Source organism: Erigeron canadensis, chromosome 1, assembly GCF_010389155.1.
Source record: "Erigeron canadensis isolate Cc75 chromosome 1, C_canadensis_v1, whole genome shotgun sequence".
Lineage (NCBI taxonomy): Eukaryota > Viridiplantae > Streptophyta > Magnoliopsida > Asterales > Asteraceae > Erigeron > Erigeron canadensis.
The window spans coordinates 24,169,968-24,242,056 of NC_057761.1; the positions used below are offsets into that span (position 1 = coordinate 24,169,968).

The window sequence follows — 72,089 nt, forward strand, 5'->3', positions numbered from 1 at the left end:
TAAGAAAAAGCAATAGTCAGCACGAAAGGATATCGAGAGTGCATTAGGTATTCTGAATAGAAAGAAAAATGGTACAATGAATTGGATTGATTTTCTGGACGTTTGTAAAAAACTTCTTTATTTAGAAAGAAAATAGGTAGATGTTAATATAGACATAAGTTTTGATTAAATATATGTTAACATTTAACTTTTAACCATGTTTGTAAGATTATAAAATTAAGAGTTAAATGCAAGAATGTGGTTTGTTCGTTTTTGTAAATGCAGTTTCTCTCTATAATTTTTAGCAACAATGGTCCTTAAAGACATGTTTCAGTTGCAACAGCAGTTTCTCTCTAATGAATCCGTTAATTATTGTTATTAAGTTTCTCATGTGAGTAGCTCGTAAGGGGTATTAATGTCTTTCCACCTACACAAATCTAGGTTTGTTCAAAACTATCTATATGCGAACCTGTTATCTAAAAATCTGATCTGATTTTCTTTGAAAAGTTGGATATTCTATATTTCAAACTTAAATTCGGATAGTAACTTTTGAAAAAGTTTAAGAATCTCAACATTTTTTTTCTTAAACCCGAAAATATCTTAAAATGTCAAAAAAATATCGAAAAAAAATTATTTTCAATATCCGAAAATATCTGAAACTTAGTCTCAGTATGAAAATATCTAAGATATTTAATTTTTTTCTAACATTCGGATGCTTCTGATATCTGAAAACTTCGAATATCCAAAATTTTGAATATGTTCAGATATTGAAATCCTTTGTCCGCGATTTTGAATATCTAAAATTTTAGGGGTATATCCAAGTTTCAGCTATCCGATTTTTGAATATTCGAACTTTCGCATAGTGAATTTCAATATCCAAATTTTTTGGATATTCTTGGATATTTTCGAATGCACGAGATTTTTCAAAAATCATTATCTGGATCCGAAATTTAGGATATCCGTCAAATATCCGACTTTTTAGATAAAATCAGTCCGGATTTTCATATTACAAGGTCGGATATAGGATACCTTTGAACACCCTATGTTTGTGTAGGTGAAAGGACATTAATACCCCTCACGTGCTACTCACATAGAAAACTTAACGACACTAATTAACAGCTCCGTTAGAGAGGGACTTCCGTTGCAACTGAAACATGTGTCTAGGGACCGCCGTTGTTAAAAAATCAAAAGAGGAACTACCGTTGCAAAAAGAGACAAACCACGGAGACCGTTCTTGTATTTAACTCTAAAATTAATTAGATTTTTTTTTTCACTCGATAGAAACACACGATTTCCTACTCTCAAACTATATTTCCTTGAATTCCTTTAGAGCCACAACAACATAACATGTAAAGATTATTTAGACATTTATAAGTCAATACAGACAAATTGCACTTTCAAGTTATGCGTATAAAATCAAAAGTTAGAAAATTATGCACCGTCAAACTTTGACCATGGACTGCTAACTTTGAAATAAAGAAAATCGATGACCGAATTATTCATGTTTCTAAATTCCAATATATTTAGGGGGTGTTTGCTTTAAAATAAAAAATACTATGGATGAGTTTTATTGGAATGGGAATGGGTTTCGTAAACCCATCAATGGTGATGAGTTTCAAAATTGTCTTAAACGAGGTTTGATTTTCCTAATTTTGAAACCAAATTTGTTAATCAAAATTATTCCTTTGTAGCAAAGATATCAACCAAACACCCTTACTGTCATTTATATAAAACATACAAACAAACAAACAAACACCTTTAATAATGATTTACAACTTATTACGAAGTAAATGTACAACTATTTTAAAGTTGATTTCATGTCCCCTTGGATTATGAATTGGTCCACCAATGGTTTAAACTTAAATTCAATTCAATTATGTATCACATCACATATATGACCTAAATATATTTATAAAACTTTGAGAAAACAAACATTAATTATTGTAACGTATGTTTTGTAAAAACTAGCATATATATCATTCGACTTCTCAAATAATGATCATGTGTTTAAATAACGAAACATCACATTTCGTATTTAGCATTTATCTAATTTTATTAACTTTTTGAAAATATATAAGGAACGTTAACATGAATAATAGAAGTATGAAAATAAATATAGAAGCCGAAAGGAATATGGGACACGTTTTGTTGGTGTGCAACAAATTCAAAAACACAATAATCATCTATATTTCATGATTCTGTTTTTAATATGTGTCATGTTTCATTAGTAAAATGTCAACAAAATTTCATTGACAAAATTTCATACCATTTACAAATGTTTAAATCTGAAAACAATTATTTTACAAGTATAGTATTCAGATATATCACACGATGAAAGTATACATCTTCCCTATAAATAAACAAAAAAGTAGTTGGCTCATTTTTAGCAAAATAATATTCAATTTTTCGATAAACTACGTCCCATCTTTGACTTCCATCTCTACCTTTTTTAATATTATATTTGGTTTTGTTCTATATGTGAAAAATTGGAATCAGCCATATATTACTCATGAATACGAATATTTAAAAGACATTCATTTTTATTCTTCACTGGCCATTTTCTCCAAAAGTTTTATTTAGATTCGTATATTTTTGTTTTTTAATCTTGTAATTTGATCCCTAACTTTTATATTTCTAACTATATTATTCGGTGTCTAACCTTTTATCATATTTTATTTTCGTTTTGAAAGTTTTAGCCAATATTAATTTTGTCTCACAACTTTTTAATTAACAATTTCATTTTGGTGCTCCATGTGTAAATAGTTTTACCTTTTGGTCTTTTCAAAATTTCAAGTATATACTTAACAACTTTTTCTCAAAATTTTATTTCATTTATCATCTTTTTTACCGTATTAAATGTAATGCGCATTTTATTTTATCTATTCATTTTTTTAGCGAGGTTAAATACAATACTACATATTAAGAGACACTCTTGTAATCTCAAACCTTAAATTGTTTTCGGTTTTTAAACCTTAAATTTAATAGGTAACTCTTTTTAGTCATATTTTTTGTTTCCATTTTAGCGATCTCTAATACAATATTTTTATTTTAGAAATAAGAAAAGAAAGGTAGAAAGGGGCAGCTAAGAGGTTAGCATGTAGACACGTATTTTAGTGGAATTTGATTTTGTGTATAAAATTGGAGAAGGGAATATGAGGCTTTTATGCATCTAAGTTGGGTGGAAAATTTTTCACATACTTTTTTTTAAATCATAAAAGTCATGGGGGCTAAATATTTATTCAACATATTAAAATATTGGTAAGTGAGAGATTTTTCACCCAAATTAGATGCATAACAGCCCATATTATTTTTTCTTATAAAATTATACCCATGTTTTAATTTTACTTTTTACCAAACCATGTATTCGTTTAGTCACCAAACAAACATGTGAATTATTAAGTTTACAATTCTTTATTTGCCGTTGCCATCAGTAATAGAAATATTTGAGTATCTTTTTTTTATAAGACAGTATCTTAATACGACAAACCATTTATAACTAGAAAATAAATATAAAAAAGAAAACATAATTGAAATCTTGGTGTTCTTTTGTTGGCCCAACATGTTAATGTTCATGTCAAACTATATCAAAAATCCAGTCAATGTCATGTGGTAAGATGTAAAGAGTAATCTTTACCGGATAAATAGATAGACTGTTTTCAAAATGATCATCCATGCTATCATTCATCACTAATTTTTGTGATTATGTTAAACACAAGGAATGTAGCAAGCAAGGAGGAGTTTTAAGAGCTTTTTGAGTTTCTTTGTAAGACCATAAAACTTGCTTTATGAATTTTAGAAACAATCTATCAAAGGCATTTGGCTGAGATAGTCAAGGGGTTGGCCTTTGGTACAAGTGACCAAGATTTAAGTCTTGCTATCGACATTATTTGTTCACTAGCTAACATAATGCTCAATGAAGGAATGGGCAAGGGCTAGATTCCAGGGGAACCATGTTTTATCACTAGTGGGCCTTTAGGTGGGTAGGTTTCTCAGTACGTGGAGTTAAGTGGGTTAAGAGCTTTGTGCATCTGGGTTGGGCCAGTATGTGCGTATCTTTAGCCGTGGGGAGCCCGACAAAAAAAAAAGACGGAATCTTTAATGTCAAGGCGCGAAACTGAATGAAATCAAAGAAGATGAGATTATTTATTATTATTATTGTTTTATATCGATTTAATCAGTCGGCTGTATAACCGACTTACTATCAAATGTTATTACAAGAAAAGTATGATCAAGATGATCAGTGGAATGATTGACCAAGACGAATAAATCAATTACAGAATAAGAGATTAAAGAACTCTAAAGGATCAAGAGAGAACAAGTAATATATGTTGTATATATGAATTCTGGTATATCACCAAGAACCCTAAACACGATATATAATCTTCAAGATATCAGGCACCGCCTCTTCTCCCTTCATCTTTCAATATGTCCAAGTATAGTCCCTCTAGTTCTTTGAATAACAAACATGTACATTTACTTAACCGAGAAGTTAGAACAAGTTACAATAATGACCCTAAGTTTATATTAAAGAGTTATATATATATATATATATATATATATATATATATATGTATATATTTTAACACCCTCCCTTAATATAAACTTAGGAGACAAACAAAAAACTAATTCTGAAACATATCAATCATATCTAACTTGCTAAGTAAATACTCATGCTTAGCAACTGAAAGACTTTTTGTATAAATGTCAGCAACTTGATCATCTATGTCAATTTTAATCAAATTCAGCAACCCAGAATTAACCTTTTCCCTTACTACATGAATATCAATCTCTATGTGTTTAGTTCTTTCATGTAGTACAGGATTAGTTGCAATGAGCACAGCAGATTTATTATCACAATACAGATTTACAGGTAATAAATCTGTAACTTTTAAATCATTTAAAACACTTAAAATCCACACAATTTCACAAGTGACAGTTGCCATAGCCCTATATTAAGCTTATGAAGAGGACCTAGAAATTGTATTTTGTTTTTTACTTTTCCATGAAATCAAAGACTCTCCAAGAAATATACAAAAACCAGTTACAGATCTCCTAGAAGTAACACATTTACCCCAATCTGAATCAACATAAGCATTAAGATGGAGAGACTGACCTTTGATAATATGGATACCCTTACCTGGTGCCTTCTATAAGTACCTTAAAACTCTCATTGCAAGCTTCAAATGAAAAGTTTTAGGACAATGCATATATTGACTAAGACAATGTACTGCATAGCTTATGTCTGGCCTTGTTAAAGTCAAGTATATAAGCTTTCCAATAAGCTGTTGATAATAAGTAACATTCTCAAGTAAAGTATCAGTTTCAGAAACTCTATCAGAGATTATCAAATTCATATCCATAGGTGTATTGATAGGTTTAGAACTGATGTGACTAATTTATACCCATTACTCACATCATTATTGGCCATTTTACTATATATTTTAAGTCATTTTTGTATGCATTTGGCGCGTTTATGGTGCTTGTTAGTGTTTTCAGGCTCTAAACAGGATATGCGTTCATTTGGTACATTTTCGGATGATATTGGCCCGGAAGTGCGTTATGATGATTGAGAGTTGATTTGAGTGGAAGAGACAACAGAGTTTGGCAATTAATTGAGATCGAAAGAAGTTGGCTCTGTATAAGTGTTCACTGCGCCGCAGTGGGGATGCGCTAGCCCACTGCGCCGCAGCCAAATCCCATGGAATTTTATGGACCAATCCCCACTGCGCCGCAGTGGGGGTGGCTAGGAGTTGACTGCGCCGCAGTCAAGTTAAGAAGAAAGGAGGCCGTGGAAACGTACTGCGTCGCAGTGGTGGTTTGCTTAGCCACTGCGCCGCAGTCACGAGAAGGTCAAAGTCAAGATCACCTCACTACGTCGCAGTGAGGGAAGGCTCAACCCCACTGCGCCGCAGTGGGTGCACGGGAAAACAAAAGTTGTGTCGGTTTTGCATCAGATGTTGAGAGGGTATAAATAAAAACCCTAGGGACGAATTTCAAGGCATCCAAACTCTTTCTAGGAGCTGCTCTATCAGGATTCTTCCTTCTCCAATCAAGTGAAACACTTAGGCGGACTCATCGAAGATATTACGGGCACCCATCTAGATCGTATCTACTTATTGTCTTGCATTTTATTTTCTTCAAACAATTGGTACATCATGTTTCTCTTCTATTTTATTCATTATTGTGAATTGATCATGAGTGGCTAACTGTTTAATCATCCACCTTGATGAAACTAGACGGATAATGTGATTGCAATATTTTTAATTCAAAAGGGTTTATTTAATTATCGTTGTTCTGTGATCTTGATGATATTAATTCTTTTCATTAATTAATTTCGATATTGGTTGCATATGATTCTTCGTTGGTGGTACCAGTTGAATGTGTATGTGATTTTAAAACGGTTACTTGTCTATAAGTAATTATCACTAGTTCATGGTATGATAGTGAATATCATTTTAAGAAAAGATTAATTTTGTCAACGTGATTGATATCGGTTGGTGGTACCACGTTATTGTCACATAGGTTCAATTGATAATTTGATAAGTCAATAAAACTGATTGTTAGAAGAATTGTCTTTGTTTTGGTGGTACCGGCTTGGGATATTCGACTAGTAGTTAGGTGATTCGATAATTTGTTCACGGTTGGTGGTACCACGTGAGTAACTTAATCTTGTCACGATTATCTTTTAAACTCTAGAGAATTTGTTCTTCATCAAACGCAATCACATTTGAAGTCAAGGGAAGTCAAGGTGGATGACTTTTAATTATACTGTCTGAACTGTTCTTTTAAATTTATGCAATCATTTTGCAAACCAATTTATTTAATTGTCAAAAGGAATTTTGAAGCAACACCCGTTTTCCAAACTATTTTACAAGCAACTAATCATTTCACAGTCCCTGAGAACGAACTCAGACTTACCTCTTAACTATATTACAAACGATCGGGTCCACTGCCCGTGAGTGCGTAGTAGTGAGTTTTTGGGTAGTTTTAGTTTATAAATTTAAAGCTTGATTTTGCACATCAAGTTTTTGGCGCCGCTGCCGGAGAGTGTGTGCCGCTTTAGTTGTTTATTTAGTGGTTTGATCCTTCCTCACGCGTGAGGAAGTTAATTGCTTTATTAGTTTAGACTTGTTTATTGAATTATCACAGGTGCATTTGACGTGTGGTGTTAGTTGTGTTTTGCAGGACACTTTAATAGTTGATGATTTTGCGTTTTTCGGGGAGACCTCTTTTTAGTCCACTAAAAACTCCACCTAGACGTAGGATCAACTACACAGCACCACCGGATTCGGACGAAGAAGGCTTCTATCTAGAGGAATTCTTTGACCTTGCACTTGTAAAAGAAGAGATGGGTGACAATCCACCAAGAGATCCGAATGACATCAAATATGGGGACCGAGCCCGCAATATTCCTTCGGCTCGTGGTTCCGCTATTAGAACACCGACGGTTTATCAAAGTTTCAATTTGAAACCGAATCATCTAAAGAGCATCGAAGAGCAAAAGTTTGATGGAAAGAAGAAGTGGGATCCATATAAGCACTTGGAGAGGTTTGAGAAGTTGGCACGGCTCTACCAATATGGCCAAAACCAAATGAATGTCGTGAAACTTGAAACCTTTCCTATCACTCTTACTGGGGAAGCCGAAGATTGGTTTAATGATCTTCCCGAGAATTCGATTACAACTTGGGATCAACTCAAGGAAGCTTTTATTGGTGAGTTTTACTCAGTTAGAACTCAAAGGCAATTGGAAAACTTGATTAGGTCTTTCATGCAAGAATATGGGGAAGATGTGGTAGATGCATGGATCCGGTTTAAAGAAATGTTGAGGAATTGTCTGGGTCATGAATTGACCAAGGAGAAGTATGTTGAGTTGTTCTTTGATGGATTGACCAAGGCTTCTAAAAGAGAGATGGGATATGCTTTTGGTGGGAGTTTTAGCAAGATTACTCCAAATGAAGGTTTTGACATTTTGGAGCGAATGGTGAAGGATAATGCGGCCATGGATGATAAGAGGTTTATGAAGAATGAGAGCCGATTCAAGCAAAGTAAGGTTGCAAGGGCCGATGGAAGCAACAGTTCTAGTGTCATTGATGAGATTCAAGCTTTATCGGCAAGGATGGATAAAGGGTTTCCTAACCAAAAATCGAGGTTTGGATATCTAGAGCGAGATGTGAAGGTGCTAGCTGATGGATGTGATCATTGTGGAGACATACACTATTTCGAAGAGTGTCCCAACCAGGGACCCGAAGATGTTACTTTGAACAAAACCAAACTCAATTAAAGAACTAGTTAATTTTGAATTCCATTGTCTAAGTGCTTGTTTTAAACCATACAAAGATTTAACAAGTTTGCATACTCTAGAATCACCTTCAGAAAAATATCCAGGAGGAAGATTCATATAGACTTCTTCTTTTAACTCTCCATATAAAAAAGCATTATTAATATCCAATTGATATAAAGACCAACCCTTATGAACTGCAATGTTAATTAAACACCTTACAGTTACCATCTTAAAAACTGGAGAGAAAGTTTCCTCAAAATCAATCCCAACCTTTTGATTGTAACCCTTAGTTACTAACCTAGCTTTTTATCTTTCTACTTCTCCAGTTGATTTATATTTAATTTTATAAACCCATTTGCAACCAATAGGCTCCCTTCCAGGTGGAAGATCAGTAATAATCCAAGTATTGTTTCTATATAAAGCTTCCATTTCAAGATTCATGGCTTCAACCCACTTTGGATTGTTAGCAGCCTCTTTATATGAAGAAGGTTCATTTTTTTTATTCAAATTTGCAAGAAAATTAAACACATCAACACTTAAGTTAGAATAGTTAACAACTCTTTCTATACCATATTTCACTTTTCCCTCTAAAAGATAATCATTTAAATTTCTTGGCAAATTACTTTGTCTATTAAACCTTCTGAGATTTATATTGTCCACTGGTATATTCTCAATAGGAACCCCAAGGTTTCCTAAGGAATCTCATTCAGAATTGTCTAAATTTTCATGACTATTACTGTTAGAATTATCTAAAGATGTTGTTGTGCCTTCATTGTTCCTGGCAGATTCAAGTGTACTACCAGGCTCAATGACTGCTCTACCATCATCTTTAGATACAGGTAGACTGTAATCATCATTGGGACCAGTGGCTCTAATAAGATCACCAGTCCTGTCAAAAAAACAAGTACAATCATCTTCATTAAACACAGAATTGGTACCCATTTTGAAAGGATACATTTGTTCATAAAACTTAACATCTCTTGAATAGAAAACACTTTTATCTTCAAGACTGTACAACTTATATCCTTTTTTAGAATTGGAGTAACCAATGAACACACTTTTTTCAGCTCTTCTTGAAAATTTATCATCATTGTTTAAAATAGTAGCATAGCATAAACAACCAAAATTTCTCAAATGATCTAAATTAGGCTCAAAACCGTAAACAAGTTCATAAGGAGACTTTCCTTTAAGCACTGAAGAAGGTGTTCTGTTTATCCAATACACAGCAGTAAAAACACACTTAGGCCGCATGTATAAAGGTAACCCTCCCTGAAATAGAAGAGCTCTAGCCACATTTAACAAATGTCTGTGTTTTCTTTCTGCTACTCCATTCTGTTGTGGAGTATAAGCACAAGTAGTTTGGTGAACAATTCCCAAAGAATTAACCATGTTTATCATTCTATGATTTACAAATTCAGTTCCATTATCTGATCTTAAAATTTTAACATTTTTTCCAAACTGAGTTTTAATCAACTTTATAAAATGATTAATATTATCAAAAACTTCAGTTTTATTTTTCATCATGAAAACCCAAACTGCTCTAGTATAATCATCTACAACAGTTAGAAAATATTTATAACCATCTCTGCTAACCTTTTTATATGGACCTCATACATCTAGATGAACAATGTCACCTAAACTAGTAGTCTTATGTTCACTTAAAGGGAAAGGCTCCCTAGTTTGCTTAGCCTTATGACAAACATCACAAGGTAAATCAGAAATATCACCAAGTTTCAATTTATTCTTTAACACACTCATAACAGGTGAAGCAGGGTGTCCTAGTCTAGTATGCCAAAGATCAAAAGACACATTGCACTTAAAATCAACAACCACATTGTTGCAAGTACTTATATTATTACTTACATTCAAAAAATATAAACCTCCCTGAACTCTACCAGTCCCCAGATTTCTCATTGTTTTCAAATCCTGAATATAACACATTTGTTCAGTAAAACCAATAAACAACTTACTATCTCTACTTGCCTTATGAACAGAAAAGAGATTTACACAATAATCTGGAATATATAAGACATCAAAAATAGTAATTTTATCTGTCAATTTTATATCTCCAATTTTTCTTATTAAAGCAGAAGTACCATTAGGATGATTAACAGTAAGATTCAAAGAAGTAACATCAACAGCATTGACTAGATTATGATCAGAACAACACATATGTTGGTTTGCACCAGAATCATTTATCCAATCCTTTTTACTTGGTACTTTAATTAACTGAGCATTGGAATTAAAGTAAATAGAAGAAATAAAAGTACCTGCCATATGTGTTTGAATCCCTGTCTTAGTATCCTGTTTATCACTAATCAAATTCATGAGTTTGGAAATCTGCTCATTAGTAAATGGTAAACCAGTATTTTGAACATGTTGAGCACTAGAAACAGGACCACTATTGTCAGAAAAAGACTTTTCATTATAAGTATTGTTAGAATAACCTTTATTTTGAAAATCATTTTTCCTTTTAATATAATTAGGATATCCAACAATTTTAAAACATTTATCAATAGTATGTCCTTTTAAACCACAAGCAGGATTAGCACACACAAGATTATCATTTCTCACAAACTTCTTTTTAGAATCATTAAATTTAGAAACAAATGCTGAATTTTCAGGTTTCACATGATTAACAGAACTAGCATTCCTGTGAGATTCTTCCCTAGATAACAATGCATAAGCAGTTTTAACATCAGGTAGAGGATCCTTTATAAGGATAGTACTTCTGACAGACATATATATTTCATCTAAACCCATAAGAAACTGCATTAATCTTATTAAATCATGATGTGCTTTAAACTCTTTTGCAGCTTTACAAGTACAAACAGGTAATTTAACCATAGCATCAAACTGTTTCCAGAAAGTATTCAATTTGTGATAATATTTAGACAATGAAGAACCATTTTGACTCAAAGTATTTATATTATGATGCAAATTAAAAGTAACAGAACCATCTACTTTATCATAGATTTCTTTTAAATCTTCCCAAACTTCACTAGCAATTTTAGAAAATATTTGTCCCATGTATAATTCTTGACTAATTGATCCTAAAATCCAAGATAACACCACAAAATTACACCTATCCCATTGTTTAGCCAATACAGGATCATCATTATTTTTATCACAAGAACCATCAACAAAGCCTACTTTATTTTTAGTTTCTAAAGCAAGCATCATAGCACATGACCAAACATTGTAATTATCAGTACTAGTTAGTTTGAAAGATAAAATAGAAGCACCACTAGTATCAGTAGGATGAAGATATAAAGGATCACCAAAATCAAGAGCACTAACAGCAGTAGGCTTAGAGTTACTACCAGGAGGAGGTTTAGGAGCCATAATCAATCAATTATCAAGCAAACAAATAGCCAATTAATGCAGATTATCAACAAGTAACCAAATTATAGATACTTAACTAACAAGCAAATTTTAACCACACAATAACAAGAACAAGAAAAACTTAAACTAGATTAATATATATATATATAAAAAACTGAAAATAATCTCAATCTCTCAAATGTGCCAGTGACAGGATTCCAAGCCTCTCATGGAGACCGGTCAAGTATTAACACAAATGCTTTTATGAGAATTGAAATAAAAAATTTTTTTTAAAAAAAATATTAATGAGATTAACGAAGATTTAAAGGAAAGAAGATCAACAATACAGTGCTATTGGCTGAAGGTAGAGGAACCTTAATTTTCTTCTTGATTCACTTAGTCAAGAAGAATAATCAGGATCTGAATATGAAGAAACCCTAGATTTCTTCTTGATTCACTTAGTCAAGAAGAAGAAGGATCTGAAGTAATAAGCAGCGGAATCAACAAGATCGTAAACCAGAAAACCCTAAAAATTAGGGTTTCTTAGATCTAGGGTTTCGAAATCGAAATACGCCCTAAATCCAAAAAATCTTTTAAAAACAGAAATCACCGATCAGAGTAACCTGGCTCTGATACCATGAACAAAATCAAAGAAGATGAGATTATTTATTATTATTGTTTTATATCGATGTAATCAGTCGGCTGTATAACCGACTTACTATCAAATGTTATTACAAGAAAAGTATGATCAAGATGATCAGTGGAATGATTGACCAAGACGAATCAATCAATTACAGAATAAGAGATTAAAGAACTCTAAAGGATCAAGAGAGAACAAGTAATATATGTTGTATGTATGAATTCTGGTATATCACCAAGAACCCTAAACATGATATATAATCTTCAAGATATCAGCCACCGCCTCTTCTCCCTTCATCTTTCAATATATCCAAGTATAGTCCCTCTAGTTCTTTGAATAACAAACCTGTACATTTACTTAACCCGGAAGTTAGAACAAGTTACAATAATGACCCTAAGTTTATATTAAAGAGTTATATATATATATATATATATATATATATATATATATATGTGTATATATTTTAACAGAAACACAAGTCATGCTATCGAAGACTTTTTTTTTTTCAAATGGAAGTCTAATAGAGACAACATGTAAGCATGATTAGTACTCTCATTGTAGTGATGATTACAACCTTAAACATCTTTTCATATAGGAGACCGCTATGAGATGGTTACAACTTGGTAGCTTCTAGCAAGTTGCCATCTGAAGAACGGAGACAGTCTCATATCATTATATCAAACACTTATCAGAGCGATTTCTGTTTTCTATTTTACAGTCAGATTTTTATTCTCTATTTTCCAGAAGAACCGGAATAGTATACATTTTAATGTCGTGTTTCCTAGTTAACTGCGTATGTCATGTTACATAACTTAATGGCTGATGGCATTCATTGTTTCCCTTACTGTGAATCTCTCTCAGTGGGGTCTCTGTTTCATCGCTGTACTTAATAGAAGAAAATCAATATACATCACTTACTTTCAAATATATGTGAATCCGTCAATCTGTGGGATGCTGGTTTGGATTATATGTAAAAAAATGTTTGTAGCATATAGTGTTTGATACAATATATAAGCAGTTTTGAATGTCTATATAGAACCAAATTGTGCATGGTTTTCTGCTAACTTGTTGGTGAAATAAACAAACTTGAATAGCCAGTAAATTGTTATGGATTCAAGTCATATCCAACACAGTGGTTTGGTTTTCGGGTTTCAAATTTGTAAGTTTCAGTAAAAACAATTACAGGAGCAAGTTATCGTCTACAGGCCAGTTTCATCGTTTGTGTCATTGTCATTACCTCTACGTTTCATCTTTTCTTCCACTTTAAGTTGTGTGTGTCTATGTCAGTGGGATAATTTTCTCTTTTGTTTTTATGACACGATTCGTTTACTGATGTTTTTTTTCCTATTTGGCTATTGTATTTTAATGAAAAAGGATTTTTAGTACACTTTATGTTAAGTGCACATAAAGTAAACAATGCATACAGACATTTTTACTCTTAAGTCTTAATCAACACTTATCCATTATCTCTTACTGTTACTGTCCCTTTTCAACCCTGTAACATCTGATCTTTAGTATCATCGACATCTTTCAACTAATGTCATTTTGCTGTCAAATTCATAAATAGCATGATATAAACTTCGAATACTGGTGCAATCTATTCTGATAAAGATTCATTCATGTTAAACACGATGACCGTTAGAAGTGTAAGTTTTAGTAAAATCAAATTCTTTTGTGCAGATGGAAGGAACTGTTATGAATGAATGTGATTCATGTTTAGATTAGACTAGATAAAAGGATCGTGCACTTATCTTAGGTAGGGCCATTGAAAGATACATTCACTACTTAGCACACTATTAGCTTGGCAGCAAGATTTCCGAATTGCAGTAGTGGGTCATTACCTCCTTTTTCCTAACCACATTTCTTTACTTTCATCGTCGGCACCAAGACCAGAAAGATTTGTATCCTAGATACGTGTCAACGTGTGTATCATGGGTCGTTGGCAAAATAGAATAACTTTCATTTTTCATTTATACCATCAAAAGGCTTTATGTAGTTCCGTTTTTGCTGTTTTAATATCACACCAAGGATCTTCATTGCAAACACAAGCTAATGCTACAAGTACCACTTTGATACTCTACACATCCTACAGTCTATATATTATAACAAAACTGCTAAACATTGTTTATATTCTTCAACATAAATTCTGACATTATGCGCTCTTTGTGGGAACAAATTTCATGCAGATTGGAGGATTGATACCAGCTAATGCAAAAATCGATGATGGAAGAATCCATAATCCGTCTCCACAGATCAAACCTGAAGCAACAGCTGGAACCATCAGTTTAGCTTTTTGCTTATTGAGCTTGTGCCACACGAAGACAATCAAACTTCCCATGCACATGTCGATAGCAAAATAAGCACCGACAAGAAAAGGTACAGCCATAGCCATTGGTAACGGAAGGTATCTGCCTATTTTCTCTGGAAATATATCTCTTACCAAATTAGCTGCCATGGCAAAACTGAAGAAAAGGTAACATAGTTGTAAGCAATGATTAGGCAATGCAGAGAAACCTTGAACCCCTAAAATCGCCATGTTCCTGTAAACAATTGCATAAGGAGCTTTATACTCTCCATCTGGATTTCCAATGTCAAATGCTTTGTAAAATAAAAAGAAGGTCAGAGGTGCTACGACACATCCAATGGCAGTCCCAATAGCTTGGCTAACAAGCATTGACCGTGGTGAAGTCAAAGTCAAATGACCCGTCTTGAAATCGTGCATCAAATCAGATGAAATCGAGACTATGGACTTTATCAGACCACATCCTACTAGACCAGCAATGACACCATCATCTTTACCGGACATAGCAGATAGCACAAAGAGTGCAACCTTTCCATAATTATATGCCATGTTCATGTCGGTTAGACCAGCACCATATGCATTACAGAAGCCAAGAGATGGTGCAATGATGTATGCGACAAGGACGTAATACCATTTGAGCTCTGGGAACATGAGTGGGATGACTGTAATGGAAACCACAGAGAAAATCAGGTAACCAGTAGCTGCTAGCCAGAAGGGTATGCTCTCTCTTAAAAAGACCTCATTCAGCTCAGAATCATCTCGGGGTTGAGTATGATCCTCTGGATCTGTTTTCAACGAATTCACAAAAAAATGTCAGAACTTTTAGAAAAGTGGGTTTCGGAGATGACTATATATGCCTTTGAATCATAAAACACTTTCGCAAGAAAGTATTCGCTGCTATATGCTGCCTTAAGGTTACATGAAATCTTTTATTGAGATAAGATAAAGGTTTCAACTTCAATATAGACAACCAAAATTGAGGTCAGGTACAAAGAATATATATGTATAAAATCGTGCAGAAGTGTACATTTATAACACATGAAAGGTCGCAGCTTGCACCTTTCATATTGAAAGATTGCAACGCTTTACTAGAAATCATTTAGAAAATTGTTACAAATGAGGAGTTAGATCTCTTCAATGATAAAGAAAATAATCAGGGGACCCCAACAAGGGCACTGCCCCTTGAATAGAATAAATTTGACATGATTTTGAATAGAGTTGCTATTGTTCTTAAGTTTAGTTGAAAGTACAAAATGCGAGGTTTGGGCAATTTGAGGGTCAGGTTAAATTGAGGTTATATTTAGTATGCTTCGAAATGTGTAGGCTGGGTCAGGTTGACCCACAATTTCCCTCTTAATGTGGCGATTTAAAAAACAATACATTATTAAGAAAGGCAAATAATGACATAAATTTCTAATTGTCCACAATGGACAATTACTAATTGATTTTTCACCTAACATACTGCTAGTCCAAAGGCCCTTTGCTATTACCAAAAGTATACTGCAAGCATAATAATTTGACTTTTGAATGGATGAGTTAAGAGGTAGAATGCATTAAAGTAGACTTTGGGACGCCTTCCAACCCATTCAACTCATCAATTCGTCATTAATTTAAAAATTATTTGATCCGCTTGACCCAATTGAGGTAATAGAATATGCAAATTGACCCATTTATCATAAAAGAGTTAAAATTGTCACCTTTGCTACTAATCTGAAAGGATACCTATTGCTACTAATTTGAAAGGATAGCTAATCTATGTAACTATTTATGTACTTATGAAATACTTACTAGTTCTAGGTTTCTCCCTAGATGTCAGATATATCGTTCGTGCAGTAAAAACTGTGATCTTGAGAAAATTGTACAATCCGTCTCCTAGAATAAGAGCAATCGATATGAAGACCTGCAAACGTCTCAAGTTATAATATGATCTTGAGAAAATTTCTTGTATGTTGGAGACCTATTAGTTTGGCCATAATAAGTCAAACCTTGTAACCGTTTAAACTCTTCATGCTACTTTCTGGTAAGCTGGAAGGAAACCAAGCACCTTTTCGATCTTCAATGAGGGGCCACATAACGCCATACGATAGCACAGCTCCTGCAAGTAATGACAAGTTCACAAGATGTGAACATATCATTCCTGCTCCTATGTATGTCATACTAAAATCAAAATAAAACCTGCATGCAACACCAAATCATCATCAATCTTGCATTAATATTTCATCAAACATATCAAACTTTCAAAACGCAGAACACCCACGAGTTCTTGAAAGCTTTCAATCCGAATGTAGGAAAAAAGGTGAATCCACATGTGCCCGAACCAGAAAAGAACCATTGAAAACAAGCCCACATGAAACTCGCTGAGAAGAACTTTGTGAACCCAATAACTTGCTTTCTACAACAAAGGTAAACCAAATTTAAAAAAAAAAAAAATGAAATGTTAAAATGCATGAATGCTTATGTTTGTGTTACAATGGGAGGCATACTTGGCCATTTTGTCTCCCTTTGGAGTATGAAACCCATTGATCAAAACTGCTGTAGCTGTTCCACTTGGATAAGTTAACTTGTAGTCTATGATCATAATCTACATGATAAAATAAAAAAACGATACATAGTTAGCAATGCCAAAAGCTCTTGTTGTAGGTCTTTCTGACAGGCTGTCGGGCAGAGGTATAACTATCTACATCCTACCTCGCCCATGACAGGATTAAGTATCGTTGTTGTTGTACATGGTTATCCATGCAAAAATATAAATCAGCAAAGGGTCAAATTAAAGTACAAACCTTTCTTAAAGGGACTAAAGCCAATAGCCCAACAAAACTAGTAACAAATAGAAAACCAGTCATCCAACCAACTCCAGGTTCTTTATAACTTCCTGGTGAATTCCCTTCTACATCAACACCTGCTTCTTCATATGTCCTCTTGTTTAATCCCAATAAATATGACCCGAATCCACCTACATTAGCCGGTCATTTATTACTAATCATTAACCAAATCAATAATAACGATAATTACACAAATTAAAATAAACTATTAGTATTAAAAAAAAAAAAAACCTCCAACAGCAATGCTGTAACAAGCAACAGCACATGTTTGAATGATTGTATTCTCTTGTTTTGTAAATGGTGTCGTTACAAAACCAGCTTTATGAACCAGTTTCGTCCATGTTTTAATGAACACGAACGCTAAAAGAGCTGCAGAAACGTTTAGATTCGGTACAAGACCAGTCGTGAGATTAAGCTTCGTTACTATCACACTATAAACCACCCCGATCACTAAACTAGCCACGAGTCCACGACACGTTATGTTTGTTGTCCAAGGTGGTAGTCTTTTTACGACCATCTGGTCATTTTCGTCTCTTGTCGTCTCTATATCCATGTGCTTATGATCAAATGATCAGAACCATCAAACACCCTTTATAAGGTTTTGAGAACCACACTTAATTGTAAGATGAAATCTTGAAAACCCTTAAAAGAAATAAAATGTTACAATGTGTTTTAGCCTTTTAGGTGCAATGTTTTATTAAGAAAAGATGTTGTGCATTAAAAATGGGCATAGATTGATTGAATATATATAAAGATGAATGTATAGATCAACAGATTTCCAACTATTGATGGCCAAATGAAAAGTGTGTTTAGTGGTGGAATTTCCACCATTAATGAAGTAATCAAATAGTTTTTGTACTGCAAAAAATGTAGTACACATGAGATTAGACTCTCTCTAGTACAGATCTTAATGTAACTTTAAACCTGTTCTTGTACTTTAAGATATTTAAGGTTGTTTTGTTTGGTTTTATTTGGTAGGCTGGAATTGATTTTCGGATTCGGTGAATGTTGTCATTTTTACTTCATGCGAAGTATACGAGAATCCTTCAACTTTGAATTCAATTGTACATATGATCTCATGTTTTCTTTTCATTCAAAAGGGACCCTGACTTTATACGTATGAGTATATGACATAAATATTATTTTCCAAATAACATTGAATATAGAGCATCTACCAATATATATATAACAAGGTGAAAAATTCATTCCTAAACAAACAAGAACCTTTGGATGGATTTCATCTTTGATTTAGAACCATTAGATCAAATTTAATTATTTTATCTTTTTTAAATGACAATATTAATACTTATACTTTTATGATTATATAAAAAATACCCCTTTAAATTTAATTTACACTTTTTGATTTTTCATCACAAATTTACACTTTTTACTCAATAATTTTAATCAAGAAATCAAAAATAATAGTTGACATATATATATATATACCCCGAGGAGGGATTATTTAAGAACTCCTAAAAAAAAGAACTCAAGAACTCCTCTATACCCTTGGATCAAAGAAAATGGATGGACAAGATTAAAAATAAAAAAACTCCTCTTAACACTAGAGGGATATTTTCGTCAGCTCCTTTTTTTTCTCTCTCTAACTTTAATATAATTCTATCTAATTCACTAAAAAACTTTTATCTCACAAACCGTAAATCGTTAGACGAAAAGAAAAGCATGGGTAGTCTTAGAATTTCATCCTCTTTCATTAGAGATGCGATTCGATATACTTTTGACGACTTTTTAAATTTCGTTTTTTTTCCATCACGTTCATCTTACACATGTGTAAGTTGTACTTACCCATGGGCAAGTTGTACTTACCCCTAATACATCTCGCTTTAGGGTTTAGGGTTTGAAGGTCGAGGGTTAGCCGTAACCCTCGGGCTTCAAACCCTAAACCCTAGAGTGTGAACCCTCATCATTTTTAGGTTTTTAGGGTTTAGCATTTAGGGTTTAGATTTTCCAGGGTTTTTAGAATGTAGCGTCCCCCTCGGATTAGCAATTAAGCTTTAGGGTTTAAGGTTTGAAGTTGTAGGGTTAGCCTCCCTAAATCCTAAAGTGTACCGTGTACCCGCTCTAGGGTTTAGGGTTTGAAGCCCGAGGGTTAGCTAGGCTAACCCTCGGGCTTCAAACCCTAAACCCTAGAGTGGGAACCCTCATCCGTTTTAGGTTTTTAGGGTTTAACATTTAAGGTTTAGATTTTCCAGGGTTTTTAGAAAGTAGCTTCCCCCTCGGATTAGAAATTAAGCTTTAGGGTTTAGCATTTAAGGTTTTACAATGCGTCCTCATTTTTTTTGAACTTTATAAGTAACTTACCCATGTGTAGGTTGTACTTACCTATGGGCAGGTTGTACTTACGCATGGGCATGTTATACAACTCACTACTTCTAGGTCTTTCCTACACATGTGTAGGTTTTACTTACACATGTGTAGGATGAACGTGATGGGGAAAAAAACGAAATTTAAAAAGTCGTCAAAAGTATATCGAATCGCATCTCTAATGAAAGATGACGAAATTTCAAGACTACCCATGCTTTTTTTTCCATCTAACGATGTACGGTTTGTGAGATAAAAGTTTTTTAATGATTTAGATATTTTTTGATTTAATAAGAGGAGAGAGAAAGAGAGTGCTGGACAACTTTTTTAATAATGACAAACATGTCCTTCCTGATCTTGATGAATGGAAGGCTGAGATTGGTTCTCGCGTTCTTTTTTTTTTAGTGGTTCTCAAAATAACTCACCCCTATATACCCCTTTAAATTTAATTTACACTTTTTGGTTTTCCATTACAAATTTACACTTTTTACCCAATAATTTTAATCAAGAAATCAAAAATAGTAGCTAATATTTATATATCTAATAGAATAATCGTTAATATTATTTTTTTAATATATTATTATATTATATATAATTAATGACATTTTAAATTTTTATAATATCATAAGTTGACAAATTTTAACCAGGTAAGAATTAAACCACTAGAAAACATGAAGTTACATTAGTCGTCGATTAGATTCCTCTTTATAGTGACCAGACACTTTTGTAACAAACCTTAGTCATTGTTTCTCATATAAATTTATGTGTTATTTAACCACACTTTTGAAAAAGGGATACATCATCTATCAGAGGTCTCGCTAAGTAAAATTTTTGTTTTTTTGGATAACTTCTATTCATCCGGATATGTCTGCATTGTCACTGCACTTGTGTTTTAACGTTTTGCTCGAATAGTTTAGTTATACACTAAAATTTCTAAGCAATTTAATTGTCAATCTATATATTCCTATAAAATAATAGTAAGCATATTTTAATTGAAATATTTTAGATATGTTTCATTTAAAATATATAGATCAACTTTCTATAAAAATAGTAAGCTACTCCTTCTGTCCCATCAAAAGTGTCCACTTTAGAATTTTTAAAGTCTTTGTCTCACAAATTTGGCCTTAAATATTTTTATTTATAATGTATAATATTTGATGAAAGTTATATGAGTTGATAGAGGTTTCGATATGTTTTCATAGAGTATAACTTATCAAATATTATATAATGCAATAAAAAATATTTGTAGTCAAAGATACAAAAGAAAGACTTTGACAAAATAAAAGGAATTTGAAAAAAAATATAACGTGTTTATATACAACTATATCATCAATGTACTGTGCATTCATCCAAACAAAAAAAAACAATATTCCAACCTGTTTTTTTTTATCCTATTCTATTAAAAATCAAAACAAGTTAAAAAATTTGCTCTACCAATAGAGAGGTTTATTCTTAAGACTATTGTTTCCAACCAAGTGATGTACTTTTAAAGAAGAGACTTATGACAACAAAGTCGTTTGTATGTATTCTTTATTTATTAATATTTTGTAGGAACAAAATTACAAATATACCCTTAAAAAAGTTTAAAATTGTCAGGTCGGAAAATGAAATGTAATGGATCTACTGGAAGACAATTGTCAGGTTAAAAAGTGGGTGGTTTAGGTTTTGGTGGTCTGGATACTCTTAATTTAGCATTGATATGTACAAATTGATATATGACATGTGGTTCAAAATCTGAATTATGTTAGGTTTAAAATCATCAATGTGATTCATGGTTCTGAGAGTCTGCGTTCCTGTATAAAACAAATGGTAATAATATATGGGCAAATATATGTTTCTCATTCTCTGAGGCACACTCGATTGCTAGCCCCTTAAGATGTTATTAAAAAACAGTTGGGAGTGAAAATAAGACAAGATTCACCAAATTGGAGTGGGACTCCATCCAAGGTTTTTTATCAAAAATTTTGCAAGGTTATTATAGAATAAAAATCTAAACTCAATACTAATGCGTTGTCTATGATATATTTTAACTCGGTAATTCAAAGTATTTAGGATATATTATTTTTCTCTCTTTCGATTGATAAAGATCACAACTTCATTTTTTTGGTGGAAGGGGTAAGGGAGGAGGGGGCGTCAAACTCGGAAAAGGTAATGGATCTACTAGAAGGCAATTGTCAGGTAAAAAGTTGGTGGTTTAGGTTTTGGTGGTCTGGACACTCTCGATTTAGCATTGATATGTACAAATGAATATGATATGTGGTTTAAAATCTGAATTATATGAGGTTTAAAATCATCAATGTGATTCAATGTTCTGAGTCAGCGTTCCCGTGTAAACAAATGGTAATAATATATGGAAAAATATATGTTCCTCATTCTCTAAGACACACCTGATTGCTAGTCTCCTTAGGATGTTATTAAAGAACAGTTGGGAGTGAAAATAAAACAAGATTTTGGAATATTCATTGGCTTGATGGTGGCAATCTTGCAACTCGGTTTAGAAGGTTGTATGCCTTGGCACCATTTAAAGAATGTGTCATGTGTGATATTTTTTATGATTTGAAATGAAAATTCGAATGACATTGAGATATTTGTGATGACATGGATAAGCAATAACTTTGGCATTGAATAATTTATTTAATCAGTAAGACTTAATGAGCAACACAATAAATGTTTGTGAAATTATCAAGGTTAAAAAAAACAAATGTTAATAAAGTGAAATTGAATATTTTAATTTGTTAACTATTAATTAAGAAAATAGTATTTTAGATATATATAAGTATAAAAATATATTTACCCGCGTATTACGCGGGACAATAATCTAGTTAAATATAAAACATTAATATCAACCAAGTAATTAATCCAGCTTAATATTTTAATAGCAAATGATGCTAGTATAACTATCCTTGGTCTTTACCCACTCTTTATGGGATTGACAAAGTCTCGCCCTTGTATGGTGAGATGTTCCTGATATTTCCACCCGACTAATATTAGGGACATAACAAAACATAGTAAATAACAAATAAAGGTATGCAAGGATTATGTGGTTTGTAGTTATCTTCATAATCTGTGATTAGCCCTTAAATAAAGTCTTGGGCAAAGTGTGTTTTTAATTTTGTTGTTTCAATATTTGTTAATTGTTAGACAGTAAAAAAGCATTGACATGTTACTATAAGTTCAAATGTTGATATTTTTGATGAAATAATAAGATTATCACACTTATAGTCGAAAGATTAACTCTATTAAACAGAATAAAAGGTATCAAACCTAAACAAGAACAATAGAAGATTACAATAGTCAACACTTATAGTGAAGGATAAGGGACAACAACATAGCTACATGATCAGAATTATAATCAGAACAAACATGATGATGATATATATGAGAATAGGGTTTTCTGGGTAACAATAATAATCGCCCAAAGTGAGATGTATGTTGTGTAACCCTAAATTACTGTGGCACTTAGAATATATAGGCAATGATGTTCCAGTCAGCTCCCTCTTCTTTCTTCTTCTAACACCTTCAACCCTCCAGTTCCTTACTTGTAGCATGTAGCACAAATAGTCCTTATAAACTGATACAAAATAAAACAATAAAACATACTAAGTTAATTAAACTGATCAAGGTGCATAATTTAACAATTTTACATATTAAAGATGAATTAGGAATGCATCCAAATTTGGCTCTTTGGAACTCAAATTGTTTGAACATAAAAATACACACTCATACACATAGACGACACACTCATACGTATGCTTTTACCTGAGCACACACATGTTTGCCTCTCACGAAACATACACATACAAGCCATTTATACACATACAATACAAGCATATTATATACTATTACCTCAACAACTGAAAGAAAGAAAAAAAAAACTCAAAGATAGTATCATACAAAAAAGATGAAAAATAATAGTTTTTCAGTGGTCTAAAGGATTTGAAGCCAAATGTCTGCATCAGGCATACATTTAAACTTACATTTACGATTAATAACGGGTAACACACTCAACAGTGATTTCTACCACGGGTGATACACTTGGGGCGTTGAAGAGAATTCTTGATAATAGCATCTTTTCATCTTTTGTAACCTTTGTGTCGAGGACTATTTTCGCCTTCTTTAGCATAGGTGACTTGGCCAAGATTAGCTTCACAAACTCCAACTCAGTTTTTCTTGGTAAAATTTTTAATCTTTAATTCATAGAGATGCTCTAGCCAAATATTAGAATAATCATCCAGTGTAACGGGGTTTGTCTCAATATCCAGCTAATCTCTACGATACCATAGAGTCTACAGGAAAGCATTTCTTGTGTCAGTATATATTGGCATTACAATCAAAACAAGAAGAATATAAGATGAACTTTTGTTGTTTACCCCCAGCTTAATTCTCTCCAAGTTTGGGGAGGATTTGATCAAGAGAGCAATAATCGATAACCCATGCTTGCTATTGAAACACATTTCAAAAGACACTTTTTTGAGGTGGACTAATGAGGTTGGAAGCTTTTGTGGAGCTTCTTCTACAATTAAACACTAGTACCATAGGCAAAAACAAAGATTAACATGCAAATTTGTTGTTTCAAGTCGAATTAATGATATATCGTAATAGTACAAAAGTTACCTTTTTAATCCATTCAGAATCGCCAATTTTCAGATGTTCAACCAAATGTATACACTCCAATAGGTCAATAAAGGGCATGTGTCCATCTTCGTCTTGATAATATAGATACTGCCACAGCTTACGATATTCAGATAAACTGTGAAACCAATGAGTACAAAAATTCTAGTGAAAACTTACCAAATTTACTCTCTTGAGTAACGACGATTTGGATAAAAGATGTAGAAGTGTTTTAGGAGCAATGCTTACAGACTCCAAGCATAAGGTTGTAAGGCTACCAAATCCACTGAATGTCGGTTTATGCTTTATATAACAATCAAAGAGACGTAGGTACGTCAATTGATGCAATGAGTAAATAGAGAATGGTACCGCATACTGCTCAAAGGCACCATCCGCATAACCATTCATAAGCTTCAATTCAGTGATAGTATTTCTCCTTGACAAATGAACTATTATTTGATCAAGTTCAAAACAGTTGTAACCTGCCACCATGTCAACGGTGAACTCAAGTATTGGACCCTGGTGCATTAACAGAACTTGGTATATAGCGGAAAGAAATTTACATTTCCGAAGCTTCCAACTATCGATATGTCGCTCCGAATCAGACAGTTGACTGCTACCAGTTACTTTTCAAAATGTATCCTCAAGAAACACAAGTTTAGGAATTCAGGCCCAAATGTACCTCCAATTCTTTGAGAGAATACTAGTCCTTACTGCATCTCTTATATGTAGATGACATAGGATGGTTTCTATTATGTCCTCGGGAAGGGTGCTGATTCTATCTTTGGCCCAACGACGTTTAGGTTTCATACTAATACACAAAAGCTGCATATATACATGTATATATATATACATATTAAAAGACTAAATTAACAAATGTAACACAAACACTACTAATAGAAACAAAAGCTGCATATATATACTAACAAATGTGATACGACAACACTAACAGGAACAAAAGCTGCATATATATATATATATATATATATATATTCAAAGAAGATAAAAGATTGAATCACAAATGTGATACAAAAACACTTGGAGACATCAAGTACAACGAAAAATGTAATGATTTTTTAGGTGAAAAGAAAGATGAAACCCTAATTAAAGCATTTATAAGAAACATAGATAGATATAGATGAACTGAATCATACTTGTTTGCCTCAATTAAATGAAACCCTAAGTTAAAAAAAAGAAGCAATTGGATCGCAATGTTCATACCTTAATTTGGAAATGGGGATTTGAGCAACACAATTGATGAACTCAAAATGGAATTTGATACGGGAGAAAAAAGGAGTGAAAATTAAGAGATGGAATTTGTAAGTATCTAATTTGGGGGAAAAATAAAAAATCTAATTTGGGGAAAAGTTATAGCGGGGACCTTGTAAAGCTTACACCCACCTGGACCAGCAACGAACCGACCGGCCCATAACCTGCAAAAAATTTTTAAAAAAATATGACCCAAGACCGACCATGTTTTTGGTACTAGTATATGATTGATCCTGACTTTTCTTTTAAAAGGTGTGAACAACTCGCATCGTATAGTCTAGCATATGTTATTTTAACTGGATCCGTGCTATATAATCTCCTCACCAGCTCACCTCCTCTCTTGAACCCAATGGGGGGAAAACCTCATATTTGTAACACCCCGAGCTAGGCTCGAAATGCCACTGAAAAGATATAGCGTATGCATGGAATTATCGTAGAATAAGTCTAAATGAATAACAAGGAATCCGGTGGATCCAAACATGACATAACAAGTACCAAATGCACAAGGAGCATGTAGCCATCAAACATTTACAAAATGATATTAAAAGATGGCAAACGATCCTAAGCATAAAGCCAAAGTAGTAGGGCCAATAAATCCGTGATCCACGAAAGTCCAAGCCCGAGTTCTTATGCAACCTCAATCATGCTTCTCGCAATTGAATCACCTGATTTCCTGAAAAGTGTACTAAACAAGGTCAACACTAGGTTGGTGAGTTCGTAGTAATGGTTCACAAGGAACCATCCAAGTCACAAAATGTGTAAAGTATAAGCAAATCATAACATGTACCAAGTGCAAGTAAATCATAACTTACGGTAAACCATCGCATCACACAAGAATATAGAGAGGGTTACTCATGGCGTAACCTTGCCACGTATTAGTACTCGCACAAGTGTCTAATCACAATAAATAGAGAAAACATAACATGTGTGTCCAAACAACAAGACATCAAATAATGTATCATAAGTGTACCACAACAACAAAAGCCACCACAACCACAATGTTCTCAAGTATGAAATACTTGGTAGTACGTCGTACAAAAGCGCGTTCTCAAGTGTATAACACTTGGTAGTACATCACCCAAACAATAAGTACAACAATATGTTCTCAAGTGTGAGGCACTTGGGAGTACGACAAACCAATCATCCAAACCACAATGCACATACATTTCATACGACTTTACATTTAAGGAATCGAAGATGCTTATATATAGGGTCACCCGCAGCCTTCCCACCACATCTAACAACTCATTAAAGGTATCATCGTCTTCCATATATGTACTACTATCCTAATCATATCACACAATCCAAACCAAACACATAATCCAACAACAATAGGTTATACCGTCAACAAATCAATGTAACTAGCAATTAAGCCATAAGGCAAATCGTAACTCAAGCTAATCAATCAATAAGTGCAAAACATGTTCTCAAGTGTGAAACACTTGGAAGTACATCAACCAACCCATAAGTACGAAAGCATGTTCTCAAGTGTAAAACACTTGGAAGTATATCAACCAATCACAAGTCCATCCAATTCCACTAACAACACGTACACACACTTCGGAGGATTTTGCTTTCATTAAGTCCCAGATGCTTATTTATAGGGTCACCCGCAGCCTTCCAACCACATCCAAAATCCATTGAAGGCATAACCGACTTCCATGTATGTACGACTATCCTAATAATCACAATGTCACAATCATATGCGTAAACCATCCAACAATCACTCAAGTAATCAACATCAAACAATAAGTCATCAATCAAATCACCCAAAATTAAACAAGCACAAATGTGTACACTTTTCAGCCCGAATCTAAATTGAGTAAGGAGCTACGTAACTCATCTTGATTCAGCAACAACAAGTTAATATCAAGCGAGGAATGTCCAATACTCGTCTAATGTCCACAACCTAACAATATATGCCATAATACAAGCCAATGTCAACACTAGTTATACTATACCACAATATCCCCCAAAGGTGATTTAGAAGTGATACTAGAACATTTAAACGACCAATTGATAGTTTTGGTTAAACACGGCTCAATGACTTAGCCCCAAAATTCGATGTGAAAATCAATGTATTTAGAAATGTGTTTTATCAATTTTTTTGATCTTAAAATGCTGATATAACACTAATAAACAAGTTTTGGATCATTGAAAGTCGACCGATAACCGAACGAAAACGTTGAGGAAGGAAAAGGGATTTGCGGACGATGTAGCGGATGATCCGGCTGATGATGTGATGAACACGGATCATCCGTCAGTTCATGAAGATCGTTCGCAGATTTTGAAGAACAAGAAAACGGGTTTTGACCTAAAAATCAACAACCCTAGAGGCCAAATCCGGCTACCGAACTTTAACACAACCAAATTTAAGTATAACCACAACATATAAACATTTAATCTCAACCCCGTTTTTGAGCCAGAACACCAATTTTACACACGAATTGACCCCAAATCATTTAGATCCAACACAAGGAACTTATCTACTAGTTAAAAGGAACATTTTGAGCTAAAGATCACTTCCCAATTCGTCCCGAAGCTCGAAATCCGGTTTTGGAGCTCTTGAGGATGAAGAACACTTTCTCAAACCAAAAATCTTTAAGTTTTGAAAGGAAAGATTATTGTTTAACTAAATACTTACACTTTTGAAGTTACCCTTAGCCTTAGATTCGAAATTTTGAAGAAAATATGATTAGTGTGTGTTTATGGGTGCTCTTGAAATTGAGAGAGAAAGAGAGTGTGTGTGTTTTGTGTGGGTGAAGAGATAAGGGGAAATGGGAGGTGGGGAAGGAACTACGATCACCACACACACCCAAGGCACACACTTACACCACAACTAGCTAGTTAACACCTTATGGGTATTCCGACTAGACACGTAAATGTAAAATATCACTAAATATGCACATAAAATAAAGTTGACTCGACATTTTATTAATCATAGAACTTCACTAATCACCACATAACTATTTGTTAGTAAAGTCAAAGTACAAGTCAATCAAAGTCAACGGGGTCAAAATTCACAGGTGTTACAATATTAATTCACCCGAAAGCACTACAATTAATAGAGGTAAATACTGCCTCATCAGACTCGAACTTGGGTATATCCATACTAAACCCTCATCAAGGACTGCCTATTTATTGCAAAGTTTCAAAACGAGGATTTGAACCTGGGACATAAGAGCCGCCTAGTAAAGAGCCAACCACTAAGCCAACTAATGAGATACAACAACACTTAGGACATAAGATTGATCCATATGTAATAATAAACCCTGTTAATATATTTTTCTAATAATCCTCTTAAAGTCGTGATCATGACATTTATTTAAATCAAAGGTTAAAACTAAAACAGAGAATTAATGAATTATACTTGTCATGTGTTTATGGCTTTAGAAGGATTTACAATAGGATTTATTGCTTGGTTCACTTGAAACCATTGATTCATATAAATGTTCATAATTTTTATGTCATGCTGTGTTTTTCTAAACACTTAATGTTTTTGCATTGTTAGGTTGTTACAATACGCCATGTAGTTTTAGCTGTACACTAGGGTTGTAAATAGTTCGGTTCGGTTCAGTTAGCTAGAAATTGCGAACCTTTTTTTGGGTTTCGGTTCGGTTAGTTAGAAATTTCGAACTGTTAATTTCGGTTACCCACAAATCAGTTACCCAAAAAAGTCTGTTAATTGCGGTTTTATTTTCGTTTAACCATTTATTAAAGTTATGCTAATATAAAGTTTAAGTTTTCAATTATAATAGTCAATTTACATTGTATTAATTAATTTTTCTATGTAAAATAGTTATTTAACTACATTAATATTTTGTTTTATAAATAAATATCTAATTTTGATTTACTTTTTTCTAACATTATATCTATGCAATGTAAGTTTATATCGAAGAGTATTATGATTTACTACTTAAAAATGTCTTCTATACGATATTATTAATTTTTTTGATAAAAAATATTAAACAAAGTTAACAACTTTTTATTAACAAGAGTACAAAATTACTTAGAATATCCAAAACTAATCATAGATTGTGAAAGAAACTTAATAAAATTGTTAATATTTTAGGCAACAAATATAAAAAATTAGTTAAATAGGTATGTAATATATATGGTTATTTGTAGAAATATATCAAAATTCGGTCTGGTTCGCTTAACCGCAGGTAATGAATATTGAAAACCGCAGCCGAACCGTTACATATCGGTTTTTTTGTTTTCGGTTTTTTCGAGTTTCGGTTTCGAATCACGCGGTTCGTACCAGTTTTTTGATTTTCCGGTTCATTTCTTACACCCCTACTGTACACCACGAGACATGCCGCACAATGTTCTATTATACAACATCTTAAAGTATATTTGGTAGTGCAAAACATTTAATAAAAATAGCATGAATACCCAAAAATCACTTTAAATATACGGAAATACCCAACTTTTTTTGAGTTTTCATAAAATACCCATTAAATCGCAAATCGCAAATCAGATTTGCAATTTGCGATCTGCGATTTTGAGATTTGTTTAAGTTCATGCTTGATATAAACAGATCGATATCCAACTCCATTACATCACCTAATGTTAGTACTTTTCTTCAAGTGGCAAAGGCAAACGATGTGTCGATGCTTTGGTTTGAATTAGGGTTACAAGTTTCATATAAACAGATCAATATTATTAAACTCTGTAACCAAGTAATTCAATCATAACAAGAAAATTATTCTACCAAAATTACTCATATTAAATATATCAATAATAGTAGTAGTAGTAGAATTCTCTTTTCATTAAAGCAAAGCATCGACACATCGTTTGATTTTGCCACTTGAAGAAAAGTACTAACATTAGGTGATGTAATGGAGCTGAATATCGATTTGTGTTATATCAAACATGAATTTAAAAAATCTCAAAATCGCAAATCGCAGATCGCCATTCTCATTTACGATTTGCGATTTAGGGTCTGAATCGCAAATATGATTTGCGATTTAATGGGTATTTTATGAAAACTAAAAAAAAGTTAGGTATTTTTATATATTTAAAGTGATTTTTGAGTATTCACGCTATTTTCTCTTTAATAATTACTAAATATTTATTAAATGGGCCAGGCTCAGGTAGGTAATAACTTTAATTTGGTTCATCCCAGGCCCACATACGCTATTGTTGGCTTGTTGCTAATGTATTATCAAGATTCAAGTCAGATTTTACTAATTAGAAACGAATCATCACAGCCATCACAGGCAATCAAACTTCATTTGCTTCCATTTCCATTTAAATATTATTCTTTAGTGTTGTTATCATCTATGAGAAAAGTTTGACAAGCGACAATTTAAACCGGGACAAAAAAAAAACACACTTGCCACATATACACTTTCACATGCTTTGTCCTAGCTTTTAAGAAATATAACATACTAGCTAATCAACCCGCATATTATGCGGACATTTGAATAGAATATGATTTGATAAAGATACATCACAATGAACGTGTTTAACTTTTTATTCCGTTGAATACTATTATATTGTATATTTTAAGTAATCTGATATTATAATACGGGGTAATCAATTTTCGATCTACATATTTGTTTCTCATTTCAATAAAAACTTTCCATGATTATCTACTAAAAATATTTTAAAATCATTATACCTTAAAAAGAAATTTCCATTATTTTATTTTTTGCCTACTTTTAAATTACTTGTATTATTGGATGATGTCATAAAAAAATCAAGATTATATATTAAGAAGTCTTCTTTAATATAAAATAACATCATCACAATTTTGTTATATTAATATAAGAGAAGAGATTACCAAACCATTTCTCTAAGATAGATAATATATCAACAATTATCCTTAAAAAACATATATATGTTGTGAACACATCATTCGTCGATGTGAGTATGTGACCCTTAATGGATACTCAACCAGAATTCAGCTAAGATATTCTTTTTTCGTGTTGAAAACGAGCTTTCTTAAGATAAATTAAAATATATTCCTCTAGAGAAAATGGTAATATGTTATATAAACTTTTTTTTTAACTTGCTCTTGTTTTATTGATGCCATTTTAATACATTATTATAATATAACAATTAAAGTAGAAAAAGCTACAGTAATGTTTTTCTTTTTTCTTATTTACCACTTAACTTCTTTTTTTTTTTTGCTTTTTTACCACAAACTTGCATTTTCTTTACATTTTAATAAAAATAGAGAATATATTAGGTTTCTTAATTTTTGTCATATAACTTTAACCTTTTAACTTTTGTCACATAACTTTAATTTCTTTTACTTCTAACACAAAAATTTGGTTTTATTTAGTTTTTAAACATATGTTTTCCTAACTTTTGCAACGAAAGATTCATTCTGTTTTACTTAATATCACGGAAACTTTTAACTTTTTACTTTTGTCGCATCAATTTATTTTCTTTTACTTTTGGCACGATTTTAAACTTTCGTTTTTCTAACTTTTGCCACGAAACTCCATTCTTTTTACTTTTTATCACATAAACTTTTACACTTTTACTTTTGTTACATAACTTTTATTTCTTTTACTTCTTGCACGAATTTTTTGTGTTATTTACTTTTTAAACTTTTGTTACGAAAATTTCATTTTCTTTACTTTTTATCACATAAAGTTACTAAAGTTTTCATCCTTTTACTTTTTGTCACATCACTTTCGTTTCTTCAACTTTCCACACAAAAGTTTTGTTTTATTTACTTTTATACCTTTATTTTTTCAACTTTTGTCAGAATAGTTTCATTTTCTTACTTTTTACCACATATTTTTTTTTTTTATAAATTTTGTCAACAATTTTTACTACATAATTTTCAATTTTTTTAACCTTTGCCACAAAAGCTTAATCTTATATGGTTTTTGCACATACTTTGATTTTACGCCATATTTTATACTTTTTTTTTTTATAATTTTTGACACGAATGTTTCATTTTCTTTACTTTTTACCACATAACTTTTGGATTTTTTCCTTTTGTCAACAAAGTTTCATATTCTTAACTTTTTACCACATAACTTCAAAATTTTCAACTTCAGTCACCAAAGTTTCGTCTTCTTTACTTTTGACCACATAACTTTTCACTTTTTAACTTTTGTCACGAAAACTCCCTTTTATATAATTTTTTCTACATGTGTAGATGTTACGTAATGTCTCCTGGGGCAACGCCCGGGGAAAAAAAAACTAGTTTACATAAAAAGAATGTGCAAGATGTGATATCACTCGACAAATGAGAATATAACACTACAAGAAAAATGTTAATTAGTGACAACTTTGCTTAGTGATGATTAAAATTTGGTCACTAATAACCTCAATTAGTTACCATTAAGAAAAAGTGGTCACTAAATTTGGCCACTAAACAAACTTAGTGGCCAAAAAATAACATTTTTTCGTCTCTAAACACAATTAGTCACGGACCTTTAGTGACGAAGAATGACAAAAAGTGACCACTTAAACTTTGGTCACTAATTTATCATAATGACCAAATTTTCGTCACTAATTTTGTTTAGTGACCAAATTTTGGTCATTATGATAAATTAGTTACCAAATTTTAACTCGTCACTAAAGGTCCGTGACTAATTTTGTTTAGAGACGAAAAAATGTTATTTTTTGGCCACTAAATTTGTTTAGTGATCAAATTTAGTGACCATTTTTTCTTAATGGTAACTAAATGAAGATATTAGTGACCAAATTTTAGTCGTTACTAAGTAAAGTCGTCACTAATCAAAATTTTTCTTGTAATGTAATAGTGTTTGCTATCTCCTATATCTTGAAAACAAATGAGAATACATTGATTTGAAAAAGAAACAAATTTAACTATATTGATCCACTTTTTGTAGCCGTAATGATAGTGGTGTGGTTGGCGTGGAGGCCCAACCACTCCAGTGTGGTGGAGTCATCCATTAGGGAGCCGGTGTCATTCGAGGATCGTTGGCTTGACATCGGTGTGGATGTCAAGTAAAGGATGAGGTCGTTTATTTATTTATTTTGAAGTTTTATTTTTGTTTTTTTTCGATTGAGTATTGAAGTATTGTGGGATCTAATTTTAGTGTTTGTTGTGTTAGAATATGAACACATAAAATATACAAGATCAAGAATAAGCGCAACGGAAGAAATCGAAACATATATGTAATCACATTAATTAACAAAGAAAGAATTGAGATGTGTACCTTATATGCAAAGATCCAATTGAAATAATAATAATAAAATTATTATTAATACTTAGGGTTTAAAGCAAAACCCCTCCACGATCGCACACTAGACACCCCGAATAATGTATGCTAGTACCCAGATCACGAACCTAAACAACCCTTTGTTTAAAACCCTTAGCTTAAAATCGAAAACCGAAAAACCCTTTTGGGAGGGTGTTTCGGCCGAACTAAAGAAAGAGGGAGAGAGGAGAATTTGTTTGTGAATGAATGAATGAAAACCTTGGAATTAACCCTTGTATTTATAGGGCAATATTAGGTTAACATTTACTTGGAAGTTAAGCAAACATCAAGGCTTTGGAAAGCCTTGATGAAACCGTCCCCCCTTAATGGACTTAGGTCCAAGTCCACTTTCCAATTTTCACATTTTAATCCTCCTTTTTAATCAGTTAAATATAATTAATCCTTTAATTATGTTTAATTAATTATTTCGTGATCAACCTAATTAATATATTACTTTAATATATCAATTGTTATTATCGAGTTACCGTGTCATTTCGTGTGACCTCGTAGGCTTAAACTATTCTCGGACATGCGACTTATAATAATATAATCATATGCCAACATGTTGGGTCACATTTTAAAACTATTAAGTGATTACTGGATAATAATATAAGACTCATGTGTCACATTAATTGATATAATGATATGAGTCTATGACCATCACAAACACTCGTAAGATAAGTCGATGATAATGTGTAACTCATTTCACACGAACCAAGAGTCATGCCACACTACTAGTGGAGAGGAGTATAGTAATATACTTTTGGCTTTCTTTTTCACCCACAAAAAGCAAATTGTAGGTACATTTGGGGGAATTGGACATGTATTAAAATCCAAATACAATGCATTATGAGTTGTGCCCTCAAAATACGCCTTCGACTATTGGAATGCCAGCCAAGGAAATTACACTTATGCACGTGATTATCGTCAGGCCAGCAGCTATCCGGCCACACGCTTTTTTTTCATTATTTCATCCTTAATTTCCAACTAAATTATGAATAATTAAGTAATTATAACTAAATCATTTATACCCATGATCAAAAAATCAATTATTATTATATAATACAGATTCCATAGCTAGCAAAACGAGTAGGAGGAACATACCAAGTTTGTGCTAAGATATATAATAATGAATGTTCAAAAAGAAAAAGAAAAAGATATATAATAATTATTATACTCGTATTATTTTGGATTTCAAAAAGAATTAAATAATAATGACTTTTAATTAGCTAAACCTGCTCTATAATGCATATGTTAATTAAATAATTAGGTGATGTTAGACCTTTGTGAACCTATGACTTTTTGGTAAGCCTAGAAGATTAGTGCGAATTGTTATTTAGTGATATATTCAACACGATGTTACTAGAAAACAAAATATCACAAAAACACAAATTCAATAACATTTTATATATTCTTTCTGTACTATTTTAATTGCCCATCTTATTAGATTTATTGTTTCAAGTGTCTTGTTTTGATAAAAAATTAAAAAAAATTAGAAATATATATACATGTTTACTTATACTAGCCTTGTATCCGCGCGATGCAGCGGGACATAGGAAAAAAACGCTGGTTAAGTAGTTGTACCGTGTTATTACATGAATGTATGATTTAACTCAAGTGTTTCTTACCACCGTTATTATTTTAGAGTGAGCGTTTTTTATGTTGATTGATTATTAAATTCGGTAACGCATGTGTGTTTTTTTGGTATACTATGTGAGCAACTTAAAGGAAGAGAAGGGACACGCGTAAGGTTTTTTTTAAGGATATTTTTAGAATTCCATGAATAAAGTTTTTTATGGTAATATAGATTATAAGGGTAAATTGGAGATTTTAAAGGTAGAGTGTTAAATTTTAAGGAGGGTAGTTTGTTTATATAGATAGTATAAATAATTATATCCCTAGAGTTATCATTATTACATTTTAAGTTAAACAACTTTTAAATACAATGAAAAAATGACAAATTTCTTTGTTCAATGGTTAATTGAATACATACATCTAAACTCCTAGTTCTCTTATTTGTCGATAAACAAAAATTGCACGGAAACAATAATACATTTTCAATATATAACATCCTCTCATCATATTGGTGAGCCAAAAAATAAAAATAATGATAAAATCTTTGATTTTTATCCATTTGAGTCATTGATAACTTGAAATTGCCATATGCTATTCAAAAGGGTAACAACTTTAACTTCCATACTTTTTTTTTATTATTATATTAAATCATTATATCATTATCTTATTCTTATACAAGTTTCCTCCCCCCAACTCCATTTGGCCATATCTCTTGCCCCTTTATATTTACGTAATACCGTGTATATATCTTTCTTGACTCATTAAACGTTTTCGCCATTCTTGGTCCGGCTCTATAGCCGTCTTTCTGATCCTTTCAAACATCATACTCTTTCTTCATATAAATTATACCCAACTTTTAATATCTCACTTTATACTTCACATATCTTTGTTTGGTATATTCAACACACAAAACCATCATATCATCTCATCATGTTTTTCATAATCTTACTTTCGTTCTTAACTATAATAGTTGGTTTTTGGTTAATTCCAAGAGTATTATCACGAACCTCCATCGGTCACTTTTTACAGAACCAATGGAGGTTCGTCGAGGAGTGTTTTCACTCCCACCAATTTTACAAAATCCCAAAATTCAATCAACACATGCAAGAAAATCCTCTTTTTAACAAAATTGTTACATATCTAAATTCGTTACCATCTGCTGGTGACTCGGATTATGTAAATCTTTTCTCCGGAAACAATTATAACCCGAATGAGATCACTCTTGTTATCGATCACAATCAAGTCTTTCTTGATTCGTTTCTCGGGTCTAGAATCTTTTGGAAGCTAGATAACAATTGTTTCGTGCTAAAATTGCGACGAAAGGAAAAACGAAGGATATTAACTTCTTATTTTCAACACATTCATAAAATTGCGGATGAAATTGATCAAACTAAGGAAGTTAATCTATACATCAATGCCGAAAACGATGTAGCGAAAAATGGAAGGTGGGTATCGACTAGGTTCAAACATCCTGCCACTATAGATACAGCAATGATCGATATCGACCTAAAAAACAAGGTGAAATCCGATTTGGAATCGTTTTTGAAATCTAGACAATATTATCATCGTTTGGGTCGTGTTTGGAAACGAAGTTATTTGCTCTATGGTCCTTCCGGAACAGGGAAATCTAGTTTTATAGCAGGAATGTCAAAGTTTTTGTGTTACGATATTTATGACATAGATTTGTCAAAAGTTGTTAATGATTCTGATCTAAAGATGCTTTTGTTACAAACCAAAATTAAGTCAATGATTGTTGTAGAGGATTTGGATCGTTATTTGATTGATAAGTCAACGGTTGTTAGTTTATCGGGTATTTTGAATTTTATGGATGGGATTATATCGGGTTGTGGTGAAGAGCGAGTGATGGTTTTTACGGTTAGTAACAAAGATCTTGTCGACCCGGCTGTTCTGAGACCGGGTCGAATAGATGTTCACATACATTTCCCTTTATGTGATTTTTCATCTTTCAAGAATCTTGCTAGTAGTCATTTAGGAATTAAGGAACATAAGTTGTTTCCGCAAGTTGAAGAGATTTTTCAAACGGGTGCTAGTTTGAGCCCGGCCGAAATTGGTGAAATTATGATATCGAACCGTGGATCACCCACAAGAGCTCTAAAGACTGTCATTAACGCATTGCAAACAAATAGTGAGAATAGAACTAGTGGCAAAAGTGGAGTCGTGTCTCATAAAGCGACACACGATGGGTTACCTAGAGTTCCTAGGACCCGGAATTTGAGTCATAGTGGCTCGGTTGACGGGTTAGTTGATTTACCTACAAAGTTATCGCATAGCGGATCAACTAGGACCGTAGAAGACGAGTCGACTGATTCGGGTTTATTTTGTATGGATAACTTTCATACAGGAAAGGAGCTTAAAAACTTATATGGATTACTTAAGAATAGAAGTCGTAGAAGGGAATCAGTTGATTTAGATGGGATAGAAGGAAAGCTTTCGACATGAAATATGTTAGAAAGTATTTTGGTGTACAAATTCATTCGTTTTAGTAGTATAAAGTTAAGTTCATACTTTTTTATTTTAGTAGTTTAAAAGTGTATTTTATTAATGTATTTGTATATGTAAAGATATGTACTGTATTTAGTATTTGACATACAAGCTGTCAAACAAGAAAGCTACTTTAGATTTCAGATTTGTATTTATTGGCATTTGATTGATTAGTTAAGAGATACATAGAATATAAAATATGTACAGTATTTTTTTTCTATAATATAATAATATATAAAGTTTGACAAATGGGCACCCATAAATGACTCCCCACAATCTAGAAAATTCAGAAAACATTATGAGGCCAGCCTAGCCTCTTGGGTTATAGTCAGCTAAATCATGCAACTTTATGTTTGTCTTTTTCATATTCAAACAAGCTAGACGAATTTGATTTATGTCTATTAGGCATTTAGGTCTTTTGAATCTTAGGTACGTACTTAGTAAGTTAGTATTATTCAACATGTATATTCTTTATTGCGACACATAGGTTGATTGTTTAGGAAAAAAAAAAAAAAAATCGATTTATTGATATTTATCGTAGTATTAGAATCATAGTTTTATATGGCCTTCACATCACGAATTAATTAATAAATAATATTAAAAGTTTACATCATCATATGTACAAATTGTAGAGTAAACAGCAAATTGATTTAGTATTAGTAAAACTGGCGATATAAAAAATTGCTACTTGTTGAATTACCTGCTTTCATACGTAATAAATGGCTCAACTAAATGGGTTATGAGTTTTAAATTTAAAAAGAAGTTGAAACAATGATGTTTGATGTGGTTAGCTCATGTTTAGTAATCTGAGAAGAGCCAATGATGCAGTACAATTGTTTAGACACTTTGGAAACTACTCAGTTGAGGTTCAATTCTCATTTTGTGAAAGTCTTTGTTATGTTTTTTAATATGTACTCAGCGAAAATATAATGGGTTCAGTTGAAACAACTGACTATTTTCGTCGTTTGAGTGGACATTTTCATTGAATAGCAGTAAACCTTTCTATTCAACGAATGACGTTAAGAAAAGAAAAGTAATTGGAAAGTCATTGGTCATGCCAACTAAAATAGAAAGACTCGTACCTAAGAACAAGTCATAAGGAAAAGGTCTACACTTAACACTCCACAGCAAACAACAATGACACATTCACAATTAGACAGATTAGACTTTAGACTTTAGACTTTTATACTATAGTATAAGTTTTACTAAAATAAAACAAACTTGAAATACAAAGGTATAATGATAGCTAGAGATTTTTTTTTCATATGAAATTATGAATCAAAGTCCACGAAATTTTTTTGGAAGATATTGTAAAAGTAAAACCGTAAAACTACCAAATCAAAGTTCGTCCGATTATACCTCTAAAGTTAAACTTCCATCAAAATTTATTTTTCCAGGTTCTTTGATATCATAGTACCCGCACACTGCGGCGAAATTTTATAACTACTTTTGTGGATGAACACATTGGTTACATAATGCGTCAAAAATATAGATTATGAGATTCTGTCGATTGTTCAAAACCATATAGAAATATCAATGTTAACTAAATTATAATCAAAGATCGGTTTATTTTTGTGGGTAATTTTTTTGTAATGGTAATTTCAGTAGTTAGGAATATAATGTGTAAAATATAAAGTAAATTTGGAAGGTATTATGGGAATGGAAAAGATGCTTAACTTAATTTCAATACCCTTTATAAGGGTTTATAGATTATAGATAAATTTGATACATGAACTGTTTTAACCACTTAATCTTCTTAATCGTATAATTTTAAACTTTCAACAATAATCGTTTACACCATTCAATTGTTATTTTGAATCATTTTATCACCAAACTTCAAAACTATAATTGTTCTAATCATTTAACTTTTTATCTAATATTTTACAAGCACTTAACTTTAGCCGAGTGTTTTTACCCTTTAAAACTTAGGGTTAACAATATTCGACCCGTAATAACCCACAATCCATAAACTCATATGACATGCTTGACCTAAAAAATCCTACCAACAATCCCCCCTGCATGTACGAAGTGGGACTGAAATCTCGATGAAATGCTTCAAAGTCAAAAACCTTACGAGTTGATCATCAATCTCATTGGCAAATGTATTTGTTTGTTAATCTTTTTATGTTTGACAACTTAAAATATCAATTTTTATTTGGAGGACACGAAAACACTTTTCTCAATGTGGTTAGCCGGTCATTCCGACTGTCCAACCATAGTTTCTGGAGCGAGATTTTGAAGACTTCCTATTCAAACGTCATCGCTTTCTACCGAATTGAACTGTTCGGTCTAGGGGTGATCATGGGCTCAACCCAGCCCGACCCCTGACCCGAAAAATACAAAATATGTGGACCGAGGACCGGCCCATGTTTCCTTTGGTCGGTCCGGTCCGGGTTAGCATGTGGGCTCGGGTTTTTTGCAGGTCAACCCGTAACCCGGAGAACAACAATATATTTTATGGTTTTTAAAGTGTTCTTATGGTTTTCGTAATAATGGTTTAACTACAATACAATATTTCATTATGGTTTTCGTTTTGGTTGTGCTTTAACTATCAACAACATTAAAAAATTATGTGAGAATTCCTAATTACATTATTAACATGATTTTACATAAAAAAGAGTTTGTTAGATAGAATTGAAAACCAAATCAAATACTGAAATACATATATAAATATATAAAAATACTAGTAAAAATATTATTATGATATACTATATAATATATATTTACGTGAGTCTACCTAAGTCCTGTAACAATGTAATGTCAATGTTGGCCGGATTCTTGGGTTTTTCCTCGGGTTAGTCTGACCCGACCATAACCAGAGATTTAGTAAAATATAGGCCCGTGGACCGGACCATATACTTAACGGGTTAGGCCCGAATTTGTTTTTTTCGGGCCGGTTAAACGGGTTTCATAACATTTTATTCTCACTCAACATTTTTTTTTGTTTCACTGGGCATATTAAACACTCTAGATGGCGACCAATTAATGATGCTATTTTTACTCCTTTATACAACATATATCCCTCCCCGTTTTTCAACTATCGATCTTTAAAAAACTCTAAAATACCCTTACTTTTAATACGTTCTTAATTCACACTATATTTACTCAAAATATTAATTAATTATATTCCAATTATGACTCTCATTTATTTATTAATTTAAATATTTTCATATAATATACCTATAATACTCTAAATGAAATTATTTACAACATACATATCTTAACCAACAAGTTATATCTCCCCACAATCTGGCTGCGATGGTGGTAGCGGTGCGGGGTGGTGGTGGCGAGGGTAGCGGCATCGGTGGCGTCGGCGGTGGCGGTGACGGGTTGTGGAGAGACAGTAGTGGTGAATGTAAAAAGTTTTTTTTGATGTAAAAGGAGCTAGATAGTGTAGTTATTTTAAGAATTAAACAATTTATGTTGTAAATTTTTTCATTAAGTGTGTTATATGTATATTAGGTGGAGATGTTACAGTAATGAATAAAAATGATGGGTAATTTTAAGTAGTTCAATTATTTATTTGAGATTTTTGGGGTTGGATACCCTTTTATAAAGTATTATAGATAAAATAATTACACTACTTCTTTAACATCTATTACTTTTACAATAAAACCACAACGTTATCGCTAATACCACTGTCACCGTCACCACCATCGCATTATACGAGTACACCTCTCGTTCAAAGTATAATTAAACATCCCAATTGGTATCTTTGAAATTGGTATCTTGAAATTACTAGTCAATCATATTCACAAACAAGTAAAGTTAAATTTTTTTTCCATAAATATAAAATCACTAAAAAAATAAGACTCTGTTGTTAATTATAATTTAAAATTAGCTACAGTTTGGAAAAGAAGAATTTACAAAGATGGTTGTAGGGTTTAGAACTCATTCCCTCTTACGGCTTCCATTCTCATCATCATTTTCAATTTGTAGTAAAATAAAAGCATTCTCAACTACTGCAAAAAGAGTGGGAACTCATAACGGCACTTTCCACTGTGATGAAGCCCTTGGATGCTTTCTCATCTCCCGCACTTCTAAATTTCACGCTGCCCAATTCATTCGCACCCGAAATCCCCAGGTATTATTTTACATTACTTTTTACTTTATTTTTATACATTTATACTTTTGTAATTCTTATTATTAAGGTTTTGACATCAATATGACCTTTATTGTATGCAACATATATTTTGCCATTGGGGTCTTAGTCCGGTGGTCGGGGAGTTGTCCACTAAGTGGTTTCTATTTGGGGCCGTGAGTTTGAAGCCTGCCAAATGCAAATTTGGCGAGGGGGCTTTAGCTACGCTATACGGTGCCGGCTTAAGCTTTTTGGTGGCCTTAGCAGGACCAATTTTGGAGGCCTATTTCTATAGGATTTTATATTAACCTCTCATTTATCCGGACTTGAGACCGACAAAAATAAACAATGAAACTAATGAATGACTGAGTTATTATTTTTTTTCTTTTATAGACTTTTTGTAATTGAAAATAAAAGTTTAAAATATATATAAAGCTTATTTTTATAACTTTTTTAGAAACCAATTTCTAAATATTAGTCCAAAACGTAAATATAAGCCCAAAACTAAAGATACCCAAACCAAAAAATTGGAAATATTGGAGGCCTTTTAACATGTGGAGGCCTCAAGCGACCGCCTAACTTGTTAATATTATTGAGCCGGCATTGGCTATACCCACTAAGACTAGGAGAGCAAACCCTATAGGGCGTAGCCAAAAATTGAACTTGAGGTGGGCGCACCAAAGTTGGGGGTGTTTTTAAATACTTATATTTCATTATATATAACATACCGAATCGCGGGTTCTAGTCACAATGCGGACAAATGTTTGGATATGTGGCGGACTGATGGGTTATGTGAATATTTGCATGCAAAAAAAGTTATTCGAGCTTTAGCTAGGTGGTAGGTGCCTTTGCCTCTTGGGGAGAAGAATGGGGTTTAGTTTCTGGCATTGGAAGATTTAGTAATATATATTCGGGTACTATAGGAGTAGGAATAGAAATAATGTAAGTGTGTAACATTCATGGTTTAAAAAATAAATTGTTATATGTAAGTGCACTAAAATGTATTTTTAGATTGTTATGTTTTGATATTGTGCGTATCCAACTTTCAAATAGTAGTATAATGTATATATCAAATAATCATTTATACATGTTGTACAATGTATATCACGTCTAAATTAGGTGACAAGTTTTTCTTTTTCTTGATGTGGTAGGCTGATAGCTATATAAGTTGCCCTGTCATCTGCCACTTAATCAACAGCGTGCAATGCGTGTTGTTTATAATTAAGTGTATATAATAGCAAGTAGTAACAATCGGAAGTTTGATACATGTGATTGATTGTTTAAAAGTTGCTTAGACACAGTAAAAGAACGTGACAGGTTGATTACATCGTATTACACCTAATTGCAACCCTTTTCTAGATTTTAATATAATGATGTAATATCCAGTTGTATAAAATGATGTAAGTTAATGATAATGTTCTATAACATCTAAAAAGAATGGTGGAAAGCATGTTACGTTTTGACACGGCTAATTCAACAGCCTGACAGCCTGTTATTATCTATGTTTTCGAATCGAATAGTAATATTGAGAAATGTTGATGGAAAAAGGTTTTAGACACGCTCGATGCAGTACTCGATGTTGGCGGAGTTTATGATCCAAGCAGAGATCGGTTTGATCATCATCAGAAAGGATTTGATGGTATACTTGGCAATGGATTCACCACTAAGCTAAGTAGTGCTGGCCTTGTGTATAAGGTTATCTTATTTTTAATCTCAGTTTCTGCATTATAATAGAAGTAGTAGGTTTTTGTCTTTTTAAGAATAGGTTTATTGGTTTTTACGAGGGAACTAAGTATTTAATGAACAAATTGTTTTTGTGTAGCATTATGGAATTGAGATAATTGCAAAGGCAATTCAGATGGATGAAAAGCATCCTGATGTCCATACCCTGTTTTCGGCTGTTTACAAGAATTTTGTCGAGGTACTTTTGTAACTTCCATGCTCTTAAATTAGAGTAAATATGAAATAGGTTCAGAAAACTTATTTTATTGTTCCATAAACTGTACATTGTTTTAGGCAGTTGATGCTATTGACAATGGAATCAATCAGTATGAAATAGATCAGCCTCCTAGATATGTGAACAATACAACTCTGTCTTCTAGAATCTCGAGGTTGAATCTGAAATGGTATGACACTGATCAATCACCTGAGAAAGAGGATCAAGCCTTTCAACAAGCAATGCAGCTGGCTGGGAGTGAATTTATGGATGTGAGTTTTTCTTAGGCATTTGGGTACTTTTAATGTTAAAAATAATAACTTGTACTACATTCTTTCACCAAGTAGTGCATGATATTGAGCAATGAGCGACTCTTTGTCTTGTTATCAGTGTATCAATTTTCACGCAAAATCATGGTTGCCAGCAAGATCGGTTGTTATGGAATGTCTAGCAGCAAGAAAGAATGTTGATTCCAGCGGAGAAATCATGTTACCGACTAGGTCCTGCCCTGTAAGTGGCAACTTTTTATGGTTATGCATTCTCCCCTTATGCAGCCTGCCCTCTTTAACTCATCTAGTAACACCGCTCTTCATTTTTTGGGTTATTCAATAGTGGAAGCTGCACATATTTGATCTTGAGGTGGAAATGAAAATCGATCCTGTCTTGAAATATGTTATTTATCAGGTACTTGACACATATCAAATTACCAACTTGTTTACGCAAATACTAATATATTTGGTTATTTTCCGCATTATGTAGGATGACAGGAACGATAAGTGGCGGGTGCAGGCAGTCGCAGTGTCACCAGATAAATTTGAAAGCCGAAAGCCTCTACCAATTTATTGGAGGGGTTTAACAGACGATCATCTTTCTGAAGTGGCCGGAATATCTGGTTGTGTTTTTGTGCATTCAAGTGGGTTTATTGGTGGCAACAAGACTTATGAGGGTGCACTAGCCATGGCAAGAGCTTCTTTATTGGCATAGTAAACAACACACGTATCGACCATCTGATCAAACTGTTATACCTGGATATTGAAGTACGTCATCACAAGGTAATGCAGCTTGGTCTCTTACAGATGCAGTCACACCATTCTGTACAGACTTCCTAGAAGCTTGCCACTTCCTTTTTAAACTCATTATAACTAGGAGTATCATTCCCAAATGATTTTTGTGGTAGTGTATCCCGAGTCCTGTTAGTAATGGAGGAGGTACTTTTCAGCCATTTATCAATATGTGAACTGAGTTATAACTCAATTGATATACTTGTACATGATCATCTATGGGCTTTTTGTACATGCAACCCAGTAACCCACTAATGTCCTTTTGATGTTTCTATATTAAGATGTGAAGATTGATTTTTAAAACTGTATCTTAGATGTTGGGTTGAATTTCCTTGGTAGTTATTTGATATTTAATTATAATACAGATAGAATAGAATGCTGAAATAGTGTGATACTGGGCAGCATATATTTAGGTCATTTGGTCTCTATGTTTCGGGGATGATGTTATCTTAAGGGTGCAATGCAGATTTTACGGATACAGGTACAAAGCGTGTGTTTCCCAAATTAGCTCTGTTCCAAGTCTGGGAAGCAAGTGCCTGACAGAGTGAGGAAAGGAAATTTACTAATTTAGTGAGAAGTAGTTTCATGCTGACTTATTCAAGATCCAAGAACCTTGGGTTCATATAGAAGTTGGGAAGAACTATGGCAGTGCATGTATATGGTAGTTATAATACTTGTGGAAAGTAGTAAATATTACTAAAGTGGTTATATATTTGTGAATTGTGATGATCGATTCATGCATTTACATTGGGGAAAAATGGTCAAGTTTAATAAGGATTAGTGTAATAGGTTGTATAGTGGTCTGCTTGCTTAATGTTTGCAGCCTGCACTCATATATCTATGCATATATTGGTGGTTTAAGTATCGCCATCAGAGTGGTAACGGAAAGGGAAAGACATAGGTATCGGTTGATGGTCACACGGTTTAGCATTTTTGCTGGTACATATATCCGTGCATATACTTTCATACTCTTATGAACGCATTACTTTTATCTTTGTTATTATTTAGTTCAATATTTATAAAAGAAAAAAAGCAAGCCAGTTTTATTTAGTATATATGTGAAAAGAGGAAAAGAAAAAGCCAAAAGACGACACTTTGTTATTATTTAGTTCCGCACTTTTTGACTCGGAGTATTCAACCCCTCATTCGCCTAGCCATCATTATTCTCCATTGTCAACTTTTCTTTTGGCTCCTTGTCAATTGATCTTATTCCTGTTCTTGACCGAGAATCAATATCATATGATAGGATCCTTTCTCACCCATTCTCATTTGCCTTACTCTAACAGGTCTGATTGCATCGTTGAAGATGCTTCTTTTCTCTTGCATAGGGACCATAGTATATACCTGTGGGGAAGGCGTGAAAATAAGACTGGAGGGCTGTGGAATAGATGTCGAGGGTCCTGCAGTCGGTCCATGAACCTAATAGGGCTAGACTGGTTTGGGGTTCACAAAAGACAACGAACAAGTCGTGTAGGACTGCAAAGCCGTGCTGAGGTCATTCAACAACTTCATGATTAGTCGACTTTGAAAAGGCATGTAACCGGCGCCTTTCGAAGCCTAAGCCCTTTAATATGAAGCGATGGAGGTGAGCGGTTATGCATTTCTTCGCTTAATTATAAAATTGTTCCAATAATAAAAACAGGGACAATTTGCATCTTCTGTACATATTTTTTACATCTTTTACACAATATACTATTATAATATGAATACTTTGTTGTAAATTTCATGACCTTTATAAGTAAACTTTAATAAGAAAACCACTAATAAGTCTTAAACAAAAATAATCACCAGAGAGAACCACTATAAAAAATCGTTCATTCGGTGCCACCGATAGAAACTATTTACTTCCGTCGCATTGGACACTTTGCTGTTATTATATTCACGTCAAAATAAAAAAAATTGAAATGAATTAAAAGAGTTAATTGTAAAAATGAAAAGTTTAAATATAGGTTTTAGGTAAAATAAAACAAGTATTAAAGTAAAACAAATAAAATAATAGGTTTTTCTTCACTGAAATCATCATGTATCATGAAAATTATCGTGCATCAATTGTTTGTATTACTTCATGCATCAATTTAACCATGATGTTAGTGCATGATTTTCAGTGACATGAGCATTCTAGATATGTGACATATATTCATTTATATATTCAAGTCTTGTAATTTATCTTGTAATTACCGTTTGTCAGTAATATTACATTGGCATATATTGTTGATCAAACTGGGATCCATTTATGTTTATATGTTTGTTTATTATTTGTATTTTCCAGGTTTTAGACATTACATGTAAAAAGTCATTAAGTTAATATTGTTTTTGCGTTTAACAACAGTTGAAAGATTAATTTAATGTACTGCCAAAAGGAAGTTAAGTTATTTGTGTTTCTCCGTATCCACAACAGGAGAAATAATAACTTAAGTTATACTTTCAATGCGTAATATAGACGACGTTGTTTCCGCGTATTCACTGCAGTGAAAACGTTGTCGTAGCTAATGTTGTTTTTGCGTATTTTTACAGCAGTAGAAACATTTGCTGAGTTAATGTTCTTTCTGCGTTTTGACAGCAGGAAAAAACATTAACTAAATATTCCTAAGTGTTATTTGAGGGTTCTCAGGAACGAGCAAAAGTTTGCTTGTGGAGAGAACACTCAAATGGTCATTTGAGAGTTTCTGTGGGTAGTACTCGACTCACGCACGAACCACAAACACACACCCGGCCCCAAACGGCTCGTAAACTGCAGATTACCACGTGTTTGGTAAGGTGCGTCCGGAGAGCCGTTCCCCGTGTGTTAAGTATTCACGCAAAAAGGTGGTAGATTTATATCACCAAAGATAGATACGAAAAACCGTGGGCTATCTCGAGGAATTCCACACCTCGACATATCTTTAAGTCAATCTCGGTTCGATAGAAGGATAAGACCCGAAGGACTTACAACTGGTATCAGAGCCACAGGTTTTTATGACCTTGGTTAGAGATTGACCACGGTTTTTGGTATCCCGTTTTTTGCGTGTTTCTTAGGTGGAGATTTTTTTTGGGTTCGTTTGAAATAAAGGTTCAAACTTGACACCAAAATAAGACATATCTCAATCCTACATATTATTTTCTCAAGGTTTCATTGATCAAGTAACAATATTAGGTTCTAGATCTAAGAAAGATTGAAAAATAGTGTGTACCGTGTTTTGCGTGTTCTTGGTACCGTACCATTTGCGCGTACTCGGTACTGTACCTTTTGCTTGTTTTTGATACTACCTAGGCAGTTAGCGCATTCATGTGGTTTGCGTGTTCTTAAGGTTTTGAGAGTTATTGTGGTTTGTGTGTTCCTACACTTTTGCGTGTTCTCATTTGCGTGTTCTTATGTCTTGCGTGTTTATAGGTTGAACCATATACACAATGGTAGCAAAATATCTTAACCAATTAATACTAATGGACCATGAGACCGGTAAGGGTAATTCACCACCCAAACTGATGATCATTGACCAATACTTTTCTTGGAAAGGTCGATTCGAATCCTTTATGCAATTCACGGATATTAGAATGCGGACTTGTATGACCGAAGGATATAGTGCCCCAACATATGAGAACAATGGTGTTAACATAGTATACGCTTACCAAGATATGACTGAATCTAATAAAAAATTGTATGAGGCAAAGAAATAGGCACTATCATGTTTAAAAATGTTATTGCCACAAGAAATATTACATTTATTTAATGGATTCAATACATCAAAAGAACTTTGGTTAGCATTAAAGAATCATTGTGAAGGGGATGAAACACTAAAAAAGAATTGAAGAGACCTTCTAAAGCATCAGTATAATGTGTTTAATGGGTTAAGAAGTGAAAACTTAGATCAACTAATTACACGATATTATCATTTGCTAGCAGAGTTGCAAGCATTTGAGGTTACGTATTCTGAGGAAGAGAAAGTCAAGAAATTTTTGAGCTCTTTGCCAGAAAAGTGGAACCATTACATTACCACTTTGCAAGAGAAAGCAGATTTCGGCGACATGTCTTTAATTCAAAAAGTTGCTAATTTTAGGGGACAAAAAATGAAACTAAAGAGGAAGGAAACATGATATAATAATGCTCAAATTTCCGAGCTTTATTTTGGTAGGCCTATGATCAATGTAAGTCCAGGTTCCCCAGAAGGAAGCACAAAGGCATTCTTGGGTGAAGATGATGACTTACAAAAGATCTCGTTTGACTCTGAGGGGAACATATGTCTTGTTTTAAGTCAGAGCGACAATTTAGGCAACCGTGGATATCCTACCTCCAGTGCTAGTTCCACCGTGCCTATAAGTGTCAAATGTGCGGAAAGTCACTTATATTTGTGACATCATATGAACAGTTTATCTAAGGAAAGGTTCAAGATCCGAGTCTTATAGATGAAGACTATGAGCAAATTGACCCTTTGGACTTAGAAGAGTGGATCTGCAATGGCAAATGGCTATGCTGACTCTTCGGGCTAAACGGTTCTTATGAAGAACATGGCGAATGGTCATGGGTTCCAAGCTTGGCTTTGATAAGTCAAAGATAAAGTGTTACAATTGCAAGGGCATTGGACACTTTGCTAAGGAATGCCAAAGACCTAAGAAGGATGATAGGTCTATTGTGACTCATCAAAACTTCAATCAAGGTGGAACAGTACCTTCATCTTCTAATATCTCAAAATAAAGGTCATTCTATGATGAATCTAATGGAAAACTAGGCTCGATTGACCAAAGTACGTCAAGAGCATTAGTGGTCCAACAACAAGATGGATCATATGACTGGAGTTTAAGAGTCAATGAAGAAGATAACGCTTATGTTGCCGAAGTTGATTCAAGAAGCAGTAATGTCCCTTCTAATGATATGTCATCTCAAGAATCAACAACCCTACTGATGAAAAGGTTCCTTTCCCTTCACACTTAAGGTCTTCACTAAAAGGTGAAACATCAAGTGTAAAAGGTGGTAATGATTGTTCAAAGGAAGAAGATGTGAAGATTCCTGAGAACTTGGGAGTAAGGGATCTAGTTACCTTTATGATAAATTTGCATGCTCCAGAGCAACTTTTAGATTTTTCTTTGCAGTCATTAATTAATGTTTGCAAGGATAATTTTAAAATATCTCAAACGGCATGTGAATTGTATCTAAGGGTTAATGATTTACAAAAGAAGTTAGATGAGGATCAAGAAGAAAAATCTCTCTTGAGACAGCAAGTGAACATCTTGACTAAAAGAGAAAATGATCTTTCAAACAAGATTAGATGTAATGAAAGAGAGAATGATTGTATAAGGAATGAGTTGAGGGAGATTAATCTTAGAAAACAATTATGACAAGAAAATCATGAAAAATTGAGTGATGAGTATGCTTATGTGCAAAAGGAACTACTCTCAGCTCAATCCGAGATTACCGAGTTACAGTCCCGAATTGACAAAATGAGAGATATTCGAATTATGACAAGTCATGCATATGAGAGCATTAAAAACGGAAACTGTCATAGTTTTGAAGGACTCTCAAATAAAAAGAATTATAATGTTGAAATTCCTCCTCCTGTCAATCATATCTATGATCCCATTGTTGAAGTGTGTGATGATGACAAAAGGACCTCTTCTGACAATGTGAAAGAACAACAAGAGAAGCCAAAATCATTGAAACAAACCAAATCTATTTGTGATAAGGGTTCAATCACTCACTACACTCTTAAAGGAAGTAGAAAAGTGCTCACCGAAAAGGAATATTCCTTGGAAAGTATTTAACCAGATTTAATTGACAAGGTTTCGAGGTTGATGTGACTGACTTTGAGCAGCATAATAGACAATTCAGAAAATTGAGTCCTAGAAGATTGTCATCAAAGAAGTTCAATAAAAATCCTTCTTTTACTAAATCAGAAACTGATCCTACTGCTCAATCAAAGGCTACTCCTGAACGATTTACTAAATTGAAGTCTCAAGAGATAATGTCTCAAGTTTCAAATCCTCATGTTTTGCATGTGCAAGATATACATCAATTATATCATGAAAAGGATAAAAAGAAAAGGATGAAAACTATTGACAGAATCTCTTGCTTCATTTGTAGAGAAAGGGGACATGTAGCAAGAAAACTATTGAGCATTCTAGATTTGTGACGTATATTCATTTATATATTCACGTCTTGTAATTTATCTTGTAATTACCGTTTGTCAGTAATATTACCTTGACATATATTGTTGATCAAACTGGGATCCATTTATGTTTATATGTTTGTTTATTATTTGTATTTTTTGCAGGTTTTAGACATTACATGTAAAGAGTCATTAAGTTAATATTGTTTATGCGTTTAACAGCAGTTGAAATATTAATTTAATGTACTTCCAAAGGGAAGTTAAGTTATTTGTGTTTCTACGTATCCACAACAGAAGAAACAATAACTTAAGTTATACTTCCAATGGGTAATATAGACGACGTTGTTTCTGCGTATTCATTGCAGTAGAAACGTTGTCGTAACTAATGTTGTTTCTGCGTATGTTTACAGCGGTAGAAACATTGGCTGAGTTAATGTTGTTTCTGCGTCTTGACAACAGGAGAAAACATTAACTCAATATTCCTAAGTGTTATTTGAGGGTTCTCGGGAACGAGCAAAAGTTTGCTTGTCGAGAGAACACTTAAATGGTCATTTGAGAGTTTATATGGAAACAAACAAAAGCATGCTTGTCCATAAGAACTCTCAAACGGTTTGTGCATTCTGGGAAACACAAAAAGAAGGCCAAAACCCTAATGGGCTTGACATGAGAACACTCAAATCCAATGGATTTGAGAGTTCTTGTCACTTGCCTATAAATAGGGGTGTGTGTCATGCGTGTTCCAACATGAGTGTAGAGAGAGAAACGAGCAAAACCTAGAGAGAGAAAACCAAGAACACGCACGGTTGATCTTGTAGGTAGTACTCGACTCACGCACGAACCACTAACACACCCGGCCCTGAACGGCTCGTAGACTGCAGATCACCACGTGTTTGGTAAGGTGCGTCCGGAGAGCCGTTCCCCGAGTGTTAAGTATTCACGCAAAAAGGTGGTAGATTTATATCACCAAAGGTAGATACGAAAAACCGTGGGTTATCTCGAGGAATTTCGCACCTCGACTAATCCTTAAGTCAATCTCGGTTCGATAGAAGGACAAGATCTGAGGGACTTACCCATGATCTAAGAGTTAAGATCTTGTCTTTTTTATTTTACTTTAATACTTGTTCTACAATACCCAACCCCTATATATATATATATATAACTCTTCTAGAAATGGAGAATATATTTATTTAGAGTTAAATGTATATCATAAAAAATTCATAATTAATATACCCCTATAGCTTTAATCTTAATCAATACTTAATATATATATATATATATATATATATATATATAGGAGAGAGACCAAATAAGAAGGTGTATAAGGGAAAGAAGGTCTTATGAACCAATCAGAACGTGACATGTGGATTTAAAAAAAACGCGGTGGCATTTTTGTAAATAAATCAAACTTTTGTTAGCCTGGTTCCGGGTCAGCTTGGGTTATGATCAGCTTGGTCAGCCTGGATTCTAGGTCAGCTTGGTTGGTCAGCTTGGGTTCTGATAAGCTTGGTTGGCCAGCTTCGTTGGGTCAGATTGGTCAGCCTGGGTTATGGGTGAGCTTGGTCAGCTTGGAATCTGGGTCAGCTTGGGATCTACATTTGTGTAGATTATGTGTAGTTTTGTGTCAAGGTAACCAACATGACCTAACCTGACCTAGACCCCAAGCTGACCCAACCCAACCCCAAGCTGGCCCAACCCAACCCCAAGCTGACCCAAAACCCATAATCTACAATTGTGTTGATTAATCTACATTTGTGTAGATTGTGTCAAGCTAACCCAACCCAAGCTAACCAAGCTGACCCAACCTGAACCAAACCCCAAGCTGACCCAAGTTGGCCCCAAGCTGACCCAAAACCCATAATCTACATTTTTGTAGATTGTGTCAAGCTGACCCAACCCAAGCTAACCAAGCTGACCCAACCTGACCCCAAGCTGACCCAACCCCAAGCTAACCCAAGCTGACCCCAAGCTGACCCAATCATACCTTGACCCCAATCTGACCAAACTGGTCATGCTGACCAACTAAGCTGATCAGATCCCAAGCTGACCCAAACCAAGCTGACCAACCAAGCTAACCTAGAACCCAAGCTGACCAAACCAAGCTGATCTACCAAGCTGATCAGAACCCAAGCTGATCCAGAACCCAGGTTGACCAAGCTTTAAAAAAGTTTGATTTATTTACCAAAATGCCACCGCGCATTTTTTTCCATTTTGACACATGTCGCGTTCTAATTGGCCTATAGGACCATTTCTCCCTTCTCTTCTTAAGACACTTTCTTCCAGGATCTCTACCACATATATATATATATATATATTAAGTATTGATTAAGATTAAAGCTATAGGGGTATTTTAATTATGATTTTTTTTTGTATATGATATACATTTAACTCTAAATAAATATATTCTCCATTTCTAGAAGAGTTCAATTTAAAATAAAGCATTAATGTTTTGAAATTTGAAGACATCAATATATAGGTATTTGTTCATTTAAAATCTTAATTTTGTTTGAGATTCAAGGGTCAAATTTTGGCTTTTGGATCATTCCCATAAATGGCTAGCTTATCTCCTAATTATATTAAAAAAAATAATCACGGATGAGGTATAATGGTAATTTGCACTTAAAAATAAAAACCCTACCCATTTATCTTCATCATTTTTTTCCCTCCAGAACAAAATACACACACATACACACTTTCTCTGTAGATCTCCTCCTTGGATGACCACCATCTCCGACCACCACTACCACCAACAACAACAGATACCCACAGTCGCCCTTTCTCTCGCACACGTTCTTTCTTTTCTCCGGTGACTCTCTCTCTCTCTCTCTCCTCCTCTGGCGACAATGACCACTACTACCTTCTGGATCTCCACTTCGAACCACTAGCAGCAACAACAAATGGATGATGATATTTTAAATCTTTTTTCATGCAGTTAATGTTATATATAAACAATAGATAAGCAAACCATTTTTATCCATGATTTGTAGTTTTTTTCTATTATTTTTATTTTTTCATATGATAAGAAGTTGTATGTTTGGTTATTGTAAAAATTTCTTTAAAGAGATTTGTTCACAAAGTGTTTGATGAAATATCTAAACTATATACCAAATCAAATTTGATTACTTATGTATTTACTGTATATATAGCTAATCATACTTGATTGTACATAGAGCTATTCTAACATTTGAATTTGTTAAACTTTGTTAGTTATCCAATTGACTTTGTTGTTTGATACAATATTGCCTACAAGGTGTTTGATGAAATGTCCAAACCAAAGTTTCTTATATATGATTTAAAATCAAATCACATTTGATTGAATATTGCATACAAGGTGTTTGATGGAATGTCTAAACTAAAGTCTGGTAATATGATTTAATCACCTTTATCATTTTGAATAACATCAAATTTGATTGGCTAAAGCAATCAAACTTGATTGGTCAAGACAAACACATATGATACGAAATGCGACAGATTCCGGTATACAATCAAATTTGATTTTGTATAGGTTTGTTGATAAAAACTCTAATTGTTTATGTAAATATTTTAATAAAATCAAATTTGATTTGTATATTTTTTTTTGCAAGAGTACGTATACAATCAAATTTGATTATATATAGGTTTGTTGATATAAACTCAATTTATTTGTGTAAATGTATGAATAAATCAAATTTGATTTTGTATATATTTTTGAAACTGGATGTATACAATCAGATTTGATTGTGTACATATTTGTTTATATAAATGTTGAATTTATGGAAATATCTCAACGAAATTTATATGGCCATTTATATATGATCAAAGAAGGGTCACACGGGAAGAACATTGAAAGGCTAGTTGAACTTGTAAAAATATGTCAAATATAGGAACTTTCCAACAATAGATTTAGAAATGATTTTCGTACTAAAAACCCATATCGGGTAAAAATCGAATCGGGCACCTAAGCACCATGGACCAATCCATTTGATCATGGACCAAACTGGCTCATGGATACCCCATAGGGCGGTGGACGAACCAAAGGGAGGGAAGAAAAAGAAAACCCATTTCCTTATCTCACATTGATTCAAACAAGGAATTGTTAGGGTTTCTATGCCTATATAAAGAACCTTCAATCCTTCTTGAATCCTTGCACCTATTCCTTATTTTCGACCATCTCCTCCATGTGTGAGTCAAAATCTCCTAACACTTTTTTTAGGATTTTTGGCTTTTGCATATTAGTTATATTTTATAATATATATATATATATATATATATATATATATAAAAGGTAAGGTTCATGTGAGACCTATTCACATATGAACTGATAAGTCATAATTAGATATATATTAAGTGGTTTTAAAATGATTATATAAATTAATTTTTATTAAAATAAACTTACTTTAATATATGTTTTAATGTTTTGTGAATTTCAGGATTGAGTTAAAAGGATAAAATATAGCCTAATATGGTGATCAGGTGAATTTCGATGATGGTTGATGATAAAATATGACATATCTTGAATGTGATCATACATAAGTAAAAGCTAGCACCATACAACTACATATTGAAATCTATGCTTTGTTTTGAGTTGTGGTGAATCAATATTCAAAGGAAAAGGTCACGCCAAAGACTATTCTAAATTTGAAGACTTTTGTGCATGGGCCGTTTAGTACTTCATCAGCCCGACATTCACTTTCTTTTATTTGGATCGATCAATACAAGGAAAGCCCAACCCATTTATTGTTCTTGACTTCTTGTTATGTCAGCTAGGAAGTAACTTAGCGTGGGATCAAGAATTAGGAAGACTATATATATTATTTCTTTGAGTAATGATATATCAACCTAAATATCAAGCTTTTATCACATGACATATGTAATTCACTCATTATCTCTCTCAATCTCTTCTTTTAATTATACCAAGTGTCATTATCATGTAGTTAGGTTGATTATTAGGTTGTTTTGGTTAGGTTGATCAATCATTTTCCTATTTCTTTATTCAAGTTTTGGGAGACTCTTATTAATTTTGAGGGATTGCAGAGTCCACAATTATATATATCATTCGGCAGAGCATTAATTTCGGAGGACTTAATTTGCGTGAGGATTATAGTCGACACTACGAATTGAAAACAGAAAGATAGAAGCCGATGGAACGAGTTATCTTATCAAATATTATGTCCGGCTAAGGTTTTTGCTATCTCTTCCGATGAACAATTGTTAGTTAATTTTATTTGATAAACTTTACTTTCAGTCGTGTAAACATTGATCTTTTTGGGTTATGATTCATATGTCTGATTGAGTATTTATTCACTATTATTTGATTTCAATTTTCGTAAGACAACTTATTGCGAATTAATGATTTGTGCCAAGTCCACCTAGTTTAGGGATTAAGACATGTCATCTAATTAACATAGGTTGTACCCAAAACTGTTCTTGTTAACTAACAAAATTATGCCTATGTAATTTTAAATAAATACTCGGTAAAGTTTATTAGGAAAATTAACGAAATTTATGGGATTCGGGAGGGATGCACTTTTTTATTATTGTTTACAAGTTCTCTTTTTAATGTTGTCTTGTTTAATTAATTTAAATCTAGTAATTTTGTCAATTAAAATTAGTTTCTATTATTATTTTTAAAAACCAAACGAAAATTGTTAAAACTTGACTATAACCACAGACGCTACTCGTGGGAACGATATCCACTTACCCTATCTAGTATAAGGTATTTAGGATTATTTTTGATTGATACTTCGACGTCAATCATGAATATATGTGATTTTAATTGTAAATTGATTTGTTCATATATGATAAATTTATTCACATATGAACATCAAATTATAATTTAAAGGTTCTCAACTGAACTTTTCACTATATATATATATAGGGTAGAGATCCTGGAAGAAGGTGTCTTAAGGAGAGAAGGGAGAGAAGGTCCTATGAACCAATTAGAACGCGACATGTGTCAAAATAAAAAAAAAGCGCGGTGGCATTTTGGTAAATAAATCAAACTTTTCTGATGTGAGTCCACCTACACAAGATGTACAACGAGAACAAGATATAAAATAGGTTAGTAATAAACACAAGTATATCAAGTAACCGGACTGGCAAGTGGTTCGAATCTAGATAACGACTAGTTAAGGACCACGATCCAGATATGGATATGAACAATAAATTAAAGAACAAGTGCTTGAAACTATATAAATACTAATTATATTCAATTATTATGGCAATGAGTCGAGATGTATTTTTTAATGTATTTTATTTATTTCTATAAACAAAATACAAGAGTTGTTGCGGAACAAAGATAATCACACTTGTGAAAATATCTAAACAACCCTAGAAATACAAATGATCTATGCGACAAGGAATTACTCGTAAGAATACTTAGAGTAATATCACACGTTGCAATTGCCAAAGTTCCAAGCATTTTTGCAAGTGTGAGAAGTCTTATATTTATAGGCAAACATGTCTTAATGACATGGCAATATGCCGTACAAATATGGTTGGATGCATTTATGGATTTGTGGGACAAATCCATAACATGCTTGTTTAAGGTAAAGTATGTAAGTTTCTTTGATGTGACTTGACATACTTTATTCCCAACCTTTTGCTAAAACTTTCCCAATCCCAGGTATAAGGTAATAAACCGGGTAAAGGTAGTTAAAGCTACAAAAAGACTTTCCTCGTAATCAGTGAAAAAGTGTTGTAAATACTTTTTCACTGAGCCTCTTCAGATTCTTCAATCAGGTAAGCTCTTCTCTGAGCTCTGCTTCTGAGATGATCTTCTTCTTTAGTCTTTGACTTAGTCTGAACGTCTTCAGTGTTGGTTGATTCTGAATCTGAAGTGAAGCTTCAGTGAACTTTATTCTGAATGCCTTCAGAATCCGGAGCAAGCTTTCTTCACTGAACTTCAACTATTTTGAACAAATCTTACTTGGTCGATTTTTGACCTAACAAATTCCCCCTATTTGTTCTAAAATAGTTCATGTATTTTAGACTTCTATCTATACAGGTTTGTAAGTCTAAAGATATAAGTTTTTGTTTAAGTTGTAAAAATATTTCTAAGTACATCTCATAGATCATGATGCCTTAAGAAAATTTTCTTGTTTGTTTCTCTAACTTAAACTATTTCCTAATAATATGATATAACTTGCAACTATATAAAAGATACTGAGATGATTGTTCAGTTACAAGTATAGAAATGAAAATGGAAAATATTTACAAGTACAAATATTTACAAAAGAGATACAACTACTTGTTCGCAGGCCTTGAGCCAGAAGGTGCTTCAGTAGCCTTTCTCTTTGGAGAACTGATCTTCCCAAATAATCTTTCCTCCATCTCAACTTTGGCCTTCATTTTCTGTTGGATCTTCAGCATCCAGGCGCCAGTTAGATGAGACTTTGGTTTTCCTTTTAGAACAGTACGTGATCATCTCCTTGTGCTCAGAATACCCAAACTTATGCACTGAAACCTGCTCATATTCTTCTTCTGCTCCACCTTCTCTTTTCACAACCAGATTGAACAATTTTAGACCATCTTCCTTCAGAATTTGCACGTCAAGGATCTTTGCAGGATGGCACCTGTGTTTCATATAATAATCATACTGATCCTTTTCATGTTTATCCTTCACCTGAGCAACTTATTTAGAAATAGGTATGAATGTAGAGAGGTCAGAATCTCGAGCATGTTTTCTTGTAGACCTTGGGCCAGTTAGTTTGGGCTTCTGAGGTGGCCTACAAATTTCCTTCTCAACCTTCAGAACACTGGCCATAATTTCTTTTCTCTTGAACTCCATCTCAATCTTCCTATTCTTCACCAGATCTTCAATAGACAATTTGAAAGTGAGATGGTCCAGCTTTTGTTCTAAGGGAGAATACTTCACCCCATATTCATACTCGGCCATTTCTTCCAAGGCCTTCTGCACTCTTGCATCATGTTTGATCTTCTGATATCTTTCCATAGTAAGACCAAAAGCTGCAGCATCTACCAAATCAGTGGTACCCATTGCCAAGTGTTGGGCCCTTTCTTTTTCTTTAGTTTCTCTCCACATAATGAACTGGTTGGAGACTTGTCTTTGAAGGGCTTCCAACTTTTTCTGATCAGCACCCAAATCTGGCAATGGATAACCATGCTCATCAACATTCTCACCAACAACAAAACTAGAATCCTTAGTCCCCTTCTTCTTTGGTTCCTCAACCATCTGAGCTTTACCTTTGTCTTTCTTCGCTTGTTCAGATGGTTGGGGTTCAGATTGTTTCTTCAGCTGTTCCCCCTCAGACTCAGATTACCTCTTGCTTCAATTAATTCTTGAGAGCTGGCAAGCAGACTAATTGGCACATCACTTCCCCCTTTGGGAATCTCCGCAGGCATCTTAGCATATAATTCAATGGCCTTCTGCATGCCCTGCAGAGGTTCCCAATTCTGCTGGGTAATACTATCAGAAATGCCTCTTCATTGGCCGCAGAAGTTGAAACCTCCATCTCTCTGGGTATCACCTGAGAAATATCAAAAGTTTGTGCATGCAAAGAGTGTAGGATTTGTGAAGTTACAGGGAGTGCATGTGCAGACTCAACTTCTAATGTGTGTTGGGCTGACACACTAATATCTTCACCATCTCCTCCTAAAGAAGTTTTGGAGATGGTTGCTTGGAAGTTTCCCATTTGACCTTCTTCTGAAACCTGTTTTGAGATCTCTGAAGGCTGAGCTTGGGTACTAATATCCTTGGGTTGTAAGGATGGCCTAAACGGACGCAGTTTTAATAAACCCTTTGGAGATCCCGAGGAGTCTTTTGGGAGATCCTCAGGTTGGTCAGTGGAAGATGAAGGTGGCAGGGTAGAACTTGTTTTGGGTTTAAACAAGTGTAACATTTTGCCACTAGATCGACTGGTGGGTCTCACATTCTTTTGTGACCCGCCCAGTGATCTTTCTGAGCCAGCCGGTCGTGCTGCGTCAGTTTTAACATTGTACCAAGTACCTGAAGCATTGCAGGGGAAAGCTCAGGTTCGTCCTCAGACTCAGAGAGTTTGGAGAGATCCTTGCAGAATTCAGTCTGAGAGCTCTCCTGAAGGATGTCAGAATATCCTTCTCCCAGAATTGCTAGAAAGCACAAGCTCAGAAATCTTGGAAAGGCAATGTGAATGCTCCTCTTCCCCTTCAACTTTGTCAATAACTGAGCGAAGAGCATCTCAGCAAAATCTACCTTCATCCCATGCCACACATAGTAACCCATCTCAACTTGGATCAAGGAAATCTGATCCAATCCGCCACTATTTCCTCCAAGACACTCCACAATCTGTGTCCAAAAATATTTCCAACAACTCTTGAAGCCCGCAATGAAGATGTGGCCCGCAATGAAGATGTGGCCGGATGTCTTCAAGTTGCCACCATCATCAAGAATTTGGTTGTAGTCGGTGGCAAGCAAAACCTCTCTAAAGTTAACCCCTGTTTGTCTTTTTGTATATGGGGTGTTGGGAGGCAAATAATTTAACCGGAGTGCCTCCCGGAAACCATCAAGTGTCAATACGTACTTCACCGTACCCTCTTTCAACGTGAATGCTATCGACTTATCATCCTTGGCAACTTCTGCCGTATACCAAAATTCCAACAAATATCGATGATATAACTACTCTGGATCGGCGGTAAGAGCATATGAAATTGGGCATCTTTAGAGAAAAGTGTTTAGTCTGCCCATCAAACCATCAGATTTAACATTTAATGCGGCCTTATAGTTGTTCATATTGAATCGGATACTTTTGGACTCAAAGTCCTTTGCCCATTGAGAACTGGGTTTTACCGCCGATTTGGGTGGTGAATATTCAAAAGCAATAAGGGTTTTGGGTTCTTTTACAGTGGATGATGTAGCCATTGAAATATAAGATAGAATGAAAGAAAGGAGATGAAAATGTGTTAAGGAAAAATTAGGGTTTGAAGTTATGAAGGAAAATGAAATGAATGTTGAATGTTTGAGAGAATGAGAGAGATATGATTGGGGAGTAAATGAAAAACGAAATAAATGGTGGAATGATTTGGAAAAAGATATTTATATTTTCAAAGGAATACGAAAAGTTTTCCAAGGAAAATAAATAAAATGATTTTTGAAATTCAAACCCAATAAAATATAATGATATTTTATTGAAAGTAATTTTGATCGGGTTTGAAATCCGAAATAATTTTTGGTGACACGTCCGCATTTAATGCAACAACGGCCATGACCCCACTTTTTCGAGAAAAATTCAACCGTTTTTAATGCAAAAGCAATGATCATTTTTCTTTACGGCGCAAGTGGTATGACACGTCAGCAAAAAGGTATCCTGGAACAGTAAAAATCACGTGTCCACTTGCCAGCTAAGTATCCATTGTATAATAAAAGGCTTTTGATGAACTTCAGATTAAATAATTTAAGGTTCTGAGAAAGGTTAAGGAAATGCAATCTGAACCTTCTCATTTTCTGAAACTCTGAAGTCTTTCAGTTTCTGAATCATTTCAGACAAAATACTTTCTGAGGCAAGTGGTATGACACGTCAGCAAAAAGGTATCCTGGAACAGTAAAAATCACGTGTCCACTTGCCAGCTAAGTATCCATTGTATAATAAAAGGCTTTTGATGAACTTCAGATTAAATAATTTAAGGTTCTGAGAAAGGTTAAGGAAATGCAATCTGAACCTTCTCATTTTCTGAAACTCTGAAGTCTTTCAGTTTCTGAATCATTTCAGACAAAATACTTTCTGAGGCAAAAATTCCCTCTCAGAAAAATTTTTTTTTTTTCTTTTCTTATAAAAACACTTTTGTCTATATGAATTTTATCATAAATATTAAAGAGCAACTATCATAACGATGTTGTATTATTTCATGTGGACTACCATGAATTTTATCACAGAATTGTAACCCTTGTACAATATACTATCATTTCTGGTTTACAATTGAGAGAATTTGATTTTCTTTGTATAATATTATGATTGTGACTTGGAATGCAAATGGATTATTGATGGAAATCCAGTTGATGATGAATTTAAAACAATGGAAGTAAAGGGAAATGCATTAGACAATCAGAAACTGGAGGGAAAAGATTTACTACATGCTTGCTCAAAATACCAGGAGTAAGATTTTCAAATTCTTTCAAGTTTGTTAAATATTGTGTTAAGTATTTGAATTTTGTTTTTTATAGTTAGCGTAGCCCAATATGGCATAAAGTTCGGCTTCGTGGCGAGTATAAGTGGAACGGGAAACGGCTAACAGAGTTTTCCAAATGACACATTTTTTAAGATCAATCTCCCGAGCTGTAAGCGCACAATGTACGTACCGGAGTGGTACACATTATTCCAGTTTAAGGTCACGAGGTAGAACAATTTCGTTTAGTAATAAACTTACATTTGATTCAATATTAGTTAAAAAAATTTCATGAATAGCATGTACAAACAGAAAACATAAATTGGAACTTCTTGTATATAATTTAGGGATAAGTATCTTGGAATGTAACAAACTTTGAATGAATGTCTATAGTAAGAAATAACTAAAGTTGTGTGTATTGTATGTAAACAACTCAAAAATAATGTTTATTGTATGTAAGAAAATGTATTCAACCAATTAAAATCAGACAAGTGACACCTCTATATGGTTGCCACGTATGTTTTCTTACATACAATAAACATTTTTTAAAGTTGTTTACATACAATACACACAACTTTAGTTATTTCCTACTATAAACATTCGTCCAAAGTTTGTTACATTCCAGGATACTTATCTTAAGTATATAATATATTTTTGTTATATTGTTTAAACCCAAAAATAAGACCCACCCAATAAAAAGCCCCAATTTAAATCTATTTGGTTTTTTATTGCTTATAATGTAGTCTCCTTTGTTGTCAGCATGAGCGATTGAACCGATGATGTGTTAGGAAAAGGGTGCAAGGATACAACTAGGGAGTAAAGGTATCAGTTTAGCGAGCTTTCGAGGCAAAGGCTCTGCTTTCGCTTTTGCCTCTAACCAATTAGGAGATGCTTTTGCCTTAGGAGGGGATGCAATTCACACTGAGTGACACACATATCATGGACTCCATTAGGCACAAAGAGGAGGGGATGGAATTCACACTGAGTGACACACATATTATGGACTCCATTAGGCACAAAGCGGTATGCAACCTGGTGACTTCCTTATGCCCTTGGAGAAGAAAATTTTGATACTAATTCAAGAGAAGATGACATTTAAGATTCCTGAAGGAAGGGCCAACAAAGGGTGGGATGTTGCAGATATCCTTCAATAGGATACCTAGGAGTAGGGAGATAACTAATCAAACTGATATAGAAGTATGTCGGAACGTAATGCAGCTTGGCCACTTATAAATGCAGTCAGACCATCCCATCCTGTTAGAGACCAACTTGCACTACCTTTCGATATACTTCAATATCCAGATAGATTGATTAGTCATCATCCTACTCATAAGTATCCTATCGAAGGAAATCTTCAAAATCCGGTTCTTTTCTAGCCTTGCCTTGAAATTAAATTGTCTCAAATATAGTGATCTGAAATATTAAATATCATCTTCTTTTTAGAGTTTGGAACTAGCATCAAAAAAATTTTCTCCACGAGCATGATGACGTCAGCATGTTACATACCGGCCTTGAGCCTGATGGAGCCTGTGATGTGTCACTTTGTGTAAACTACACCCCCTACTCTAGCAAAGGCATCCTCTAGTAGAGCCATTGCCTCAAAATCTCACTGGACAGCTACCTTTACACACCTGTCGTATCCTTGTGCCTCTTTTCCTAACACATCATCGATCAACTCGCTCATGCTGACAACATAGAAGAGGTGTTTTGTGTTTGGTGTGTACTTTAGTTGACTAGGTAGAAGAGGTGTTTGTCCTAGTGATAAGGGTGATAATTCCACACCACCAAAGCACTAATACATGTTTTACACTATCTAATGTGCAACATCATATAACAAAAATTTGTTGGTACATGTATTTGTGCATATATTGTTGCCACCTTTTTGTATACTTGGTATTGAGTTGTGTATTATTCTATCATTTTCATATTAAACCGACCATTACATGAAAACCATCTTGGCAGAATTGCAGTGATATAACAGGTTATATAAACTGTCCCGTGCTCAAACTTTAGATATAGTATATGTTACTCGAGTTGTATAATGTCTACTGCCTAATGTTTGGATGCAGGTATAAAGGGTTTCAAATTATACAACTTGTCATTATTTTGTTGTGATAGCTTTTGATTGGTACTTTACCTGCCAAAATTGTGCGTTAGCAAAAAAAAGTTCCGTAGACTAAATATACATAGAAGGAAGAAACACCTGATTCAAAGATGATCTATAGCAAAAAGTAATTGTTAACTGGAATAGTTTTGAAACTATAAGTTAGGCCCGAAATTACAAGCATTCTTTGCAGCTCAAAACTTTAATCCTCTGATGAGTCTATAGGCAGGTCTTCTTTGAACCATTGATACAATCCTCCCTCCAAATGAAAGACATTATCGTATCCATTAAGTACTAGCAAGTAGGCAGCTATAAGTGACCTGCAGAAATTAACAAATTCATATAAGAATAATTTTATATCTTTTTCAATCTATATTTGTATGTTGTGTCATTATGTATTAGACATAATGAACAAGGTGTTTTATGATAAAGATGAACGAAAAAGTTGATGAGCGTCGTTAAAAACCTTGATTGTTGGCCTTCGGGAAGATTTTGAGTAGGTTTCATTGTACCTCCCGATGCACAAGCCACAATGATCTTGGAGCTTTTAGCTAATTTCGATTCCACACCTGCTCAGTATGCAATAAGTAAATAAATAAACAGCTTCACTTGCATTATAAACAGAGTGGGTTTCAAGTAACATTTCATACTTTGCAAAAACTCGGGATTTTCTTCTGTTCCAGCAAAGATACCAAAAAAGGCAAATGCAGCCCGTCTAGCTATGTCCCATGCTGTCCATTCCTTTATAAGTCTGTATATTTGCACATTGATTGCACCTGGGGGATGAGCCTACATTCAGAAATATCACAATTCACACCCCTTTAGTAGTTTGTCACAAAACTAAATTAGTACAATTTTATATATAGTGATCTTGCAGAAATCTAACGTAAATTTAACCTCTTTAAACTCTGCTTCTGGTCTCACGTCAAGAATCACAAAGTTATTTTGTTGTTGAAGTCGTAATGCTTCTTTTACGTCCACACTTCTAACCTGCAACAAATTAGTTCTTTCTTTATCATGTCTACTTAATATGATAATTCATGCTTAAAGCCTTAAAAGTGTATTTACCCAACACCTAATTGCTCAATAAAGAATATGAAAACTATATTTAGAAACAATTTTTGATGGCATGTTCGGTTTTGGAGAGTGATGCGTTTGTGTTACTCTCGTTGATAGGAAAGTACTGATTGTGTATATAGCTGGCAAATTGGGCGGGTCAGTGCAGGTGAAGTAACAGGTTGGGTTGCAACAGATTGTTAGTATTATGGGTCAGGATGGGGATGGGTTGACCCGTAAACCTTTATCAATAGTTTATGCATTCTACGATCACTAAACTATCTCAATAGAACAATAAGTTAATGTTATAAAATGAACGACCGTGGTAGCTTTGAGGAAATTTAACCCATTTGATCCATTACAAATTTAGCTATATTATATTCTTTTGATTGTAATAATCCAATAACCCAAATCAACTCATTCTTCACAACTAAATCGAAATCGTTTCTAATAAATAATTCTTATAGTAAAGATTAGTATACCCTTTTCTGTAGCAGGAGCTCCCTCTTGACTTTCCACTCTTCTTCAGCTAAACAATTGATGAGTAACTAGTTAGAGATATGAAAAACAGTCGATATCGATAAAAATTGGAAATATTAGACAAAAATTACCCGGTGTTTTAGCAGTTTTGGTTGCTGCACTTTGGATAGTGAACCTTGTAAGAGACTTGTTCCTGGAAGAAAATTTAAGTGGATTGATTGCAAAGTAACAAGTAGTATTGTTTTCATTTACAAGATTCGAATAAGATGTAAATGGAATCCTATAAAGCTTTGAATGAAAACATGAAGAAGATGAGTGTGGAGTAACTGATGTTAGAGCAACCATCATCTAAAAAACAGGATGTTTTTGATGAAATATGAATTTTATTTTTTTAATTTTTCTTGGTTTTTTGATAAATAAATAATATATTAAATAAGAGTTGCAGTTATAATCTAAGAGGCAAAACTGAAGTTTTTTTAAGATGTGATATTTTTTGAAAGCATTGAGAATGGGATAGATAGTTGATGGTGCCATTGGTGGGGTATAATGGTGGTTATGTGGATATTTTGGTTTGCCTCACAATCTGAGTTTGTGGTGGTGGTTTTATTTTTTGATTTTATTTGATCTCTAGGCTACCCCACTTCCATCTCAATTTATGGATGTTGCATTAATTGATTATAAAATTGGATAAAAGAGGTTTTATATTCAGAAACACAAATCTTCTAACTCATATATACAATTGGGTGAGGATTCAAGTTAATCTCAAAGGATTTTGATTATTAAATTAAAATTAATGGTCAAGATTCAATGTTCATTTTTAAATTTCAACCATTGATTTTGATCTAATGATCAAAATCTTTTCAACTTTACACCTCAAGTTACGATACCTTAAGGAGATCTCTACTCTATACAATTTAATTGGAGTAACTTTCTAATTGTTTTGTAACAATTTCCATAGAATATTACCCAATGATTGTTTATTAATGGACAATAAGAATAAGAAAACCAGAGAAGTAGAGTAACTTTTCGATTTCCATCTTTCACCGTTAATTGTGATGAATCTTGTCCACTATTTAACATGAAAATGAAAAATGGATTTATTTTTAAGGTAAGAATTGACATTTACTACGAGATGAATGGAATTTTAGTTCATCAATTTTACTTGTCTATATAACGTTCCATTCAATCTCTTAGGTCGCGATGACACCTCGACAGTTAGGTCACGACGCCCTTAAAGTCTATATGCGATAGATACTCCTTTAACCATGACATCATATCCCCAATATAGATATAGAAAAGTACTTTCAATTCAATTTGCCGGTTATATAAGCACTCTGATTCAAGAAAGTAAGCGGTAACAGCACGGATTTAGTAATGGAGATTTTCGATAAAATTGGTACAAGGCCACCACGGGCACCGTGAAACCGCCATGAATGGCCTTTCGAGCAAGCAGCATGTATCCTTTTAACATTGTTCTGACTTCTAAAAAGTTTGATTCAATACCCAAAATTCCAGTGATGGTATTGACCATTTTGTCGTCGACAATAAATAATGGCGGACGTGACTAATTACACTATGCATTATTTAATCTGTATGATTAACAATTAGCATTATTAATAGGTGTATTAGATGGATAGAGATCCACAGTTTATATGATCGAACCTATTGATTGTATTAAATTTATATGTTTAGAAAGATGAATGGCATAATGGTTATGGCAAACCAAGAAATAAATATTATATTAGTTTAAACTTATCAAAAAATCCAACCTAGTACATTTATATTTCTTTTGCGAAGAAAACTTGGATCATTCAGGGTTCATACTTTTATAACACTGTTTTTCCGACCAATTGCAAAACTTTAAGGTTTTCGCGTTCAACTGGTGATAAAATGGTCTCAATATTTTCCTCTGTTTGAACCAATGGGTTGCCGTGGATCTTAAAATATCACAAGTTTATTAGAAAAGCCAAACTATCAGGTTACCTGTATCAGTGAAAAGGCCCAAAATGAACTTTTTTCATCAGAATCACAGCTTCAAACGCCATTTCACTTGTCATTATACCCGTAACGTTAAAAGCCATATCATGTGTACTCCAAAGAATACTTGTATGCCATTGCCAGTAGCAACTCCAGACGGAAATGGACGCATTATGTGATAGTTTTGTTTGTGTTATGGTTACATTAAAATCAATAAGCTTCGTGTGGCACCATTATTGAGTACAGATTAGAATTGAATAGTTGCGTAAAGATGTTACTAAGATCTAATAAACCGGAATGATCACCAGACCTTTGAAGAAACAAATGGTCTCTACCCTGAGCCATTGGTTTATAACAATCTATGTAAACTAAAACAGATGATTAAAGACGCCAATGACCGCTAGTCCCAACTGGTTAAGATAAGATTAGACACTTTGTCTTTGGCGAGAGATACGGGTTCAATCCTGGGCCTAGCGAGTAACTGAGTAATACTTTGGGGTAAAAACAGAAGTCGTGTAAGAGTAGAGTTCCATCCAACCGTTCATTAAAAAGATGATCAAACACGGAACAACCAAGCATAAAATTGAAAATGCAATGAAACTCACAATGGTAGGTGACGTCATGATATCATACACATGTATGAAATAACCATTAAGACACGAGAAGAAATAGACCAAGTATACACATATAGCCTTGCTAAAACAAAGAAATATATAATTTACAAAACTTGATAGTTAAGTTAAGGGTGTGATTGCCGATCACCATCTTAAACAAAATAAAGCCAAACAAATACGACCTTTTCATGCATCATTCTCTCAAAGCATCTTAGGTAAGGTATATAACGTGTTGCTCATGATAATAGAATACACATTAGCATATATAATATACACATACACGAACAAAATGGATCAATGAAGGAATCTTAAGTCCCCTTGATAGGATATCTACACAAATATTTTAGTTTAAAAAGTGGAAATTCAAGAAAACATATGACCATTTCCACACATCAAGACAAAGGCTCCTAAGACTTGCTATATGTGGCTGCTCCACTTAGAATCTTATTCTACGAATATAACATTAAACTTCCATATATATGAAAATTATATATACTAACGTATCTAGCGATATCCATTATAATATGTAACCTATGTGCTCATGGATTATGTATTGCCAACCAAACATATTATATACACATGAAGGAGCTTTTGTACACTTACCCATGAACTTATTCAAGTGTACTTTTATGATCTTGACTTTCATCAACCACACCTAAAAGAATCCAACTATATAAGAGAGGAAGGACCACTTCTCTAAATCATATTTCTGATTGGCAAATACGCAGGAAACAAAGAAATAAACAAGCGTGGTATTGGTGTGGCTCCTCTGCTAGCTTTTATAGGCTGGCAGGTGAGCCGAACCAATATCACTCTTGTATGTTTCTTTTGAATGTTGACTTGGAGTTGCATTAAAGTTAATCAATCCAGGTAAATACTTTGTTTATGGTTTCAGATTTGGTAAGCTTTGTAACAAATTTCCATTTCGAGTCTAGTAAACTAAAATAAATTAATTGCCAATAATTTAACTACTAGAATTGTGCATACACAAAGCATGGTGATCAATCATTTTTCAAAGTCTTCGACAAGAATGGCCCATAGGTTGGTGGGGTAAAAGCAACCAACTTCGCCGGCTTTGTGTGGAAGCCTATGATGGTGATAATTATGTAAGAAAGTTAGAAAGGAGAAATAACTAAAAGAAATTAATTTATGTTAATTAGTTTTCAATGTATTTGGTCGAATAAGTGATCTACTCCTTTATTAATATAATACTGTTTTCATTTAATTGGTAGATATGTTACTAACTGGTTACTGGTTGATGATCAACAACCTATTTCTCTATCCATGGGTTTGGATGTGGTTAAACATTCAAGTGGCCAGATTAAAGGAAACATTTTCAATGAATAAACAAACTAAAAGGACTGGCTTTGGGTCAGCTCAACCCAGACTGACAAGTACAAAATAAAAGCCTCTCTCTTGCCGAACCAGCAGATTTTATCACTCCGTGCCCTGGGTACAGCAGTTTACTACCAGATTACATAGTAAGGATATACTCTTCCTTGTATGATCTAAATCCAACACAAATGTTACTGGGAATATTCTAAAAGTGTCTTATTGCATTATTAATTGGAGCTACCCCAGTTTGCAAATAAGTCTGTAAGGTGCACATATCTACCTTATAACGGTATTAGCGCTGTTGTCACCTCACATATCAATAAACTAGTAACATACAGTATGTAGTAGCACACCCTAGCATCAAAGTTTAACACTCACGATATAACCAGAAAAGCGATTAAATATAAGTCAAACTCCAGAAAGTAATACACTACAAATATTAAAATGGGTAAAACTCACAACTGAATAACCTAATTTATAATGCACAAAGCTTCACTAAAAAAACATAGATAAACGTTGCTCTCTGGCACAAAACGAAATTTGTGAGGATATAACAAAAGCTTCGAACGTGCACGACCATCGCTCGAAAAATCGCAACCCACCCGATTCGTTTGGTCCTAAGAAAACTGGTAGCGCGCGACGTTGTAACCCACCCGTATCATATACTTATCTGACACGCATAGACCCTACATAAAAGCGGTTTGCCATAATTTAGTTTGGATAGTTTTTATTGTACTCGATGTTTATTACTAGCATAGATTGGCGCATGAGTGTATATAGCTTTTATCACCTGTAAATCCGCATATTCAACGCCTTCCACGAGACCCACCACTTGACCTTGCTCCGCCACCTGTCCTTGCACCAGGATAGCGAGCAAACTGCATTCTTAAGCTAACCGAGTCGCGGTCGTGCTCGTCAAACTTATAACCTGCAAAAGCGAGTTTGACTATTTTACACTACACAACTAATCGCACTGCCTAATCTTGAAGATTAGCGTCTAAGTCATATATGCAAACGGAAACCCGAAGCTCTCTGACTTTGCTGATTTACGCAAGAATAGATTTTAGAGATGACAAAAGAATGATGACTCGTAACGCAACAGATTCCAGAGTTCCAAATGGAATATGATCGACATTTTTTCCGTATTCTTTAAAGTTTGACCAAAAATCAAGCATGCTATTCGAGCAACATTAGCGGTTTCGATAATTAAATTTATTTCAGTTAGTAAAAAAGCATTACGCTTTAAATTCGTGTCGAGTGTATGCTTTCAAAGTAGTGTTTATGAACATTTGATACGTTATATGGATTGTAGTCTGTAAACTGGAACAAAATATGATATAATTAACTTGATATTTTGACAACACAGCACACATCGTTCCGCCAGCTAAAGGCAACATATTAGATTGGACACCATTCCTTGAATGGAAGATTCGCCCCTTGAAACTTACATAGGACATACTGGGGTTTGGAGGAACGAAAGGAAAAAGAGAAGCATGAATGATTATGATAGAATATGGTGGCGTTCAGCAATTGAGTCAAACCATTCGACAACATAATCGAAACAAGTTTTGGCTCAGCAGGCTCAGGTTACCAGGACAGGGTTCTAAAGAAACCGACTTATTTGGTTTAGTTGTTCGGAATTGGGTTTGGTAATCTATTTTTGGTACCTAGCTGAACCTCACTACCTAGAATAAATCCTAAGCATGCAGTCTCCGCCAATTTTTAATCCATAATTCAACACCTTTTCAATCATCAACGAAAACAAAGCATCTTGTCGAAGTTGTATACTCAAAGAATAAATCACCAAGAGAAAGAAAATGATTTATACGAGCACCATAGAAATTGTCAGGGTTGCCTACTCGAAGCATAGTAAAATGACAACTTATTTAACGATCAAATTGGCATTGTCAAGGTTTAAAGTCAGTAGTTTTGTGGAACTTCATAGTAGAGCTGATTTATTTTTCGTACTAAAAGTTAGAACAAGGATAAAGGATAAAGAATAAAATAGATCTGTTTCATAGTAATTTGGGGCTGGGAACTTGGGAAGCAATGAAGATTGTCAATGGATTCACAAATTTGAAATTAATATAACACGAGCCTGGCCATTCAAGTACTTTTAGGTTTCAGTTGGTAGTTTAACTGATTCCAAAAACTGAAAACCCCGATTAACCCAATACCCTACAAAACAAACATCTCTAATATGCTAATCACATCATCCTTAATATGATACTTCCTCTTAGTTGGGGACCATTTCCCAGGCTTGGGAGTACTCGAATAAAAATATAGATATGCCTTGAGCAATCTTATCATATTCGTATAAAAGTTCCTTAGTTTCAACTCCGAACAGGTAATTCGTTAAAACAAACTCGTAATGACACGTTTCACTCGATAAAGAGGCATATTGTTCTTTATATACGGTTGACTTGACAGTTAATTAGACAATTACAGTAACTCTAAATATAACCACCAAGCC

General features: G+C 33.6%; 6 protein-coding genes across 7 annotated transcripts in view; 2 read left to right on the forward strand and 4 right to left on the reverse strand.

Annotated features, from left to right (window-relative positions):
• Positions 1–14,172: 14,172 nt before the first annotated feature.
• LOC122586161 (metal-nicotianamine transporter YSL3-like) lies at positions 14,173–18,122 on the reverse strand. The gene is made up of 7 exons (XM_043758270.1): positions 17,580–18,122; positions 17,307–17,479; positions 17,010–17,107; positions 16,784–16,918; positions 16,512–16,701; positions 16,315–16,426; positions 14,173–15,311 (listed from the first exon to the last, which is right to left on the reverse strand). Exons 1-7 carry the CDS (start codon positions 17,899–17,901, stop codon positions 14,377–14,379), a joined length of 1,965 nt encoding a protein of 654 aa, XP_043614205.1. The 5' UTR covers positions 17,902–18,122; the 3' UTR covers positions 14,173–14,376.
• Positions 18,123–23,600: 5,478 nt separating this feature from the next.
• LOC122586102 lies at positions 23,601–24,929 on the reverse strand. Its single transcript, XM_043758208.1, has 4 exons — positions 24,459–24,929; positions 24,282–24,389; positions 24,038–24,193; positions 23,601–23,953 (listed from the first exon to the last, which is right to left on the reverse strand). Exons 1-4 carry the CDS (start codon positions 24,804–24,806, stop codon positions 23,930–23,932), a joined length of 636 nt encoding a protein of 211 aa, XP_043614143.1. The 5' UTR covers positions 24,807–24,929; the 3' UTR covers positions 23,601–23,929.
• An 11,163-nt stretch (positions 24,930–36,092) lies between these two features.
• On the forward strand, positions 36,093–37,966 carry LOC122584871 (AAA-ATPase At2g46620-like). Its single transcript, XM_043756943.1, has one exon. It carries the CDS (start codon positions 36,248–36,250, stop codon positions 37,775–37,777), a length of 1,530 nt encoding a protein of 509 aa, XP_043612878.1. The 5' UTR covers positions 36,093–36,247; the 3' UTR covers positions 37,778–37,966.
• A 3,714-nt stretch (positions 37,967–41,680) lies between these two features.
• On the forward strand, positions 41,681–45,200 carry LOC122584872 (MYG1 exonuclease-like). The gene is made up of 7 exons (XM_043756944.1): positions 41,681–41,903; positions 43,449–43,595; positions 43,723–43,821; positions 43,917–44,108; positions 44,227–44,346; positions 44,449–44,520; positions 44,596–45,200. Exons 1-7 carry the CDS (start codon positions 41,691–41,693, stop codon positions 44,818–44,820), a joined length of 1,068 nt encoding a protein of 355 aa, XP_043612879.1. The 5' UTR covers positions 41,681–41,690; the 3' UTR covers positions 44,821–45,200.
• A 19,003-nt stretch (positions 45,201–64,203) lies between these two features.
• Positions 64,204–66,156, reverse strand: LOC122584832 (rhodanese-like domain-containing protein 14, chloroplastic). The gene is made up of 6 exons (XM_043756896.1): positions 65,822–66,156; positions 65,693–65,739; positions 65,052–65,144; positions 64,805–64,943; positions 64,621–64,723; positions 64,204–64,474 (listed from the first exon to the last, which is right to left on the reverse strand). The coding sequence occupies exons 1-6, from the start codon at positions 66,036–66,038 to the stop codon at positions 64,357–64,359; spliced, it is 717 nt and encodes a 238-aa protein (XP_043612831.1). The 5' UTR covers positions 66,039–66,156; the 3' UTR covers positions 64,204–64,356.
• A 2,976-nt stretch (positions 66,157–69,132) lies between these two features.
• Positions 69,133–72,089, reverse strand: part of LOC122607560 (RNA-binding protein 1-like) — a 6,264-nt gene continuing 3,307 nt past the window's right edge. The window contains exons 6-7 of one of the 2 annotated variants that reach the window (XM_043780568.1): positions 70,407–70,544; positions 69,999–70,302 (exon numbers count right to left, since the gene is read on the reverse strand). In XM_043780568.1, the coding sequence (XP_043636503.1) occupies positions 70,423–70,544 (122 nt within the window). In that variant the 3' untranslated portion in view covers positions 69,999–70,302; positions 70,407–70,422. Of the gene's footprint in view, positions 69,369–69,998; positions 70,303–70,406; positions 70,545–72,089 lie in introns of those variants that run through there. The other variant, XM_043780575.1, reaches the window with a different exon arrangement.

Excerpts from the sequence above, each read along its gene's own strand:
- LOC122586161 (XM_043758270.1), bottom strand. The coding sequence starts at position 17,901 with ATGGATATAGAGACGACAAGAGACGAAAATGACCAGATGGTCGTAAAA. Across the intron at positions 17,480-17,579 it reads TTACAGCATTGCTGTTGGAG|GTGGATTCGGGTCATATTTA; the intron begins GTTTTTTTTTTT and ends CGGCTAATGTAG. Across the intron at positions 15,312-16,314 it reads TAGGGAGAAACCTAGAACTA|ATCCAGAGGATCATACTCAA; the intron begins GTAAGTATTTCA and ends CGTTGAAAACAG.
- LOC122586102 (XM_043758208.1), bottom strand. The coding sequence starts at position 24,806 with ATGCACCAGGGTCCAATACTTGAGTTCACCGTTGACATGGTGGCAGGT. Across the intron at positions 24,390-24,458 it reads TACTCAAGAGAGTAAATTTG|TATCTATATTATCAAGACGA; the intron begins GTAAGTTTTCAC and ends AAGCTGTGGCAG. Across the intron at positions 23,954-24,037 it reads TGGAGAGAATTAAGCTGGGG|ACTCTATGGTATCGTAGAGA; the intron begins GTAAACAACAAA and ends GCTTTCCTGTAG.
- LOC122584871 (XM_043756943.1), top strand. The coding sequence starts at position 36,248 with ATGTTTTTCATAATCTTACTTTCGTTCTTAACTATAATAGTTGGTTTT.
- LOC122584872 (XM_043756944.1), top strand. The coding sequence starts at position 41,691 with ATGGTTGTAGGGTTTAGAACTCATTCCCTCTTACGGCTTCCATTCTCA. Across the intron at positions 41,904-43,448 it reads TTCGCACCCGAAATCCCCAG|GTTTTAGACACGCTCGATGC; the intron begins GTATTATTTTAC and ends TGATGGAAAAAG. Across the intron at positions 43,822-43,916 it reads TTTACAAGAATTTTGTCGAG|GCAGTTGATGCTATTGACAA; the intron begins GTACTTTTGTAA and ends ACATTGTTTTAG.
- LOC122584832 (XM_043756896.1), bottom strand. The coding sequence starts at position 66,038 with ATGATGGTTGCTCTAACATCAGTTACTCCACACTCATCTTCTTCATGT. Across the intron at positions 65,740-65,821 it reads CAAAACTGCTAAAACACCGG|CTGAAGAAGAGTGGAAAGTC; the intron begins GTAATTTTTGTC and ends TCAATTGTTTAG. Across the intron at positions 64,475-64,620 it reads CCCGAAGGCCAACAATCAAG|GTCACTTATAGCTGCCTACT; the intron begins GTTTTTAACGAC and ends TAATTTCTGCAG.